Consider the following 72,089-nt stretch of genomic DNA (forward strand, 5'->3'; position numbering starts at 1 on the left):
CATGTTAAGAGTGTCCTCAGTTTGGGAGGCCATCTGGTTTTATAATAATTACAGAGAAAATGACTTAATTGTAAGTTAATTGTATGCAAGAAGAGAAAGTCATCTCACAAAGTTCTCCCCTTCTTTTGTGATTGGGATTGTTTTTGAAGTGGAGTCTGGATATAACTATTGTCTTATGTCCCCTCCTTCTATTCTCTCAACTCCAGCAGAAGCTAAAGTTGGAGAAAACAGGTAGAATTCTTTAGGTGTTAAGGTATAAGGTAGCAGGGTTATAGCCAACTGGACATGGGTGTTTTATGTTTACCAAGGAGTTAAACATAAGAAAAGGGTGCCTTGAAAATAAAACAGGTCATAGGAAAGGAAAAAATAGCAGATGGTAATAGTCAGTCTAGGCATAAATCAGTCCACCTAAAGGGGAGTGGAAGCAATCTATCAACAGAAATTACTGAAGAAAATATAAAGTAATGTGTTTTCTTCATTAGTTGCAATTTGATATTTTATTTTATTTTTTCCAACACAACTCTTTATCACAGTTTATTAATTTATGTTAGAGTTACAGCATGTTTATGAAAAAGAAAAGTATATCAACAGAAAATATGTCATTTTACATAAGTCAACTCATGTCTGTATAATTGTTTAGAACAAGATAATGTCTATTTTAATCAGTAGGAAAATAATGGTTACTCAATAAATGATCTTGGGCCAATTTGTTATCTGTTCAAAAAAATATGTGTCTTACAGCATAAGATAAATATTCAGATTAAATAAAGATATAATTTATGAATACATGAAAATACATGTGATAGCAACACTCAAAATTAGACACAAAACCTAGAAGCCATAAAATAAAAGGTCGACTCATTTGATTACCTGAAAATTAAAATCTTAAATACGAAGAAAGACCATAAGAAATTCTTTTTAAGTTTATTTATTTATTTTGAAAGAGAGAAAGGAGAGAGAGAGAGAGAGAGAGAGAGAGAGAGAGAGAGAGAATCAGGTGAGGAAAGAGAGACAGAGAGAGAGACAGAGAGAGAAAGAAAATCCTAAGCAGGCTCTATGCTGTCAGCACAAAGCGCAACATGGGGCTCAATCTCACAACTGTGAGACCGTGACCTGAGCCGAAATCAAGAATTGGATGTTTAATGGACCAAGCCACCCAGGCGCCCCAAGACCATAAGTAGTCTTTTATAAATGACAAGCTTTCTATTTTAAGATCCATTTCTTTTTTTTATTTAAATTTAGTTAGCTAACATACAGTGCAATATTGGTTTCAGGAGTAGAATTCAGTGATTCATCACTTACATGCAACACCCTGTGTCCATCACAAGTGCCCTCCTTTAGTACCCATCGCCCATCTAGCCCATCTCCCATCCACCTCCTTTAACCAACCCACAGTTTGTTCTCTAACATTAAGAGTCTCTTGTGGTTGTTTCCCTCTCTTCCCTGCCACATATCCTTGCCCCTATGCTCATCTGTTTTGTTTCTTAAATTCTATATGTGAATGAAATTCTTTGGTATTTGTCTTTCTCTGATTGACTTATGTGTTAGCATAATACATTCTACATACATAATACATTCTAGCTCTGTCCAAGTCATTGCAAATGGCAAGATTTCATTCATATTTCAGCAAATATATGAAGGTACAGCAAACCACTTCCTCACCCATCCCTTACTTTCCTTTAGTAAAATGGAGAAAATTGTGTTTAATTGTTTAGAACTCCCTTTTGGTCCCCAAATTATATCTATTTCTTCCCTGCCCTGGTATGCAACAATACTTTCATCCATTTTAGAATCTTCTTGTTTTATAGAAATCAACAACAGCACCCTAAATTGATAAATGGTTATTTTTTTCAGTTCAAAAATAAGAGTGCATATAAGGCAATATTTAATTGAGTGTAGTAACCACTTATAGTGATTAAGTATAACTCCTCACATTATGGCATAAAAGTGGCACTTTTAATTTTTGGTGGGGTATTCTTTTCTTCTCTTTCTCAAACCATACAATACGGACAACCATCACCGCCAGATAAATAAACTCTTTTTGCAAACTGCATTAAGAGTTAAATTGCGTCTGGGGCTCAACAGCGGAGAAACATGGCGGCCGATGTTCACTTGGAGGTTATACTCCCTGCTGTTCCAAAGGACCTCCACCTTTGCCCTCACGGTAGCGGTGGGCGCCTTGTTCTTCCACCACTCTTCAACCGATGTGTGGGTACGATCTACAAACGTATCAGCGAGAGGAAGCTGTGGAAACACATCAAGCACAAGTATGGGAATAAGTAGTTCCTCGGAGACCCGTACCCAGGCCAAAAGGACCAGGTCCACCAACCAGCTGTTTGCCCAGAACCAGGGCCTCAGCTTGAAGATGATGCTCAGATTACTCTTCACTGACCACTTTAGCTGTTGGCAAGAAAAGGATAGTTCACCTGACAGACTCTTTAACTTCTGCTGTGTTTGAAGTATGTTTAGTCAGAGTCATCAGCAAATAAATGTAAATTGTCCTTGAAAAAAAAAAGCCAAATTGTATCTGAATATAGTTTAGCTGCAGGGGAAGTGAGGTCAGTTTTTCTACAGTAGAACTCTCCATAAATTCAGTTACTGAAGACACTGAATTTTAAATGGTCATATATAAATATCTGTAACATGAAAAATAATAAAAATCTCTTTAGCAATGAGGATTGAGGAAAATAGATATCACTAAGGAATAGAGCCATCTCCACATTTTCAGACACAATGTATTTAAGTAATTTAGTTTTGTACAATCTATTGGGATTATAGACTTACTAGACCTTACTATCTGTTTTGTTCTATAATATTTAAGATCTAACCTAAGTAACAATTATGTAGGATAAAGTAAGCTGGTATAAAAATAACAAGAGATTTTATTTTATTTTTTAATGTTTATTTATTTTTGAGAGAGAGAACATGTGTGAACACAGGAGATGGCCAGAGAGAGGGAGTCAGAGGATCCAAAGTGGGCTCTGTGCTGACAGCAGCTAGCCTGATGTGGGTCTTGAACCCATGAACCTTGAGATCATGACCTGAGCAAAAGTCGGATGCTTAACCAACTGAGACATCCAGGCACCCCAAGGATAATTAGAGATTATTAAAAAAAGGTGAGATCTATTGAAAAAGGTGAGAAAAACAGAGAAGACTTAGCAAAATGTAAATAGAGGAGAAAAGAGAATCAACCAGCCTGGGACTTTTTAAAGGGCGAGGGAGGTTAATACTTTCTAGACATTTTAGATTGTTTGTGTGTATGAATTTTGAGTCTGACTCCAAGCTCCAATCATAGCACCTTTATCAATACCAAGCCATACCAATCTAAGACCAACATATTGAAATTTTCCAAGTATAAAATCCCTGAAATTTCACAGCTCTTTGACATTTAGTCCTATGGCAATGATACCCCACCAATTCTCTATATGTTCTGGAAGAAGGTTCTGATCTTGCTTAAGGCGTCTACTCTGCAGTGTTGGCCTAGGCCACTTTCTGTAAGACAGTGAATATCCATGTCTACATGACCATCATGGAAACCCACCTACGAGTTAATACATCATGGCCTTTCTTCCCTACTTCAAATTAGTGTGTTATTTACTTAGATAGACATATTTGAGATAGATACATTTTATATTGGACTATATTTTTTTGTAGTGAATAAATCTGCAGTAAATAAGGAAATTGAAAGAAACTACCCCTGGTTAATTTCCACACAGGTACCTCAAAGTGAGTGAGTGAATGTGACACAATTTATTTTAGAGTTTAAGCCAAGTAGTTTTGACAAACATATACTATTATCTAAAAATGATTGAATCATGAGCTCTGCTAGATATGTCCACCAACGCATAATAAGTCCAAGGCAAGGACAAGAAGACAGATATTCAAACTGAACTACTACCTCTGTGTGTTTGAGGCAGGGTGAGAGAGGGAGAGGTGAGAAGAGACATGTGGAGGTTTGTCACTCTAAGAGAAGATAGAATGTTAGCCTGTTCTATTAGCCAAATCCCCCATCCATTTTATTTTGTCAAAGATAGTTGTCCTCTCACTCATATATGCTAATGTTAATATATTTCAATGATTCTTGAAGGCTCACCTATATGCAAATGCAGTTAAATAATTAATGCTTATGAATTTTAACTTACTTATGAAGAGATTATGATCAGTGAGATATGCTTTAAGGGGAAAAGTTAGAGGTAATTTTTGGGGGGAAAAGGGTTAAAATAACAAAGTTTTAATTCTTTAGGTTATAGCATAGATTACATGTTATATTTAACCCTTGACAAGTGTTACACACACAGAGGCCCACACTGACCCGGAATTATTAGTGATTGTCTTGGTCAGTTTGGGCTGCTATAACAAAGTACCATAGACTGGGTGGCTTATAATCAACAGAAATTTATTTCTCACAGTTTTTTGAGACGAAGTCATTTATGTGATGTCCTAAAGTCTTTACAAACCAGATACCACAAGATGGGAATCATGATTTACTTGAGTTGTGCCATTTTGAAATATTTAAGAATTTCCTAGAATCCGTTATAATACTGAATGCATTTACACATTTTATAAGCCTAAAACAGGGAGACTAGCCCAGAAGTTATGACAGACGACTAGGATTTAGATCACATGTCTGCTGCTTATTAGACTGACAACTTTGGTGAGTTACTTAAGCACACTAAGCCTGTTTCCTCATTTATCAATCAGATAATAATATAGGATTGTGGGACATCATAAATGCTTAGCAAATGTTAACTATCCTTTTTTTTTAATATATATATGCTGCAGTCAGATCTTCTTAGTACAAAAAAGTTAATATAGTATTTATAGTATGGGACCCATGTAGAAAAAATGAAAGGATATTAATTATATATGTGTTTGACATGATCAATAAGACGGCCATTTGGGTTGGGATGTCTGGGTAGCTCAGTCGGTTAAGTGTCCAACTTCAGCTCAAGTTGTGATCTCATGACTCATGAGTTTAAGCCCCACGTCCGATCCATGCTAACACCTCAGAGCCTGGGGCCTGCTTTGGATTCTGTGTTTCCATCTCTCTCTGCCCCTCCCCTGCTCATGCTGTCTCTCTCTCTCTCAAAAATAAATAAACATTAAAAAAAATAACACCATTTGAGTTGATTTTCTAGGCAAATTTTGCCCAATAGAATTATAATGTGAGCCATATACATAGTTTTAATTTTTCTAGTAGTCACATTAAAAAAAAAACATTTTAACCTGTAATCACTATAAAAATTGTTAGATATTTTACATGTTTTGAGTACTAGGTCTGAAATCCAGTGAGAATTTTATACACATAGCTTGTCTCAATTTGGACTAGCCATATGTCAGGTACTCAATAGCTACATGTGGTTAGTGGCTACTCTTTTGGAGAATGCAGTGCTAGAACAGATCACAAATACCTGGGACATATGGCACAATTCTCCTTCTTATGCCCATGGAAGACTTGTCAGCCATTTCTTCTGTGTTTGTCCTTGACCTCAGTCTCTCTCCCAATTCAACTCTCAGTCAGCTACTATCTACAATTGAGAGTTAGTATATATGATGAAACTTATTTGTAAACCTGTGTCTATATAAATGTCTATATAGGTTTCTAGCCTAATGCTGAAAATTTTTCTTTGGTCACAAAATTTTCTTCTAACTATGGTGATAGTGAATCATTAATCTGTGAACTGATTCTCAGCATTAGTTTTGGCAAAAAAAAATAGGTAAGGCTAAATAGTTGGTTTATAGAAAAGATGTCTTTAAGAAGTACCTTCCTACATTTAATTGTGTGTTGGAAAGGTAAACATGTATTAAAAGATATTATTTGACAGTTGCCAGAGGGGATAGGATGGGGGGTGGGCAAATGGGGAAAGCAGATGGGTGGTACAGTCTTCCAGTTATGGAATGAATAAGTCATAGGAATGAAAGGTACAGCATAGGAAATATAATCAATGGTATTGTAATAGTGTTGTATGGTGACAGATGATAGCTACACTTGTGGTGAGCATACCATAACATATAAACTTGTCAAATCACTGTGTTGTACACCTGATACAAATACACTGTTTTATGTCAACTATACTTCAATTTAAAAAGATATTATTACTTAAGCCTAAATATAAGATGAATATATTAAAATCCCTAGGTTAACAAAAGCTTGAGTTAGTAATTTGATAAAGGGGTGATTCCGTTTTCCTAGACTTTTCCCTATATCTTCTACTTCCTATTTTTATTTCTATCCTCCCTTCTTTCTATTTTTTTTTTTTTACTTTTTCTCTCCACACCCTTCCTTGTCCCTCTCTCTCACACACTTTCTCTCAGTAATATATCAATAACTCTTTGCAGAACCCTCATACACAAAACCTGAAGAACAATTTCTCCACCATACACCTGCTTCCTGTGCATCATAAATTTATCAGTAAGCAGAATCTCACCACTTGTGAAGATGCCTTGTATGACATATTTTTCATAACTGTCAGAGAAGACAGCTTCTACAATGAAATGGAGGATCCTGTCTCAAGACTGTGTTAATTTTTTTCTTAAATTGGTAAATTTGGAAATGCCATGAAGAGAACACCCATTTGCTGAACCGAACAAATCTATTTTTCTCACACTTGTTTTGACACTGACCCTTTTACAGTATAAAAAGCACGTATTTTTGTGTTTTCTCTATGCTCCAGTAGTTTCAGGCTTTTTAACTGCACAAGGCATTGTCCTTGAGGAAGAAATTTTACTGAAACCACTGAGCAACTCATTAACTGAGAAATTTGTAGGTGGGTGTGCTCCAGGGCACCAACAGATGGTTTAATTGGGTACAAAATTCCAGAAGGCTATGTGCAGATTGACAACATTTTAATCCAAAAACCAGAGTTACTCTAGCCTTATTGAAAGAAGAAATGTGGTACCTGAATAAGACATGTGATTTCAGGGAAAGTGGCCATGCCTTGTGTAGCCCCAGTTCCTCCTTGACTTGTTCACTGATGCCTCCACTTGTAACATCATAGATTCACTTCTGTGATGTAAGTCTTATCCCCTGTTGAAATGCAAATTCCCCTGGATGTTTTAGCAAGGTAAATATGAATAACTATTTAAGTCCTTTTCAATTAGCCAAAGTTGTAGCTGGTCTTCCATTGACCACATACTGCTAGATCTTTTATTATAAGCACACTAAAAAAGATGGTTATGGGAAAATAACTAGAAGTTAACACATATTCTAAAATGAAATACTGGGGCGCCTGGGTGGCGCAGTCGGTTAAGCGTCCGACTTCAGCCAGGTCACGATCTCGCGGTCCGTGATTTCGAGCCCCGCGTCAGGCTCTGGGCTGATGGCTCGGAGCCTGGAGCCTGTTTCCGATTCTGTGTCTCCCTCTCTCTCTGCCCCTCCCCCGTTCATGCTCTGTCTCTCTCTGTCCCAAAAATAAATAAAAATAAATAAATAAATAAATAAATAAATAAATAAATAAAATGAAATACTACCTTTTTCTCAACCACGAGGTCAGGACAACTTTCTGGGTTGTTTGTACATTTGTGGTAATGATGGCTTAAGTCTTCTGACTCAACATTTTCTCATTTATGTCCATAAACAGGAGGTGGGATTGAGGGAGACCACATTGACAGACAAGACAGTGCTCTTGCTGAATGCTTCGGTGAGTTTACAGACAGGAATGTTTACATGCAAATTGACCAATACACTTTGTTCATATAGAGAAGTTATGATCTTTTTAAAATGATTCATATATTTTGCCATGACTTAAGTTATACAGGGAATATCTGAGGAGTTTCCAATTCTGACACCTTCAATTCAAAATCTCAGGGCCAAACCATTGCTGAAATGTTATTTATCTCTTTATAATTTATTATTCTTCAGTACCTTCTAATGGGTTTCATTGATTTGTTCATTGTGCTTATCACAAAGCAGGTTGGCCATTTGTCTAAGTGTGTTGACATTCACATTGATTTTGAATAGCCTTCAATGTCTCTCTTCATTTGGGCAGGGTTGATGAGCCCATTCTCGAATAAATAAGTAATTAAGAGAGGATATTTCCTATTTGCACCTAGTGGGTTTAACACACATACATGCATGCACACACATGCTGTATAGAGACGAGTGGCTACAACTGGGGAAGAGGACCTCTTAGGAAGTGTGCTAAGCTGGGTCATAATAATAATTAATTACACTTCTGTAGTGCTTACTAGATTCTAAACATTATTTTAAATGTTGTAAGTGTATGAGGAAATTGAAACACAGACAAGTTAAATAACTTTCTCAAGGTCATACAGTTTTTCTGCCTTTTTAATCATAAACTGAAGGGTTTAGGAAACACAAAATGAATAAATAATTGAAGACTAAGGAATACTTCCTCTTTTCCATCCAGCTAATTTTGTTGGAGAAAGAAGGTGAAGGAAACCTAATAGAACTTGATTTGATTTTATAAAACATTCATTCAGAAAAATGAAGGGTCTGTGCAACTCTTGATTGGCTGGAGCTGGGGGAGTTGGCATCAAGCAAGAGAGAAGTACAGATTGATCTAAGGAGACGGTATGTGTACCTAAGAGACCGAAGTGATTTCGCTATCATTAGTGGCCGTTAAGCTATGACTACTGAAAATGGAGAGCAAAAGCAGTGTTGAGCTGAAACAGTAATATCCAAGCAAAAAGAAACATGGTGGAAGATTGAGGCATCTCTGAGGGAGCCCATCGATACAAAGGGTGCCTAAATAATCAGGACACAGTTCTTGCTATACCGATCCCTGAACAAATTCCAAAGCATACATCTTGAAAATTGACCATGCATGCATGGAATAAATGTATAAAAAAATCACCTCAAGTCACAAATATCAGCATATGTGCTCAGGTTTTGTCTATGTCTTATATTCTTCCCCAAACACTAAAATCTATTGATAATATTTGCCCTTTTAGACTCCTACTCACAAGTTATTGTATTATTTATTCATTCATTTTAAGACATGAATATGGTAGGCACTGAAAAGTGAGAGTTACCATTTTTGAATGTTAAGATACCGTAACATGCTTTCATGTAGATTATGTCATCTTTACCATCGCAACAGTTAAAGGAGCTATTATATTCCTGATTTTGTAGATAGAGATTCAGAAGACAACTGAATCTCATGCTTGCTCTCTGCCAGTAACTAAGCAGGTCTTTTACAGCTTTTATCCCTCATAGCAAATTTATTAAGAGTGGGATGTAAGCTCCAAGGACCGAAGCCCAGTGTTTCAGTAATTGCCTAATACACAATAGCTGATCACACAATAGCTGGTGAAATCAGAAAGCATTATAAAAGGGGTTGATTCTAGCTTGCATTCTGAATTACCTTATTCTTAGAAAATTTATATTCCAAGATCAAAAATAAAGTTAGGCTTCTGCTTAATTTATAACAGTTCTCCTGGGAATCAAACACATCAAAAGCATTAACAGCATACATTTCACAGATGTTCCAAATCACTGAGGCAGACATCAGCCAAAATTAACCTTTCCAATCATCAAATATGGTTCAGCTATTTTTCCATCTTTGTACTGAATCTTGAGTTTGCCATATGACATGTGAAAATCCACTTGAGATTTACATAGTCTGTTGATAAATTGGGTAAGATTGTGTCAATGCAATTACAACTACAAGCTATATTGTTTCTTTTCTTACAGGGGTTTTTAGGGTCATATTTAAAATATGTTGCTAAATCTAAAATCATGAAGATTGCCCCTAAGTTTTCTTCTAGAATTTTAGTTTACATATTCAGGTCATTGTTCCATTTTGAGTTAACTTTTGTTTATGGTGTGAGGTAAGGATGCATGTGAAACTCTTTTACATGTGAAAATCCATTTGCACCCGCCCATTTGTTGAAGAGACTATATTTTCCCTTTAAATGGATTATCATCCTTGTTTAAATTTAATTGGCCATAATAATGTGGGTTTATTTCTGAATTCTCGTTCTAACCTGAGTATTATGTTAGCTGCAGGTTTTGCATAAATGCCTTTATTCTGTTAGGAAACCCCCATTCTATTCTTCATATTTATCATAAAAGGCTGTTTTTTATCATAAAAGGGTGTTCAGTTTGTCAAATAGCATTTCTATATCAATTAAGATGATTATTTTTTCTGTAATATTTTCTATTAATGTGGTGGATTACATTGATTGATTTTCTTTATGTTAAACCACCCTTGCATGCCTGTGATAAATCTCACTTGTTAATCGTATACAATTCTTTCAATATGCTATTGCATTTGGTGTGGTAGTATTTTGTTGAGTATTACTTAATCTTTATTCATAACGATTCTATATTCTGCAATTCTCTGTATCATAAATGTTCTGTATTCTCTAATTTCTTTTATTGTCTCTACCTCACTTTGATATCAGGGTACAGCTGGCCTTACAGAAAAAGTTAGGAGGTGTTTCTCCTTCTATTTTTTTGTAAGAGTTAGATAAGCATTGTCAATTCTTTTTTTTTTTTAATGTTTATAAACGTTCATTTATTATTTTTGAGAGAGAGAGAAAGAGAGTGAGCACAAGTGGGGGGAGGGGCAGAGAGAGAGGGAGACAGAATCTGAAGCAGGCTACAGGCTAGGAGCTGTCAGCACAGAGCCTGGTGCGGGGCTCAAACCCGTGAACCGTGAGATCACGACCTGAGCCCAAGTCGGACATTAAATGGACTGAGACACCCAGGCGCCCTGAGAATTATTAATTCTTCTTTAAATATTTAGTAGAATACACTAAAGAAGCCATCTGGTTCTGGGCTTTTCTCCTCCAGAAAGTTTTGATTACAGATTGATCTCCTTACTTGTTATAAATTTGTTGAAATCTTCTATTTCTTCTTGAACCAATTTTGATAAATTCTATTATTTACAATATCTAATTTTCTGGCATACAATTATTCATAATATCATATAATCTTTAATTTTCTATAAGCTCAATATTAATGTCTCCATTTTCACTCCTGATTTTTTTTAAAAAATCTTTTTTAATGTTTATTTATTTTTGAGACAACGCGAGAGACAGAGTGCAAGCAGCAGAGGGGCAGACAGAGGGAGACACAGAAACTGAAGTGGGCTCCAGACTCCGAGCTGTCAGCCCAGAGCCAGACGCGGGGCTCAAACTCACGAACCAGGAGATCATGACCTGAGCCGAAGTCAGACACTTAACCGACTGAGTCATTGAGGCGCCACTTCACTCCTGATTTTGGTCATTTGTGTCTTCTCTCTCTCTTTTTTTTTTAGCCTATCAATCTAGCTAATTTTTTTTTTTTTTCCAATTTGGTTCTCTCTCCAAGGAAAAAGTTTAGGTATTATGAATTTTATTGTTTTTCTATCCTCTTTTTAGTTCATATCCATTCTGATCTTTATTATTTTCTTCCTTCTGCTATATTTGGATTTAGTTTGCTCTCTTATAGTAAACTATAGCTTCTCAAGGTGTAAAGTTTGGTTATTAATGAGATTTTTATTTTTGTAATGTAGACATTTATAGCCATAAATGTCATTCTGAGGACTTCTTTCACTGCATCCTATAAGTTTTGGTATGTTGTGTTTTCATTTGCATTTTTGTATGCATTTTTTAATTCCACTTGTAATTTCTTCTTTGACACATTGGTTAATTAAGAGTGTGTTAGTAAGCCACTAAGGGTGGCTTAGTTGGTTGAGTATCTGACTCTTGATTTTGGCTCAGATCATTATCCCACAGCTGTGAGATCAAGAGATTCTCAATCTCTCTCTCTCTCTCCCTCTCTCTCTCTCTCTCTGTCTCTCTCTGCCCCTCCCCTGCTTGTTCTCTCTCTGTCTAAAATAAAATTTAAAAAGAAGATTGTGTTGTTTAATTTGCACATATGTGTCACTTTCTAATTTTCCTCTGTTATGCATTTCAAGCTTCATTCCAATGTGGTCAGAGAATGTACTTTGTATCATTTCAAACCTTTGACGTTTATTGAGGCTGATTTCTGAACTAACAAATAATCTATTATGGTAATGATCTATTTTCACTTGAGAAAAATATGATTCTTTTGTGAGATAGGGTGCTATATGTAAGTCTTTTATGTCTGTTTGGTTTACGGTGTTTGTGCAACTTCTCTATTTCCTCAAGATCTTCACCCTAGGTATTCTATCCATTATTCAAAGTGGTATATTGAAGTCTTCAAACTATTAGTATAGAACTATCTATTTCTCCTTTTACTTCTGTCAATTTTTAAACATATTTTGGCTCTGTTTTATGCATATATATTCATAATTAATATATCTTCATGATTTATTGACCCATATGATTCATATTGTCTCATATAACAGTTTTTACATAAAGCCTATGTTTCCTAATATTAGTATAGCTAACCAGATCTCTTTTGGTTACTGTTTGCATAGACTGTCTTTGTTCACCTTTTCACTTTCAAGTTACTTGTGGATTTGGATCTAAAGTGAGTCTCCTTCTGGGCACCTGGGTGACTTAGCGGGTTAAGAGTCTGGCTCTTGATTTCAGCCCAGGTCATGATCTCAGGATTTGTGAAATTGAGCCCTGTGTCAGACTCAGCTGTTTCTCTCCCTTCCACTCCCTTCCTACTATCACCTCTTCTCCTTCTGGGACCTCTATAAAAATTATCTTGGTTACCTGATGGTGTCCCACATGATCCTTAGGTCCTGTTCATTTTTCTTTCTTCTCTCTGCTTCTTAGACACAATGATTTCATTTCTTATCTACTTAGTTTGATGACTCTGTCTTCTGCCTGCTTAATATGCTCTTGAACCCCTGTACTGAATTTTTCATGTCAGTTTTTGTTCCTTTCAATCCAAATTTCCAGTTGACTTCTTTGTATAATTTCTGTCTCTTTATTGATACACTCCTTTTGTTCATACTTATTTTCCTAATTGCATGTGGGGGTTTTTGCTCATATTTTCCCTTAACTCTTTAAGTCTATTTAAGGCAATTTTAAAAAAAATTTTCCCTTAAGTTTAATGCCTGGGTTTCCTCAGGATAGTTCCTGATAATTTAATTTACTTCTTTGAATGGTCATACTTTCTTCTTTTTTACAGTTTATAATTTTTTGGTTGAAAACTAGACATTTAAACAATATATTGTGGAAACTCTGGAAGTCATATTTCCCTTTCCCGGGACTTGCTGGGGTTTTTGATTGTTGAGGACAGTAGAAATCCATTTGTTTAGTGAATTTCTTAACTAGTGTTGAAGAGATTATATGGAAACCACTTTTTAAAGGATATATTTCTTCCCTCTATATTTTAAGTCAAACATATTTATTGAAGACAATTATAAATGCCAAAAAAAATAAAGTTTTAAAACATACATAATCTAACATACTCAGGCAAAATAATATTCAGCAGTTTAATGTGGTCCATTATTATGTTTGCCTGTATGTGTATGTGTGCAACAAAGTTTGGATTTGACTGTTTATAGTAGCCTCACCTAACTTTATTATGTGAACATAGGCACCATGGTAACAGTTATGATCATTGTGATTTAATTTTTTTTAATTTTTATTTATTTATTTTTTAGAGACAAAGACAAAGAGAGAGCATGTGTATGTGCATGTGCGTGTATGCGAGTCGAGGCAGGTGCAGAGAGAGAGAATCTTAAGTAAGCTGTAACGCTGAACACAAATCCCCACACTGGGCTCGATCTCATGACCCTGAGACCATGACCTGAGCCAAAATCAAGAGTCAGACGCTTAACCAAATGAGCCACCCACGTGCCCCGATAATTGTGAACTTAAATTACTGCATATTTTTCTATCATATAGATGTGCCATGACTTATTTTTATATGTTTTCATTGTTTCCTCTGATAAGTATAGTTTTCATAAATCTTTTAGTGTAGTCTTGTGATATCTGTAAAATAAATTCTTATTACTAAAACGATGTGGCCAAAAAGGGAAGTATCAAATATTTCTCCATGAAGTTTTACCAGTGTACATGTTTCCCCAGAAGTATAAATGTGCCTAGAAGCTCATTTTTATATTAGTAGTAATTTGCATTTGTAGAGCACTTTGTAATTTGTAAATTATTATCATGTATTGATCCTCTTATATATGCTAAGAGGTAGCATAAAAGTATCATTATCCTAATTTCACAGTGAAGAAACTGAAAATCATAGGTATTATATGATTTGCACAAATACAGACTATAAATTAGCAGTGTAGTAGTCAAAACCTTCCAAAGTCTAGTTTAAATGTTTTCTGACATATTTTTTGTTTCTTATGGTGCACAAGTTCTGGATGCTTTAAGCATGGAGAGGATGTAAATGGAGAACTGAGTAAGAAAGGATGACACATTTAGCAACCTCAGTGTCACGGAACTAAAATATGTGAAAGTGATGGTCCTATTTTAGACAAAGTAGTCACTGATTACAAAGAACTGAGGTTTCTGAATGCTTACATCAAAAAAAGAATTAGATGCAAAGCTTTCTCTGTAGTTACATAACACATGAATTCAAAATATTTTTTGAATTGGAAGAAAGTAACTATTTTCGTGACTTGCAGAACACCTTTTTACTAAACAGAACACATGGATTTACTAAAACTCAGGTGTGTCACCATGGGCTGGTGGGCAAAGAGTGTGTTTAGCAAATACTGCTTTAGGATCACAGCCAACTATAGTGATTGTTAGTTGCTCAATAACTGTCCATTATACTCAGTATTTAAGGGAACTCCATTTTTACTGAAAAGTACAAGGCAAATGTGGTAAGATGAATAATGCCCCCACAAAGATGTCCAACTCTGAATCTCAGAAAACCTGTGAATATCCTACTGTACATGGTAAAGCAACTTTGAAGGTGGAATCAAGTTAATCATATGAAGATGGGGGAAGATGCGTCATATGAAGACGGGGAGTATTAAATTGAGTATGCTCAATTTAATAAGGGTCCTTGTCAAAGGGAGGGGCGGGTGATCCTGTTCAGAGCCTGAAAGAGATGATGTAAAGAAGAAAGCAAAGGTCAGAGGGGAAGAAGATGTTATGTTGCTGGCTTTGAAGATGGAGGAAAAGGCCTTAAGCCAAGGAATGCAGGCAGCTTCCAGAACCTGGGAATGATAAGGAAATTAATTCTTCACAAGGAATGCAGGCCACTAAGCCGTTTTTGACATCTATAAGTTAGTTAAACTCATGTTGTTTTAAGCCAATGAGTTGTGATGATTTTTATATCAGCAATAGAAAACTAAAACATGTTTTAATACATTTGTCCAAATTCAACAAAATTGCTTAGGGCACGTGGGTGGCTCAGTTGGTTAAGCGTCCAGCTCTTGATTTCGATTTAGGTCATGATCTCATGGTTCATGCGTTACAGCCCCATGTCGGTCTCCATGCTGACAGTGTGGATCCTCTCTCTCTGCCTCTACCTCATTCACGCTGTCTCTCCCTCTTTCTCAAAATAAATAAATAAACTAAAAGACTGCTGAATAAGGTTTACTTAGATTACTCAATTTTGTACAAAAGCAATTAGACAGTATACAAAAAATGTATGTTTTCAAATAATTGCAAATCAACATATTGCAATTGCAATAGGGAAATTCTCAACGAAGTATATAAAAGAACTGTATAGAAGAAAATCAAATTGAATCTAACCTAAACAAAATGCACACCTAAGCAAAACATTATAAAGCTTAAATGGGCCAAAAACCTGTATGAAAAAAAGGAACACTATAAGTGGAAAAAATGTTATCTTTTATTAACAATAAACTTTTTTTGAGATAAAACTTACATAAAATACACTCTTTAGATTGGTCAGTTTTAGCAAATGTATACACCTGTGTGACTATCAACATTACCAAAGTTGTGTTCAATATTTCCATCCATCCAAAAATAACTCCCTCGTGCCCTTTCCAGTCAATACTTTTCTACTTATGGCCCAAGTCAACATTTGATATGTTTTCTTCCACTATTTTTTAGGCTTCTCATTTCTAGAGTTTCATATAAATGAAAATATATAGTGTTTACTCTTTAATATCTACCTTTGCTTCCTCAGAATAATGGTTTTGATATTCATCCATATGCTTTGGAGTATCAGGATATCACTCATTTTTATTGCTGTACTATTCTGTTGCACAGATATACTAAAATTTGTTTATCCATTCACCTATGCTTTTCGATTTTTTTTTAGTTTATGGTAATTTAAAATAAATATTCTGTGGACATTAATGTCCAAGTTTTTGTGTGATTGCTTTTTTATTTATCTTGTTTAAATATATAAAATAGATTTGCTAGATCGTATAAGTGATATTGTATTTTTTTTAACTGAAGTATAATTGATATGCCATATTCTATTAATGTCAGGTGTACATCATAGTAACTGGATTTTTTTACATTACCAAATGACCCCATGGTAAGTCTAGTTACCTTCTGTCACCATATAGTTATTACAATATTATTGACTGTGTTCTCTCTGCTGTACATTACATCCCCATGGCTTATTTACTTTATAACAGAATTTTTTGCCTCTTAATCCCCTTCATCTATTTTGCTCAGGCCCTGCTCTGGTAATCAACAGTTTTTTGTTGTTTTTTTTTTCCCTGTATCTATGAGTATGTTTCTGTTTTGTTTTGTTTGTTCATTCATTTTGCTTTTTATACTGTACATACAAATGAAATCATACAGTATTTGTTTTTCTCTGCCTGATTTATTTCACTTAACGATACACTTTGAGGCTATCCATGTTGTCACAAATGGCAAGATTTTGTTCTTTTTATGGCTGAATAATATTCCATTGAATATATACACATCTTCTTTACACATTCATCTACAATGGACACTTCGGATTGCTTCCATACCTTGGTTTTGTAAATAATGCTGCATTGAACATAGGGGTGCATTTATCTCCCCAAATTGGTGTTTTTGTTCTCTTTAAGCAAACACCCAGAAGTGGAATTGCTAAAGCATATGGTAGTTCTATTTTTAACTTTTTCAGGAAACTCCCTACTGTTTTCCATAGTAACTGCATCAACTTACATTCCAACTAACAGTGTATAAGGGTTCTCTTTTGTCTACATCCTCACCAACACTTGTCATTTTTTGTCTTTTTGATAATAGCCAATCTAACAGGTGTAAGAAGATATTTGCAAATCATACATTTGGTTAGGGATTAACATCCAAAATATATAAAGTACTTATACAACTTTTATCAAAAAATAAGCAACCTGATTAAAAAGCAGTCAGAGGACTTGAATAAACATTTTTCTGAAGAAGACATACAAATAGCCAACAGACAACAGAAAAGATCAACACCACTAATCATCAGGGAAAAGCCACTCAAAACTGCAATGATATCACCTCATATGAATGCTATTTCATTTCACAATAGAGTGTGAAAATATTTTACAAAGTGATTGTACCTTCATTAATAGTATTTGGAAATGTAAATCTTTCATTTTAGCCATTCTTGTGGATTGTAGCAATAACACATTACAGACTAATTTCCATTCCTGGAATAAACAACATTTGGTTATGGTGTATTATTATTTTTTTTTTTTTAAATTTTTTTTTTCAACTTTTTTTTTAATTTATTTTTGGTATAGAGAGAGACAGAGCATGAACGGGGGAGGGGCAGAGAGAGGGAGACACAGAATCGGAAACAGGCTCCAGGCTCCGAGCCGTCAGCCCAGAGCCTGACGCGGGGCTCGAACTCACAGACCGGGAGATCGTGACCTGGCTGAAGTCGGACGCTTAACCGACTGCGCCACCCAGGCGCCCCAAGTTATGGTGTATTATTATCTCTTATGTTGCTGGATTATATTTTCTAACTTTATTATTTATTTGAGAAATAAAAATGGCTTTATTGTTGTATATGTACAAAATAGAATTTCATAGATGGGCAAAATATAGAATTGTGGCTAGGGGCGCCTGGGTGGCTCAGTCGGTTGAGCATCCAACTTTGGCTCAGGTCATGGTCTCATGGTTTGTGAGTTCCAGCCCCATGTCGGGCTCTGTGCTGACAGCTCAGAGCCTGGAGCTTGCTTCAGATTCTGTGTCTCTCCATCTCTCGGCCCCTCCCCTGCTCATACTATGTCGCCCTGTCTCTCAATAATAAATAAACATTAAAAAAATTAAAAAAAAAAAAAAAAAGAATTGTGGCTACATGGGGCACCTGGCTGGCTCAGTCAGTGGAGGAAATTATGACTATGTATGTCAACAGGAAATTTTTTTTTAATTATGTAGAATAAGACAAATTAAAATACTGGTATAAATGGAAGAGCTAGTAACCAGGAAACTGATATATATTTCCTAACTTTACAAAAATTATTTAAAATATATTGTCATGAAGTTTTGTTGGTTTGTTATCTTATGTGTCTACCTGATTTTTCTTGTATTTTCTTTGATTTTGGATTCAGAGAAATACTGACCTCATAAAATGAATGGAATTTATCTTTGTCCTCCAGTTTCTGAAAAATTTAGTATAAAATTATTTTTTTAATTAATTTTTTAAACACTGGTAGAATTCACCCCTGAAATTGACTCATTCTGAATTTTACTTTGGGTGCTTAAAAAAATAAAATTTCAAATACAATTGTTTTAATGCATATAAGGCATTGCCTATTTTCTATTATCTATTTTTTCTTCATAATATCTATTTATTTTTAGAAGCTTTGATGTTATATTTTTTTCAGAAATTCTTCATTTTATATATGTTTATTAAATTTTTCAATATTAAGTTATTAATATTCCTTTATTATCATTGTAGTATTTATAAGACTGGTATTGATGTCTTCTTTCTTTTCTAGTATTGGTGATTTGTGTCTTCTCTTTTTTTTTTCTTCGTCAGCTTGGCTAGGGTTTATAAATTGTACTGATATTTTTGAAGAACTAATTCTTGAACCACTGATTCCCTTTAATGCTTCTGTTTTAATTGATTTCTGTTTTTATCTTTATAACCTCCTTAAATATAGTTCCTTCAGTTTTAATTTCATCTTTCTAGTTTCTTAAGGTACAAATATAAATCACTGTGTGTATTCCTTACATTTTTCCTAATAAAAGCTTTAAAGCTATAAATTTCCCTCTAATCACTACTTTACCTTTATTGCATAAAATAATTATATTTTTCTTTGTTTTAGTTAAATATACTTTTAACTTTATTTGGAATGTTCCCAAGCCTTAAATTTCTTAATGAATTTCCTACCTGATCTTGATTTTTTTGAAGGGGGATGTTCTATAAATATCAATTAGGGTAAGTTGGTGGATATTATTTTTCAAGTATACTTTTCCTAATTAATTTTTGTTGTAATTAAATTAATAAGAAAAATTTTTAGTAATTGTAAATATAAATTAACCATCCCTTAAATTACCTTATTAATTTAAATTTGTGTAATTGTAATGCCAATTACTTAGAAGTAAATATTGAAATGTCCAAATATAATTGGTAATTTGCTTCTTTCCAATTTCTTTTTGGTCAGCACTTATTCCATGTGTTTGGAAATCTCTATTGGGTGCATATACATTTGGACTATATATTTTTCATAAATTGAATGTTCTATTATTTAATTTGTTTCTCCCTAGTATATTTATTCTCCTGAAGTCTCCTTTATAATATTAAGATATTGACTTAAGCTTTCTTATGATTAGGCATTTTATAGTAGACCTTTTTGCAATCTTTTACTTCAAATGAGTGGTAGGCTGAATAATGGTACTGAGAAGGTGACTCTGTCCTATCATCTAGAACCTATGAATATGATACCTTACTTTGTGATGGTGCAGATTTAATTAGTTAAGCATCCTGAATTTCAGAGATAATTCTGGATTATTCACATCAGTCAAATGTAATTGAAAGGCTTCTCATAAGAGGGACACAGGGAGCCAATTTCAGAAAAAGAGTTGAAGATGGAAACACATATTGGAGTACTGTGCTTTGTATAAAGAAGGAGCAATGAACAAGAAAACCAGTTAGACTCTAGAAGCTGGAAAAGCTAAGGGTAGAGAACGACTTCTTAAATAAAAACTCAAAATAAAACTTGTAAAGAAAAATAAATGGAAGAGTCTGATGGTATTACCATTAAGTCTTTTTATGCAATAATTTGGTGTTGTTAAAATTGAACACTCATTCAATGAAGTTAACATGTTAAAAACAATTCTAGAGAATATCTGTACATTTCTAAATCTGACAAGGATTTAGATGGAAATACCATCTGAAAATATAAAGATTTCCTACATATTAAAAAAAGTCAAGACTATCAGTGAAAAAGAAAATCAACAGAAATTGAAAACTGCAGATAGAGAAAAAAACAAAAGGTTAAAGACAGTTATGGTTGGGGTGCCTGGATGGCTCAGTCATTTAAGCGTCCAACTCTTGATTTCGGTTTAGGTCACAATCTCACAGTCTGAGATCACCCAATGTGGGGCTCCAAGCTGGTGGGGAGTCTTTTTAGGATTCTCTCTCTCCCTCTTCCTCTGCCCCTTGTCTAATCATGCTCTTGTGAGCTCTCTCTCTCTCTCTGTCTATCTCACAGGAAAAAAATGAATAAAGACAGTGATGGTTAATTTTATATATCAACTCCATTGACCCTGGGGTGTCTAGATTTTCTGGGTGTGTCTGTGGGGATATTTCTCAAGGAGATAAGCATTTGAATTGGTGGATTCTGTAAAGTAGACTGCCTTCCCCAATGTGGGTGCATATTATCCAATCCCTCGAGGGCCTGAATAGAACAAAAGGTGAAGGAAGGAGAAATTCAACAGTTTTTGCTTCCCCTTGCCTGCTTGAATTGAGATATCTCATCTTTTTTTGGCCTTCAGACTAGGATAAACACCAATGGCTCCCTTGGTTCTTGAGACTTTAGACTTGGGACTGAATTATACTACTGGATTTCCTGGGCCTCCAGCTTGCAGAAGGCTTGTGGACCATATGGGACTTCTCAGTCTTCATTATCATGTGAGCCAATTTTTCACAATAAATATAAATCCAACAAATTACTGATTCTTTTTCTCTGGAGAACCCTGACGAATACAAAAAGCATATGAAAAGAGAGCATAATTAATTAGCAGGGATATTAAACTTAAAATAGAAAAAATTATTATGTCTATTAAGCTTTAAAATTTAGAAACAGTATTGTCAACAGGTGATGTAGACTATAGGGAAACTTATGCAGTTAAGGATTGTATATTGGCATTGCCATTCTAGAGAGCAGTCTGGTAATAATTAGTCAAATTACGTATTCTATGTCTCCATATGTATTCCAAAGAATTTCTCACAAGGGTCTATAAGTATGTATGTACAACAATATGTATACAGTTTGGTTTTTCTGTGAGGATAAGGGATTTTGAATGCATGTATGTTGGACACACATCATGAAATCTTAGTCAATGATCAGAATACTGGAGAGTATGCATACATCGGAAAATAGATAGATCTCACAAGTATAAGCTGGTGTGTTAAAGTAAGACACAGAATAAGATGCAAAACTTATTTAAATTAAAATATATTCAGACTATGTATATGGAGAGAGAGAGATACAGAAAGATACAAAAATAAAGATATACTAAATGCTTAGAATAGTTGCTATATGGAAGCTGGGAATGTGAATCATTCCCCATTTCCTTTTATTTATATATGACTATGTGACATACTTCCAGCCAGTGGTGAAAGGTATTGGGAAAGCTTCTTAAAAGGAACCATAGTAAACTACTTTGTATTGTCTGTTGTTCCACATTCTCCTGCTCACTCTTTGGAGATGAAACACCTGGAATCTTGGAGTGATTTTTAAAAAAATTTTGTTCATGAGAGAATGATAAAAAGAATTGCAGAGGCATTTGACATCTTTGTGATTTGATATCTTTGCTTGTTAATTGCAGCAAACATAGTCCTTTCTGAAACTACAAAAATCTAAGGCAGATTGAGATACTCCTTTTAAAGACTACCCCAGGATCAGCATATAGGAAGAATTGGGATTACTGAGCTCTGCTCTTTCCTTACACTGAAATTAAAGTTCAGCAGTGGGAAGATTATGAGTTTTAAAGACATAAAGTATGAGTTCAAATCTCATTCTTCTCAATTGCTGTCTGTGTAACCCCAAGAAGATAACATAAACCACTTCTGCTTCAGTGTCTTCATCAATAACTTTTTTTAACATTTATTTATTTTTGAGACAGAGAGAGACAGAGCATGAATGGGGGAGGGTCAGAGAGAGGGAGACACAGAATCTGAAACAGGCTCCGGGCTCTGAGCTGTCAGCACAGAGCCCGACGCAGGGCTCGAACTCACAGACTGTGAGATCGTGACCCGAGCTGAAGTTGGACGCTCAACCGACTGAGCCACCCAGGCGCCCCAGTGTCTTCATTAATAATATAAGAAAAATATTACATCCTTACAGTTTTGAGATTTAATAGAGATAATGCACTTAAGATGATTGGCATTTATTCATTAAAATTTACTTTTCTGTTTAACAAATACCTTTCATTGTTATCAAGGGAATAATTCAAAAAGAGCAAGAAAATTGCCTCTGCACCAGAAAAGGGGCCTCAGGTTAGTTATCTAAGGTAGGATTCAGGCTGACAGTGATGCAACGACCCTTTTCAAATCATGCTGTAGAAGTTAAACCACCATATGTCATCACAGATGGCATATTGGCAGGAGGGAGCTGTGATATTTCAGATGACAAAATAGAGTCAAAAGCACTCTAAAAGGTTAACAAGAGGGTCTAAAATTCTTGAAATGAAATCTAACAGGATTATATATAAAACATTTCAATTTAGATGTTAAAAGCAACTACATAGGATTGAAAAAGGAGGGATTCATTTGAAAAGTTTTGATACAAAAGGCCCACATTTGTATTGACCATGATGTCAGTTGAAACCAATAAAATGATGCATTTGAAGGTAGTGAGTGTAAGGTGGGTAATGAAAGGTGGCTACATGTCTGTTTCTCTTTGCTCTCAGAATCTTATAAAATGACAATAAAAGTAAACACATAAAAACAAATGAGACAAGGGTGCCTGGGTGGTTCAGTAGGTTAAGCATCCGACTTTGGCTCAGGTCATGATCTCCCAGTCCGTAAGTTCGAGCCCTGCGTTGGTCTCTATGCTGACAGCTCAGAGCCTGGAGTCTGATTTGGATTCTGTGTCTCCCTTCCCCCACCCCTCCTCCACTCATGCTCTGTCTCGCTCTGTCTCTCAAAAATAAATAAATGTTAAATTTTTTTTTTAAAAAATGAGACAGGAGATAGACTGTAAATTAATGAAAATTTTCTGCCCACACATGAATAGAGTCAATCCAGAAAGCTAGAGACTGGTACTCATAGGTGACAACTGCAGTGGATAGGAGAGCTTTTCTGGATAACCAACAGAAGCACAAGAATGTAGCACAAAGGGAGGAAGTGAGAATGGTAGTTGAAACAGGAGCTTGGTTGGAATGTCGAATATTGAATTGCTCTAATCCCTACATTCTTATCTCACTGCTACCATTACTTTACCCATTCTCCAAGTGGAATAAAAGAGAACCACAACATTTTCACACCAGATATTATCAAATACCAGTTAGTACTTAAAGAAAGAAAATAATTTCCTAAAGAGGAATTAGGACTGCTAAGGTGGACTTTGGACTCCTAGTGAAATGTACATCCATGCTATAATTCCACCCAGTCTACAGATGAAGTCTCTGTTTTGACTTTGAAATAAATGTTTCCAGCATAAACCTGACACAAATTCCAAGAAAATTCAATAAAATTTCCCACTCATGGGAGTGTCAAGAGAAAAAAAGCATAATTCCACAGACAGAATAGTACAGGTACAAATAAGCAGTTATCCTTAAAAAAAGAAAAACAACAACAACAACAACAACAACAATAAAGTAAAATGAATGCCATTCCAGAAGTTTGTTTATATCACTGTGATCAAAAAATCTAATTATGTTTTACTGTGACATATAGAAAATATTTATGCTAGTAATTATTATAATAAATGGAAAATATATGAACCCAATACCCATATTTAAAGAAAAACTATGCAAAGCATAGTTCTGTTTCAGGTAATGGCTAGCTTATATCAGACATATCCTCTTACAAATAAAAGTTATATGTCTGAACAAAATGTTAAAGTCAACCATATGAAGGCACTGGATAGTTGCCAAAACCAGGCAGAAACTGCAAGGAAGTTGATGACTGAATGAAGGGCAGTGACTAGGAGCTGTGTTTTGTGACTTTTATCCAGAAGGAACTCACCACCCAATTGGTTTGTTTGAAGGTGACATGAAGTCATGTGGAAATTTGCTGCCTACGTGCTCATGAACTGAAGAACAGAGTTGGAGCTTCCAGAAGAGATGAAAAGTAAAGAAGATCTCAGAAAGGAAGAAATTGAAGAAGTGTGAATGCCAAAATCTTTGTATAAACTTCACTAAAAAACTTTGGCTGACTTCTGAACTACAGACACATGGAGAAGTTTCCAGAACTTCTTGAGGAATGCAAAATCTAAAAGGCTCAAACTACTGAACAACTGCTACATGGTATAAGGGAGAAATATATTTCGGTTAATTCCAGCCAAGTTCTCTGTTTAGTAGAACAAAACTCAACACTCTTCAAAATGTCTACATTTCATCAATTCACAATGTCATGTATATAATAAAAAAGAATTAGACATGAATAAAAACAAAAACATTGACCTATGTTCAAAAGACAAGGAAATCAATTGAAACTGACACATAAATGACATGGATGTTCGAATTAGTAGACAATGACTATAATGTTGCTTTCATAAATATGTTCAAGGACTTACAGAAAATTTTTGTAATAATATAATAAATAGGATATTTCTGCAAAAAAAGAGGCAAATATATTTTAAATTAAAAGGAATTCTGGAATTAAAATTAATAAAATATGATAATAAAGTTTTACTGGATGATTAACTACAGATTAAAGTAAAAAAAAAGGCCAATTAAATTGAACATAGACCAATACAATTATCAAAATAATAGAGAAATAAGTATTTTTTTAATTAAAAGATTCTCATTGAGCCATGTGATTATATAAACCATTTACGTTGAAATGAAGCCAGAGAAAGAAAAAAAAAAAAAGATAGAAAAAAATATTTGAAGAAATAATGTCCCCAAACTTCCCAAATTTATTGACTGACATAGATGTTTACATCCAAGAAGGACAACAAACCCCAATCGGTATAAATACAAAATAAATAACTTCTAGGGAGACAGAGTCAAATTTTCAAAATCTAAAAATAAAATATCATTAAAACATCCAAAAGGAAGTAATATATCATATATAGGGGAACCATAATAAGAAAGGCAGCTACATTTTTTTTTTTTCAGAAACAATGTAGAAGATGAAAATAAAACAAATCTTTATAGATTGGGGAAAACAAGAAAAATCTGTTAACTCAAAATTCCAAATCCAGAAAAACTATCCTTCATATGAAGGCAAAATAAAGGCTTCTGTACATAAACAAAGTATGATAAATATGCAGCTAGTGGAACTGCACTGCAAATAACAGTAAATAGGTTATTTAAGATAAAGAGAAATGAAACCAGATGGAACTGTGGATATAGGAAGAAATGAGGAGCACTCAAAATGGCATATACAATGCTGTGTTTTGTGCTTTGTAATATATGTGCATGTATTATACATGAAAACGATACCACAACATATGGGGATTTTATCTGTCTGTGGTAAGGTTCTTTGATTTTATGTCATAGACTAAGGTGCATTTTTTTAATCTCTAGAGAAATAACAAAATATGTAAGGATGCATAGATACGGAGTCAATAGAAGAAATATACTAAAATAGTAAAAACAAAATAAAACACTAAATTAACCCTAATAAAGATAAAAAAAGAAGGATTAGGTGTGGGGGGGTAACTGGATAAATATAAAACAAATCATAAAATAATAGACGTCAATGCAACAATTTATGTCAATTTTTTAAACTTTTAAGAGTATAAGGGCTTACTATAAAAGGCAGAATTAGAATGGATAAAAAAGCTAGAGAAGTTTATGCTATCTGCAGGATCATACTTTGGATTTACAAACTGACAGGATTAAAGCAAAGTAATGGAAGATGAAATGTATCCTGTAACATTAGAAAACTGTGATTATAAAAATACAGGAAAATATTGGGTATCAAAATAAGGAATATTACCACAAATGAATATATCAGGAAGTTATAAATCCCTAGTAAATTCTCCTAATATCACAACGTTTAAAACAACAATAACAAAAACAACAACAACAACACAACTTCAAGAACTAAAGGGGATTAGAGATAATTCCAAAATCATAGTTGGAGATTGTAACAAACACTTTGCTGGGATTAATAAACAGATTAAAAAAAAAAGCAGCTAGGATATAGAAGAACTAAACACTACCAATCACCCTGACCCAGTTGACTTTTACAAAATACTGCACCAATAATTCCAGAATATACATTATTTTCAAGGGCACCTAGAATATTAACTAAGACAATGTAGGTCAGAATAAATCTCAATAATGTCAAAGATGGAAATATTACAAAGAATATTCTCTGAAAATAGTAGTTTTAAATTAATAATTATAATAACTGTTTTAAAAGGTATTTATTTGGAAAGTTAAATGCAATAGAAAATGGTATTTCAAAAAGTAATCACTTGGGTCATTATGAAATATTTTGAATCAAGTGATAATAAAATTATGACACATTTATTAGTGGATTACAAATAAAGAAGTGATTATATGGAAATTTATAGATATAAATGCTAATAGAAAAGAAAAACTATTTTACAATAAGAAAACAAAAAGAAGCTGACTATTTAAATGTAACATAATTTGAACAAAACAGTAAAAATAAGAGCAAAGAGGAGCATCTGGGTGGTTCAGTTGGTTGAACATCCAACATCGGCTCAGGTCATGATCTCACTCACAGTTTGTGAGTTTGAGCCCTACATCGGGCTTGCTGCTGTCAGCACAGAGCCCGCTTCAGATCTTCTGTTCACCTCTCTTTCTGTCTCTCCCCGGCTCACACTCTCACACTCAAAAATAAATGAAACATTAAAAACTTTTTCAAATATTAAAAAAATAAGAACAAAGAGAAAACAACACAAATCTAAAAATAGTTTATTTTTTGAAAATATATACTAGCAAAACATATTGAGAGAGACAGAGAAACAGAGATAAATTATTAATTCCAGAAATGAAAAATATGTATCAATATTGATCATCCTACAGATCAAAAAAAAAAGGGGGGGGGGCTATGGAAAAGATGATCACAACTCTATACCAAAGAGTGATAATTCCTTAAAAAAGTACAATTTAACACACCTGATGTAAGAATAGTCTTAAAAATTTTTTTTAACATTTATTTATTTTTGAGTCAGGGAGAGACAGAGCATGAACAGGGAAGGTCAGAGAGAAGGAGACACAGAATCTGAAACAGGCTCCAGGCTCTGAGCTGTCAGCACAAAGCCCGACGCGGGGCTGGAACTCAGGACAGCGAGATCATGACCTGAGCCGAAGTCAGCCGCTTAACCGACTGAGCCACCCAGGTGCCCCAAGAATAGTCTTATATCAGTTAAAGAAATTACTTTTTTTGTTGTTTTATTTATTTTTGAGAGAGAGCGTGAGTGGGGGAGGTGCAGAGAGAAAGGGGACAGAGGATCCAAAGCGGGCTATGTGTGACAGCTGAGGGCCCAGTGCAGTGCTTGAACTTAGGAACTGTGAGATCATGACCTGAGCTGAAGTGGGAAACTCAACTGACTGAGATACCCAGGCACTCCAAATAAATTACATTTTTTTTATCAGAAACATTATTACACAGAAAACTGAGGCTTATATGGCTTCACTGTTGAGTCTCTTGTTCATGGAAGAAAAAATATCACCTATTTTTCAGAAAATAGAAGAGAAATCTCCATTCATTTTATGAAGCTAGCAAATCCTGATACTAAAGCCAAATCTACACAAGTAAAAAAAAAAAAATAAAAAATAAATATATCATGACAGTAGATTTAAAACTTCTGAAAGAAAAAATACCAAAATCCATCCAGCAGTATATACAATATAAAATAACTAACCCCTAAGTGGGATTTGTTCCATGTACGCAAGATTGATTTAAAATCTTTTAAATAACTTAGAATCATTTGTGAATTGAATACAAAGGAGAAAAATTATAGGATCATATCAATATATGCAGAAAATAATTTGGTAAAGTTCTACTTCCATCTATTTAAACATGTCAGCAAACTGAATTAAAGGAAACTTCTGAATAGGATAAAAGATATCCACAAAACACCTGCAGCTACAACACTGACAGTCATTTTTAAAAGTGAAACATTAAATGCTTCCCCTAAATTCAGTAACAAGGCTCTAATGTCCATCCTCACAATTTCTATATAGCCTTGATTGATTATACTAGCAATAAGGTAAGAAATATAAATAAAATTCATGCAGTTTTGAAAAGGAAAATGTGACACTATTTCCACTCTCAGAAGATATGATTGCTTGTAAAGAAATCTTTAAGACATTAACAAACATTAAGAACCAAGAAACTAATTTACCGAGAATGCAGAATACATGGTCAAAAATAAAATCAATTTTTTTATATAGTAGCAACAAATATTGGCAAATAACATAAAAACTAAACTACCTTTTAAAGTAAAAAGTTAAAAAAACCAAACTCATTGGATATGAATAAAATTAAAACATGCAAAACTTTTACACTAAAAACTACAAAACTTGAGACAAATTTAAAAAAACAAATGGACAGATATATCATGTTCAAAATATGAATGTCTCAATATCAGTAGGAAGTCACTTCTCCATTAATTGGTCTACAGATCCCATGCCTTCCAAATCATAATCCCAGTGAGCTACTCATAGAATCTGACAAGATGATTGTAAATGTATATGGAAATGCAAAATATCTAGAAGAAATAATAATATCGTGTGTGTATGTGTGTGTGGATACACACACCCAACAAAGAAAGAATGGCAAAAATATTGCATAAAATTTTAATATAAAATTTTATTTTTAATGCATAAAATTTATTAAATTTTTGTTTTCACGTTTGGGTTTTTTTTTGAGACACAGAGTGAGACAGAGCATGAGCTGGGGAGGGGCAGACAGAGAGGGGAGACACAGAATCTGAAGCAGGCTCCAGGCTCTGAGCTGTCAGCACAGAGCTAACACTGGACTAGAACTCATGGACTGTGAGATCATGACCTGAGTTGAAGTCTGACGCTTAACTGACTAAACCACTCACGCGCCCCACATGCATAAAATTTATTTTAATTGCATAAAATATTAACACTTGTGGAATCTAGGTAAAGGTTATTTTCTGTGTTATTGTTGCCATTTTTCTCTGAGTTTAAAATTGTAACAAAATAAAAATTACTAAAAGAAAAATAAATTCTGAGTCAAACTCCTTTCTCACACATAGTCTCCAGACTTTTTAAACATTCCCTTGATTTTCCTTATGCCAATTTTATAATATGTGTGTACCTTAAACAATAAAACCAATAAGTTATTTAGTTTTGATTGTTTCTAAAACTTAACAAAAGTGGTTTCATATTACACTTTTGTCAACTAACATTATGTTTCTGTTAATGTTGACTTTCCACCTTATTCTCCTTATATTTAAGGAGAATAAGGGAAAATATCAGGTTTATTTTCTCCTGTTAATTGACATTTGGGTTCTCCATTCTTTGATTCATTATAAACAACACTGCTATATAACCTTTTTAAAGCATTCCATACTGCACTTTACAATAATTCTATATATAATACTTCAGAAGAATGTTTGTGGATCCTAGAGTATGTACGTTTTCAGGATTACAAAATAATGCAATGCTAATTCCTAAAGTTGTGTTTCCTTTAGACTCCCTTTAATAGAGGTAACAAAGATTCAGTTGTGAATTAGTGGGAAATGGCAGGATATTCAGTAAAATTTTCTAAGTAACTGGTTTTCCATTTGAAAGTGAATAAGGTTGCATCCTTCTCTTTCATAGTACCTGAAAGTAACTGTCAAGTGGATTGAATACAATGAGTATCAACTTTAAATTTTCAGAAGGTATTTCAGAGGCACCTGGGTGGCTCAGTCAGTTAAGCATCCAACTTTGGCTCAGGTCATGAGCTCAGGGTTTCTGGGTTTGAGCCCCCACATCTGGCTCTGTGCTGACAGCTCAGAGCCTGGAGCCTGCTTCAAAATGTGTGTCTCCCTCTCTCTCTGCCCCTCCCCTTCTTGTGCTCTGCCTCTCTAGCTCTCAAGAATAAATAAACATTAGGAAAAAAAATTGAAATAAATAAATAAATAATTTTTTCAGAAGGTAGTTTAGGTACATTAGGTACTTAATATAATGTAATGCAAACATTAGGTAGGTTTTTATAATCTTGGAAGATAAATGAATTTGTTAATAAGATAAAAAAAGACACTAAATTTAAGACAGTATTAATAGGTCCATCTAGTTTTAAATTACAAATTTCTGTTCATCAAAGTAAAATATAAAACTGCAAAGACAGAGAAATTAATCCATTACACGAGAGAAAATAATTAATATCAAGAATATAGAAAGATTATCTGCAGATCAGTGGTTTAAATAAGGCAGAGGTTTATTTCTTACCACCTAACATTTAGGGATAAATAGGAAGTTGAGGGCCAGTAGAGAGTTTTGTGACATTCATCATTCAAGCACTCTTGTCTTTCGTTGATGCTGTTGTTGCAGTCTTATTACCTTGCATGTTTTCTCACACTGAATCCTCAGTCCTGGCTGGTTCACCAGCATACATGGTAAGTAGGAAACAGCAAAAGAGAAAAGTAAGCAATTCTCTTTCAGGGAAATATAGAGGTTGCACACATCATTTACATTTAAAATTCTTTGAGAAGAACTAAACCATGCGGCCACTTTCTGTTATTCCATAGAGCATCTATCTCCTTTTCTAAATTTATATGATAAATGATTATTTAAAATAGAAAGGAAAAATGGATACTGGTGGAAAATTACCAGTGTTTGTCATGGTGTTGTGCTTTGTGGTATCATTATGTTACTCCTGTTTAATGTAATATATAGCCTTTTCATCAGAGACATGGGTTATATGATCAAGATAATTTTAGTTAAATGTTGTACTTGCTTTATAATAATGTACAAAATCAATAATTATAAATCAACAGTGCAAGCTTGGGAAGACTACATTTTCCAATTATTCATTTCAGGATTTTCTATATGCCTACTATATCAAGTTTATTCCTTTTATTTTTCATATAGATTTTACTAATGTCTAGTATTTTTGATTGATAATCAAGACATCTTCTCTCATGATGATAATAGCTTTGTCATTTTTTCTATTAATTTGTACCTTTCTGAATGATTAATATTTTTATCAGGAACTTACAAGTTAAAAATTGTAATATCTTACTGATGACTAGGATTTGAATGACTTAATTTGTCATTATAGAATAACAACTTTCATCCTAATCCTTCTCATATTAAAGTCTAATATGACTAAAACTACTATATCTACACTAACTTCATCCTGATTGTATTTTCCTGGAAAATCTTTTTTTTTTCTATTATTATTTTTATCATTTCCATTATTAGTTTTTATATGTTTCACCTGTAAAAGCTTAGCTGATTTTTATATGAAATTTGAAAAGCTCTTTCCCTTAACTGAGAGATTAAGTGCACTTAATGCCTTGAAAATAATGATGATTTGATGTCATGCATTTTTTCTCCATTGATTTTTTTCTTTCTGTAATATCATCTTTTGTTTTTTCTAGTACTAATTTTACCTCTATGTCCATTATTTTAATGGGTACTCTAAATTTTTACCATATGTCTGCAACAAAATCTAAAGTTAATCAATATTTAACTGTTCTTACAATTAATATATGGATCTCAGAAGAATGTTTTTATTAACTTCCTCCTGAATTGTTTGCTCTTGTCAAGCAAGTCTTATTTTTTAAAATTTATTATAATTATTATTTACCACAAAAATGAGGTTAGATTTATGTCAACATTTACTAGCTAATTTGCTAATATTTCTCACTGCAACTTATTCCTTCTTATTTTACCCTTTATTGGGAATAATTTTCCTTTTTCTTGAAATATATACATTAGAAATTCCTACAATAAATAAATGAAACACATCGCCCTTTGTCATGAAATATAGTTTTATTTGACAATTTTTTTTTTAATCTTTTGAGAGAGAGTAATAGAGTACAAACAGGGGAGGGGCAGAGGAAGAGGGAGAGAATCTAAAGCAGGCTCTGAAGCAGGCTCCACGCCCAGTGCCAAGCCCAACACAGGGATCAGTCTCACCGTGAGATCATGACCTGGGCTGAAATGAAGAATCAGACACTTAACAGACTGAGTCACCCAGGTGCCCCGACATAGAATCTTAAATTGAAATTTTGCTCATATCTTTGATGATACTGTTTTACTTTTTTCTAACTTCCATTGTTGCTGATGTGAAATCTGCTGTCACCACAAATATTAATCCTTGGCGATCCATCATTAATCTTTTAAAGAATCTCTTTGTTTTTGGTGTTTTATAGTTTTGATTACATTGTGTCTTTTTGTGGCTTGTGGCTTACAGTGCATTTATCTTGTTTTATAGATATTTTTTTCTGACTATGGATTTATATCATTCATTTCTTCTAAAAATATTTATTCATAAACTCTTAGAGTATTAACTCTCTTCATTCTAATTCCCAATATATTCTCTGAATCTCTGACTGTATGTGGATACATGTGTGATGAGCAGACTTCCAAGATGGTACCCATCTCCTGGTTTTTAAGCCCTGTGTCATACCCCTAATTTAGTACGGGCTGATTCTAACAGCTTGCTTCTAACCAGCAGACTACAGTAAAGGTGGTGGGACATCACTTCTGTGACACAGTTTCAAATGATTGGGAATTTCATCTTGTTCGCTGTCTCTGCTGTTTTCTCAGTTGCACATTTTGATGAAGTGAGCTGCCTTACTGGAGAGGCTTAATGGAAAGAAATTAAAAGAGGCCTCTGACCAATGGCCAGTGAGGAACTGAGGCCCTCAGTTTAACAACCTATAGTCCTGCTAACAATTACAAGGGAAATAACTCACAAATTTGAAAACTGTTTAAAAAAAGGAACATACCATTTACCTTGGATTACCAACTGTACTTCATGGTAACTAAATAATAGATCAAGAAACTTTTTAAATTACAGATGTGTGTTATCCAGTAAGTAAATAAGGAATGTAAAAATTTTAATAATACCCTCTTTAGCTTTTAACAATGTAATGGAGTTAAGCAGTAGTCATCAATGGCAGCTACTATTACTGCAGTAATTAGGCATCATTCCAACTAATTGAAAAGACTCACAATGGCCTACCATGGTATACCTAATTAATGCTTTTATAAAGACAAGGAATTCAATATACCAGGAGAAAGAAAGTCCAGACACACTTTCAGGTGCAGGCTTCAATGTCGTTTTTCAGGTGTACCAAATTCACTTCTTTAGATTATGAACTGTCAAGATATATGTGAGATATCTTGGTCTCAGGGAAGCTAAGTCACGTATTTAGTGAGGAATCTTCTATACCTTATTGGTCACAGAGCCAAAATCAAACTGTATAACCAGACAAATTAGTTATGATCATCAGTCTCTACCCTTAACAATTATCACTGTGGGTAAACTGGCGCAGAGTCCTTCCAGGTGAGTGTTGGGACATTAAATAGTTCAACTGTTTAGCTAGCTAGGGCATTTCCTTCTTATCCTGATCAATAGTCATTAGTATGGCTCCAGACATCCCTGGAGATAAATATAGAGTAAAGCTACTGCAAAGGGCCATATAAGCCAATTGCAATGTAAAGAATCTATCTGGATCCTGAGTCAAACAAGCTGTAAATATACTAAACATTTGAGGTATTTTGAACACTGGTTGGATATGTATTGGTATTGAGGATTGTTATTATTGTGTTGTGCTACTAATCTGCCTGATATTTTCAAGTGTCCTTATAAAATAGTTACAGATAAAATTATGACATTTAGGATTTAAAAAATAATAATCCAGTAGCAATCTCAGAGCATATGGCATGTTTGCAGGACTAGGGAGACCATATAATTTATCATATAACCCAGTGAAAGTGAAAGGAGGGGCTTTTAGGAATTTTTCTGGGACAGCATGAATAAATCTAGTATGTCTCTGGCCAAACAGAAGGTATAATGGTTCCATGCACTATATGGCATCCACCCATCCATGTGGATGAACTTATATAGAATACCTTGTAAATAAATGAATAAATTCATATTGATTTGGTTTGGATTTAATTAGAATATTTATTACAGGGACAATTTAAGGTAAAGTAGAAAAAATTCTGATAACCGCTACACAGAAACCAAAAAATTGAGAAAGAAAAAAATGAAATATTATTTTTTACCGATTATTTGATACCCAATATATTCACTTGTGCTTAAAAATAAAAATGAACTCCACGACTACCAAATTAAGTATCATTTCATTTTCTTGGAAATTTTGTGGAGTTTCTTCTGGAGATTTCTTTATAAAACAAATAATATTGTTCAGCGGATACACTCCAGCAGAGAATATACCGGAGGCTAATAATTCAACTCTTTAGAGAGAAGTATGGTTAGTTATGATAAGAAGTTCACGATAGGGGGAGATGCTGTGGGTAAAAATCCATCCATTACTGTTATATGTGTTATTATATTGAATTTTGTCTAAAAGTCACACTGAAATTTTATATCAATATCCTTATATTGAATAAAAATCCTTAAATTTACCAATTTAAAAAATTTAATAAAAATAGCTGACATAAACTAACATGTTTAGGCTACTTTAGACTTTACAAAGTACGTTCACGTGCTGCTGAGAATTCCTGATTATTATTCAGATGAATTTTTAAATTTAACTTTTTTTAATAAGTGAAAACATTTAGAGCAAATAAATATAAATATTATGATGACTTTATCATAATACCTATTACATTTTTTAGGGGATGGTTTGTCATTTTTTTTTTTTTAACAGTGAAGTTTACTTATTTTCTCTCAGCTTTTGAAGTTGCAAATCAGATGACAGAGTCTTCCTTTGAAAAAAAAATACCTGATGCAGGCTATCTGGCCAATTATATTTCTCCATCCCACAAGATAAGGTCATTGATGTAGAAAGGTTTATTTAATCTATGAAGGATAAATCTATGTTTTTTTTTTCAGGGATGACTTTGGACTCTGGGAGAGTAACATTCTTCTGTCGATTTGGATGTGAGCTGAGGAACATGCAAATCATCTTTGTTACCCTATGTAAAGAAATTATCTAAGAATGAAATCTAAAAAAGAAAGGCAATTATTAAATGGTAAATAAGATATTGTTAAATACTGTCAGTTTTACCACTGCAACCTGGTGGACTCCTTAAACTACCTATCAACTTCATTAATTATGTTAATAAACTGTGTTTAACTTGGTTTGCGTTTAATTTCTACAGTCTCTGAGACGTGCCTGATTTATTGGACCAGAAGTTCAGATCATCTGTGAGACAGACTTCTAGGGCACCTGCACATGAACGGAACTATTCTGATCTTGACTTTTTAGAGGTTTTCTCTATCGGTGCTGTCGTCCGCTTGATGTAGTTGCCAGTAACATTTTCCACAGCAAAGACTGTTGATGTTGGTTGGTATATCAGGGCTCAAAATTATACTCACCCTCCACCCTCCAGATCTGTCTTTCCAAATCATTACCTATCATTCAAAGCCCATAATTATTCTTTCCTTCTCATCCATCTTTATCCCATGGTGACTTTTCCACTTTCATTTTATAGTGACAGACGGATTCTAAAATGTCCCCCCACCCACCATGATCCCCATGTCCTGGTGTTAATTCCTTTATATAATCCATAGTCCTTAACTACCTCTGTATCTTACTTCTAACTAATAGAATATATCAAAGGTGATGTGATATCACTCTTGTGATTGCATTACTTTATGTAAGATTCTGTTTCGCTAGCAGACTCATGTTACAGACTCCTTTCTTCCTAACTGAAGTAAATGTTCATGTTGGAAAAGTCCACGTGATATGGAATTTCAGCAGCATCTAAGAGCTGAGGACAGCCTCAAGCCAACAGCCAAAAAGAAGCTGAGGCCTTCAGTAGTACAGTTGTAAGGAAATGAATCTTGTCAGCAACCAAGTGAGCTTGCAGTGGATTCTTCCCAAATTGAGCTTCCAGTTGAGAATGTAGCCCAGCATTACTTTGGAACATTCTGAGAACCTAAGCAGAAGACATGCAGTCCTGACCTGCTGAAAGCATGTGATAAAAGTGCATTGTTTTAAGCTTGTAACTTTGTTGTAATGCTGTTACCTAGCAATATATATTGTACTCCCCATAAAAATGCCATTTCAACCACATTTTTAGTTAATAATATACTTACAGACATTTGTTGATGCACTAAACTTTCTTATGCCAGCTTTAAATTCTTATCTATTTATCTCTCTTCTCCTAGAAAACAATGTGAATTTTCAAGAACAAGGATTATATGTTTTACTTATTAATTGGTAACAAACTCTAGAATGCTGGAGAGTTTTACATTATAATGAGGTTTTGCTTGTTTCTGCCATGACTCATTGTTTCATGTATAATAGCAGATCTTTTTGGCTACTAAAGAAATGAAACAGGTTGATCATAAAAGAAAATCCTACTTTTTTTTTTTTTTTTTGATTCTTAGTTTAAAAGTAAAATTGCAGATGTTTCACGGGAAACTTTGTAATGCAAAGTTACAACTTGGTTATACAATGCATGTGGTAGCAGAATTCTAAAATGAAACTCAATGACCCACTGCTTGTATAATTCTTCCCAGGGAGTGTGGGGAGTGATACGTAAATAGAAAGGGATATCACATCTGTGATTAGGTTATTTTATTTGGCAAAACTGTCTTTTTAAAAGGGAGATTATCCTAGATGGATTGGCTTAATCAAATGATCCCCGTGATAGGCAGAATTCTAAAGTGACCGCAGCCTGGCAGGAGGGCAGGAGACGGATGGGGATCTCAGAGGAGGGTGGAAACAGGCTGAAACTCAGCTTTGACCACTTCCCAGCGTGCAAACCAAATCTCGCGGGACTCACAGCACCTGCGGGAAGGGAACAGAGTCAGGTGAGCTGCCCGTGGAAGTCCTACCTGCAGAAGTCCTATGCACCCCACCACACCCGCACAGAGCATGGGGATTCTGGCTGGGGCAGGCGGAATTGGGTGGTGTGCGGGGCGGAGCAGCAGCAAGCCGAGAGCAGGAGCGCCGAGGCACTGGGCGGTCCATCAGGTGGTGGCTGGCTGAACTGGACTGGCCCTAGCCTTTTGGGGGAGCAGTCGTGCTTGCACGGCCATTGAGGCTCTCAGGGGCTGTGAGCGAACCTCAACTGACGGCCAGAAAGGAAATGGAGACCAGCTTACAAGCAGCAGGGAGCTAAATTCTGCCGACTACCCCAGTGATCCTAGATGGTTCCTCAGAGCATTCAGGTGAGAACCAACACAACTAACAAGTTATTTCAGCTTTGGAGGTTGTGATCCCACAACCCAGCTGTGCCGTGCCCAGACTTCTGCCCTACCGAACTGTGAAGTAGTGAATGAGTGTTGTTTTAAGTTACTAATTTTGTGGCGATTTGTTATACAACAGTGCAGGAGGGGAAATTGAAGAGATGCATATTTCCATACACATAAGTACGAGTACTGCCTTCAATCAGTGGAGGATAAAACAGAGGAAAAGGGGGAGAGAGAGAGATGGAATGTGAAAGTGCACGCTAAAGAAAAAAAAAACAACAACATTGGTTTGATAATGGAAAGTCACTGAGATAAAATTTGACTGAAAATGAGGGAAAAGGTCAATGAGAAAGAAACACTGATGCACATCCATTATGATGAGAGAAAAAAGATTATTACTCTGAATGCACAGTCGTACATACAGATGGAAATTTATGCAGATTGAAGTGAAAATGGTAACAGTATGGCTAAAATTGTCTGGAATTCTAATTTAATTTTTAAATCATGACTTTCCTCCATTCCCACAAAGACTAAGTTTATCATTGTTTTCCAGAGGACTCTTACCCATCTAGTAGAGATGGATATACGTTCTCCTTCACATCAAAGCCAACCCTTACTATATTTTAACTTGGGAATACACCAATAAATTTTTGCACATTAAAGTGTTAATGACCCATGATTGGTAAATGCATTCAATTCAGTGGAGAGATTTTACATTTGCTAGAGCACTATGCCTTAGATTTCAAGTTATTAATCATGTCTTTTTAATCCTCCTAACAGTCTATTTGGTAAGAATTTTTGTACTATGTGGTTTAAAAGAAAATATTCTATGGATATCTCATTTCCATGCATTGTTCGCAGAGACATTGGCAACTTTTGCTCTAGGGTATCTTTTCAGGAGTGCTTATATAGTGAGCAGCTTTGGAAGATAGAGATAGTATCTCCTTCCAGCAGAGAGGGTGAGAACTTTTGCTACAGAAAATTATATATATATAATGTCTCCTTCTGTGGAAAAATCTGTGAAAGTTTGCCTAAAGCCAAATATAAAAGATCAGTGCCCTCTAATCTCAGGATTCTTCAGCTCTGAGGCAAAGCCACTGCACTTGAAACTTCTGCCTCATGAGACTTAGGAGCAGAAGGTATCATGGTAAACGTGAAACCCATGTTGGATGGTGTGCTGGGTGTAATAAAGCCTCCTTTTCTCTGTCTCACAAGGCTCATGTCTTTTTCCAGCATCCATGAAAATGTGGAAGGCTAATTAGTTAGCAGCAAACAGGGTAAATTTTCAACCATTTATAATCAGTGACAGAATTATTGACCTGCTTAAAGCTGAAATTACACAAGGTGAGAAACTTTGAGATAGAACAGAGCAAACATTTAGAAAACAAAAGCACATAATTTAAGCTGAGAAAGAAGACCAGTAATTTACCAACCACCAGGACTAAAATGCCATATTATGTAACAGTGAGACAATTAATCTGGTTGGGGAACTAAAACCGAAGAAGCTCAACATAATAAAAAAATGTAATTACAATTACAAATTTGCATAAGTGTATCAATTTTTCTCAGGGCCTTTGCTGAATCCCACCTTATTTTCTGACAAGCTTAGTTTTTTTTTTTTTTTTGGTTTGTTTTTTGTTTTAATAGTGTCTCATTAATCACAGAAGGTAGTGGAAAATGTTATAGTCCCATTGAGTGAGAAAATTAGCTCAAGTCTGTGGATTGCTTTAAGCGCTTAAACCAAAAACTGTCATTCAAATAGATAGGGGTTAGTCTGTAATTTGTTTGTTTTTAATAGATGGGAGAGAATTAATAAAAACAAAACTGATAACTCCATAGCTCCACTTAAGTATCTGAAAGCAATTAGATGAGTTTTGTAAATGAGAAAGCAAAAGGGAAAATGCACCTTAGAAAAATAGTATGTTGAAATGGCAAGTTGAAACAACTCAGCAATTCAACTGATTAAATATCCAGGAAGGCAAAATATACTTCAAACTGGAAGTTCTGCAGTCCTAAACGTTCTGAATTACTGTTCTAAATTTTTTCCTCAGACTGTATGTATATACCATTAACATATCTTATAAAGCCCTATAGCAAGGTCTTAAGTATTGTTTTGCCATTTCTGACAATGTAATTTCTCTTCCCCTGTTATACTCTCTTCAAGTCTGCATACCCTTTAAGTTCCATCTAAACTAGGGAAATCAGGGATAGTTTGGCAGTCCCAGCCAATGATGTGCTTGAACTGGCTTGTAGGAGCTCATAAAAGCTGATTGTGCAGCTCTTCCCAGCATTGTTTTATAATTTCATGTTGGTAGCTTTAAAATGGCCATAGTGGGAGTATGTATGCTATGTATATTGGCAGATGTTACCAATAGGAGCTTTTTGTTCCCACCACAAAGAACTGATTGTTAAATATTGTGTCTAGCATATTATTGACTCTATCCTATAACAATCTTTACTTTTAGACTAAGGGTTGCAAACTCTTCTGCGTTTAGGTGTAAGGCACATAAATGAGTGAAATACTTTAGGTGTAGTTAACACTAACACTACCAAGTTTATGGATTAGGAAACATGATTCATGATGGTGGTGGAATTTATGTTCATATAAAAAGACTTGCTGCGACTAGAATTCAGATAATTGCCCCATGGAAATGCTGGCCATGTATAGCCACAGCTTTGGTTATATGTTTGTTCATTTTTAAATTTATAACATTATGTTTTGATATAGCATCAAACATAAAGAAAGTACAAAAGTAGTTCAAGGAACCCCATTACTTTTTAACCAAATTTATCAATTGTTTTTATTTGCCTTTCTTTATAAACCTATCATATTTGTTTGTATATGTATCCTATGTAATTTCAATATATTTTATGTTATATATATGTAAATATTTATTACAGATATCACTTTATCATATTAGTAGAATGACAAATGATTTTTTTTCTGAATCATTTAAAAGTAAGTGGGAAACACTTGCTCCCTTTACCCCTAAAATTTTCACTGTTATTTCTTAAGAACAATATTGTTATATCATAGAAACAGAGAACAGCTATCAAAATGAAGAAATTTAACATTAATTCAATTTTATTATCAAATCCCAAATCCATATTCTAATTTCATCAATCATGTCCTTTATACTTTATAAAGTATATCCTTTATAGTTATTTTGTTGTTCTTTTTTTTTTTTTACGACTGGGGTCCAATTCAATGTCAGTCACAACATTTAGTTACATTAATCTAGAAATTAATTTATTAATCCAGGAATATTTATTAACATTTCTTGTCATCTTCTGGGCTTTGGTTATCTTTAAGAATGCATGCTTTTTGTTTTCAAGAGTGAATCTCAGCTTATGTTTTTGTTTTGGTTTTTGGTTTTGTTTTTTTTTTTTTTGACAATTTATGGCATGAAGATTAACATTACTGAGTGATATTGTATATACTTAATCAAGACACTAAATTTATCATTTATTGATGCTTGTGTTGTCTTATATCATTAGTTAGGCCTTTCAATACAATACATATGTACTTTTAGTGGGAAAAAAATCCAATATTTTACTGTTAGAAATTTTAGTTATAAATTTTTTTTTCTCTTGTTAAATCATATCAGGAGCTTGAAATTGATTGGCATATTTACACCATGGACTTTGGAAATACTACAATAAGTCTTTATCCTCAACAAACTGACAGTTTGCAACTGATTCCATCCATTAGTTTTTTGAGTTTTTAAAATTATTTTTCCTTGGGCCGCCTGGGTGGCTCAGTCAGTTAAGCCTTCGACTTCAGCTGAGGTCATGATCTCACAGTTTCAGAGTTCCAGCCCTGAGTCGCGCTCTGTGCTGACAGCTCAGAACCTGGAGCCTGTTTAAGATTCTGTGTCTCCTTCTCTGTCTCTGCCCCATGCCCATTCATGCTCTGTCTCTCTCTCTTAAAAATGAACATTATATTTTTTTAATTTTAAAGATTAAAAAAATATTTTCCTTAACATTTTTTAGGGAAATTTTTAACATTTTATCAACCTTTTTTTTGGCCCAATTCTTTCTCTTTTTTTCTTTTTGGAAGTAATAACATGTATGATAGACTATTTTGTATTTCCCCTGGTTCACTGAGATTCTGTTCATTTTCTTCCAAATTTTTTTCGGTGTTTTTCTTCTTATTGTTATTTCTATACTTGTGTTAAACCTATCCAGTAATTTTTAATTTTAGATATTTACTTTTTACTTCCAGAATTTCTATTTCAATTTCCTTTGTAGTTTCCATTTCTCTACTCAAATTCTTCATCTGTTCATTTTTTAATAGCATATTTCTTCTGAGTTCCTGATAATTTGTATAATAGCTGTGTTAATGTTATTCTATGGTAATTCTAACATCCTTTTATCTTAGGGTCAGTTTCTATGGACTGCTTATTTTCCTGCTAATGACTTACATTTTTCTAGCTTCATTGTCTATCTAGTAAATTTTCATTCATAGAGGGCATTGTTGCATTGTTTCTTATACCCTGTTATAATTATTTATGGTAAGACAACAAGTTTAGTACTTCACATTTTCATGGTTAAATAAACTATATTCAGATAGAGGTCACATATCAGAGCTTACCAGGTACGGCTCATTGGCACATTTTATTTAGCTGCACAAGGTTGTTGGGTGTGGTGTTTTATTTTTAAAACTTGGCTGTCAGCAGTTAACTCCCAAAAGAATTTACTTAAAAATCCAAATATCTAGATTCTAGGACTGCCTCATTTAAACATGAAAATGTAAAGTATAGAGTAATACTGACACCTCATCACAGATTTTGAAATCGTCTTTTATATAGCACAAAGAAAAAAAAAACATTACTAATTACTTTCAGATGGTTCTTGAATTTATTTATGATACTCAAATATCAAATATTATGCTGGTAAGGCAAGTACTTAATATTTTCTCATGACAATGATGATAGATATTTTTTGTTCAATTGTCTATTTGTTTCTGTTTTTATTTTTTTTAGTTTATTTATTTATTTTGAGAGAGAGAGAGAGAAATACAAGTTGGGGAGGAGCAAAGAGGGAGAGAGAGAGAGAGAGAGAGAGAGAAAGAGAGAGAGAATCCCAAGCAGGCTGTACCCTGTCAGTGCAGAGCTGGATGTGGGGCTCAAACTCACAAACCGTGAGATCATGACCTGAGCTGAAGTCAGACTCTTAACCAGCTGAGCCACCCAGGTCCCCCTCAATTGTCTGTTATGATTTGGCAGTTCTTAAAATATATTGGGATTAGAACATTCTTTAAATTTTGGAGTTTTTCTAACACTATATTTGCAGCTCATTCTGCTATTGTAATATGGAACAGACAATAAATATTGTTTTGGTGCTCTTCAATTTACAATCTTATAAACGTACCTTTCCCCACATACCCATAAGAAAACACTCAAATGCTCTTGTATTATTCTGATAATTCAGCACTAAGGGCAGGGAAAGATTTCTACAAAAATTATATGAGGAATTACCTCAATTACTTGCTTGTGCCAAGCTTCGCAAGGGTCCGTGTTGGGATTTTAGCTCTCCTTCCTGGTTTCCATCCAGTTAGCACATTGTTAAACCACAGGAAATCTGCCATTGTGGAAATACAGACAGAGTGAAGGTTCAGAAAAGCCCTAGAACCTTTGTTAAAGCAGGGCTTGGTTTAGAAATGGCCATATTATAAATTAAAACAAAGCAATGAACTTAAGTTTTCATGATCTATATGCCATTTGTTGGCTAAATTAATTCAAGCACATCAAGTATCTTCTCTGAATATTATTTTCCTATTGATAAACTATATGTAATGATACATTCTCTGTTACTCTCGCAGGCTTACCATGAAAATGTCACATAAAAATATTTAAATACTATGAAAAGTAAAACATGAATACAAATAAAAGATGTGTACTTGTTGCTCAGAGGATGAGAAAGAAGGCAGCTGCCTGAGAAGTGTGCTTTCAAGACTGCCAAAAATATCCTCCTTTATATACAGGTCAGATTTATTAAGTATTTAATCACTTTTCCTGCAAATAAAGTTATATGATTTCATAGAGAAATTAGATTAGGTGTATATATATATACGTAAAACTCATCTAGGAATGAGATTTAGTGACTGATGTTGACACTTAAATATAAATGATAGCAAAAACTCTCCTGTGAGTTACTTTTGTTAGTGGAAAAGTAAAAACAAATCAGTAGAGTGAGCTGAATTGCATGTGGTTTGCCTCTATATTTAGGTTTTTAACTGACTGATTGGTCTGGCCATATGGTCAAGCAGAAGGGCAATGGAAAAGAGGCCTATCAAAGGGATGCTCATATGGGCCACAGCCCTATGAAAACTACTTTGAAAATTTAAGGATTGCATTAAAATAGCACTCCAAAGTAGGACATGCCCATGAAGAATCCCTTCCAGGACTGGAAGATGATTAGAACTGGCAAGTAGATAATCCTGATGTGCTCACTTTAGGTGGGCACTTGGGTTCATGAAATTAGGGCTCATTAAGAGGATGCAGCAATGCAGAGATTGGTTGAAATTAGCTATATTCCTCTTGCACCTTCTGAGGCACAAAATGCCAATAAGATCTGTTCTGTCAATCAACTAGAGAGACAGAGACTACAGATAGCTATGGGACAGACGATGCTGAGGGAAGGGGAAGATCCCACACATAGATGGCTAGTTGAACGCATGCTAGTAGCCCTGGGAGACTATAACTGGGAACTGACAGGAATAAACACTCAGGATGAGGCTTTACTTACCCAGGGGTAGATGTTTAGTATGTTATAAAAGAAATGGAACAAAAGATAGCTTACCACTTTGGACAATTGAATGAGATTTTCTCAGAGCAAGGAACACCCTTTTATCTTTAATGAGAGGAGAGAACTAGAATGAACAATTAAAACATTCCTTGTCTAAAACTGGGAAAGACAAAAGTGTAAAAGGCCTGGTTTACATACATTTACAAGGGTATGCTTGCATTCTCACCAGATAATTTCCTCCACTCTTCTGGGAGAGCTGGGGATGAGGAGGTAGGGTAGGAGGCTGGTATGACAATAATGTTTTTCTTTTGTTCCCCAGATCACCTCAACCTTCTTTTTTCCTGTGTGATGCAGTGGTCCCAGGACCCAGGCTATACCTGTGTGTGCCAGAGCATGGATAATTCCTAAGCCAGAAACTGTAAATATATCTCTAAATTTTTATATTAGAATTCATAAGGACCAGATAGAGTGAGTTTTACCCTCATTCCATCTGGCAAAATGGCAGTATGCAGTGAATGCAGTCATGTTATCTAATGATCAGTATAGCCCACTATGAAAATCTAAATAATGCTGCCTTATATATGAACCTATCCTATAGTCACGGATTGAGGGAAAGGGACTTGCTAGAGTAGTAGTGCTCCTGACAATCTGAACCAGCATAGTAGCTGACCCTAATGTACCTTCCAAACTTAGAAAATTTTGGATACAGTTGAAGAGAAAGAGGAAATGTAGCTGAGGGTAAAGGCATAAATAAATGGGTTATGCAATTAGAGCAATACAAATTGCAACTGATGCCTCAAAATGGGTTCAGAGTGAGATAGGTTTGTTAGCTCAATTATATATACTAGATTTCTGAAAGGATGAAACCATATGTTCCTGACCACTTATGCTTTTGGGACCTGCCAAAATAAAATAGAAGCCTACAAACTTGAGTGGCATCACTCTAGGAGATATTTTAGTGTTATAATGCTGGATTAGACTAATTGCTAATGACTGAGTGGGATTCTAGTATGTGCATATCTTTGACTCATTTTTCAAGTGATGTCTACTGCTGCAGTGGTATTGGCCTACCACTGGCATTGTTGGTAAAGTTACAATACTGATATTGATGGTCAATGCATAGGGAAATTGAGTAAACCCTCCTGATGATGCAATACTATAGAAAATGGCCTACAGAAGAACAGGATTTAGCTAATAATTTTCATACTAAATACTTCTGTAAAAGTTAATCTTAAGGTATAAATAGTGGGAGATCAGGAAACAAAAATATGAAAATGTGTGTAGAAGCTTTATAGTACCGATTTGTTGTTTCTTTAAATCTGTTCCTACCCCACACTGGTTCATCCAAATGTTAGGCATATTCATCATACTATAGCTGTGTCTGTTATATTCATTATATACTAAATGCTGATGCCCAAATATAATTGTTTTGCTATAAAACAGAATTGGTCTAAGTCCAGAGGATAGCTTAACCTTGGAGTGTCTGGCTGGCTCAGTTAGTGCCCAACTCTTGGTTTCAGCTCAGGTCATGGTCTTGAGGCTGTGAGATCGAACCCCATGCCGGGCTGCATGCTTAGCATGGAGCCTGCTTGGGATTATCTGTCTCCCTCTTCTCGTGGCCTTCTCCTTAACTCATGTTCTCTCTCTCAAAATAAATAAATAAACATTAAAAAAAAAAAGAATTTAATCTTGCACAAAGAGGTCTAGCCTGTATTCTCATCTGAGAGGTAATCTTCATTTGCCTTGGGTTCTTGGTCTAGCCCGATAGGAACAATATGAGATTGAGTGGGAGCAGGCTATGCCAGAAAGATAAAAAATGTGATGTAGGGTGAAGGTTTTGGATCAACCTAGAGTCAGTCAACCTGGAGACTGAGATCAATTATATTAAAATCAGTCAATTATGTCTATACAATGGGGCCCATAAAAACTCTCAATACTAAGATACCTAGGCTCAGGTAAGCTTCCCAGGTTGGTGATACTTCATGCATATTGTCATACATAAATGATGGAAGAGGACAGTAGAAATTCTGCATTTGGACCCTTGCTATGCGCTTCTTCTCTTGGCTGATTTTAATCTGTGTCTTTTTCCTGTGATCAGTCATAACTACAAATGTAATAGTCTTCAGTGAATTCTGTGAGTCATTCTAGCAAATTATCAAACCTGAGGTAGTTTGGTCCAGTTCTTCCGCCTAACCCAAAACTTGCAGTTGGTGTCCAAAGTGAATGTGGTTTTTGATCTGCAGTTTGCCTAACCTCATCTGAATGTGCCATCAAAGAATAATTTAGAGTTGGTTGAGTCAAAAAGAAAGAGAACAATCTACGATCCCAGAAAGTATAAATATAGCCCGGCTACCAAGCATGGTAAAAAATCACATAAAAATTCGCTATAGTATGCCCACAAACACATTGCCACTAATACTGAAAAGGATAGTAGGGCAGATTAGCACAGATCTATGGAAATAATACACAGACATGATTTGACAGCAAACATAGAAGATAATGGCTATCAAACAGTGAGCCTTGATATTCTATGAAATAACAGTCAACACTATCAAATTCATGAAAATTAATGGGCCATTCCCAAGTATGTATTTGAAAAATGAAATACATACAATAAAAATTAAAATAGATAAAGGTAATATACTCAAATACGAAATCGTCTAAATCTTAAGAAACAATAAAAAGTTAAGGCATGTGTGTTACATTGAAGATGTGATCAATTTTACTGTCTTGACTAGGAGGTCGTTTGTGTCAATATGCTATATAAAGACCTAAATTTATCTCCGCAAGTCTTAAAGTTTTCATTTTCTGGGATTCCTAAATGAAATGTAGGTAAATAGTAATGTAGATAAAAAGTATTGAATCAAAAGGAAAAGAAAACACAAAGAATTAGAGAGTTTTATAAAGTGTATTAAAAACTTACATGGGAAGTTCAGCCAAATTTTACATATTTAAGAAAAGTTAGGACAAATAGAATACATTTGAATACTAAAGTTTTTACTGGAGAATGATATATAAAAGTATAATTTCAGGTTTTAAAGTGAGAGAAACAACATATACGAACTAAGGATATAACAATATTAACAATGTTAAGCTCACCCTTACCATGATTCAGACCACCAGCTCTCCTGATAAAGAACTGGAACTTACAACCTTAAAGTTCATCACATACTTAGAATGTGATTAACATTTTATTTGTGTTTTTTTTTTCATTATACAGAGGGAAAGGCACATGTTTTAATTCACTTTTCTTTTTGAAGACCCATTTCCCTGATCTTTCCTTTTTGAAGACCATTATTAAAAGGGAGATCACATTACATATCATATTTTACATATAGGTTAGCTGAGATCTTTTGAAATATCACAGCAGATTTTTGCCCTTGACTCGTTTTTTTTTTTTTTTTATGTTTATTTATTTGTTTTGAGAGACAGAGGAGTGTGTGCACATGAGTGGGGGAGGGGTAGAGAGAGAGAGAGAAAGAGAGGGAATATCCCAAGTAGGCTCCTCGTTGTCAGCATGAAACCTGACACGGGGCTCAATCACACAAATCATGAGATCATTACCTGAGCCGAAATTAAGAGTTGGAAACTCAACTGACTGAGCCACCCAGGCACCCTGCCCTTGACTATTAACTAAAAAATTTTAAATACTCCTTTGCCTTTATTATTATTATTTTTAGTAAGCTCTGTGCCCAGTGTGAGGCTTAAATACATAACCCTGAGATCAAGAGTTGCATGCTGTACCGGTGGAGCCAGCCAGGCCCCTTAATTACTAATTTTTAAATTTTATTTATTTTTTTCCTAGACCTACCAAACCTATATTCTTTTCCACTCTTTCCACAAATAATAATCTTTTCTATTAGATAATTTTGTACAAGGAGTTCTCCAGTTTTTCAGGTGTAATAGATTAGAACTAGAATTTTGAAACTCAATCTGTCAATTGAAATTATCCAATTAAAATAAAAAAGACACTGCTAGGTTTGATTCATTTTGACTTCAAGGAAATAGAGTTGAAGGAAGGAAAAGAAATAAAGCTTGAAAATGAATTTGATTCTTGAAAGCACAATTTCCCAGGCAAATTGAGAGAATCTTGTTTGCAATCAAGGTCAGATCAAAGTCTAAACTTGATTTCATTCACATTGATTTGATTTGAACCTAAAAGTTCAGCTGAGTTCCACCTGGTACAGACTTTCAGATTAATGACATTTAGCTCAGTATACTGCATGGAATTGAATGTGGAAACTATCATGTATTCATTTAAATAATAGACTAAAATAGGAAAGATTCCATTGTACAGAATAAAATGCAATGACCTTATTGAGAGTCTTTCCATCGGTATTATTGCCAGGTCTTACACTAGCTTATAAAATATAAAATCCACATTATCTCTCCGAGTCGCAGGATATACACACTTCCAGAGAGGAAGAGAGACATGGAGGGTGAAGGATAGGAAGGAGAAAAGAAAATATTTGAAGGAGATCAGTGTTTATCAAATAGCTTTTAGAAGTGTATGACATTTTGGGGCACCTGGGTGACTCAGTTGGTTAAGTGTCCGACTTCAGCTCAGGTCATGATCTCACAGTTTGTGGATTTGAGCCCCATGTTGGGCTGTATGCTGATGGCTCAGAGCCTGCAGCCTGCTTCAGATTCTGTGTCTCCCTCTCTCTCTGCCCCTCCCCCACTCACACTCTGTCTTTCTCTCTCTCTCAAAAATAAATATTTAAAACAATGTAAGAAGGGTATGACATTTTTATAAACAGATGACCCCCACATTCAAAGACGAAAAACTCAAAGTGCCTTGGAGGCATCATTCTTTGATCCATGTTAGTGAGTCAGTAGCTCTCAACAAGGATCCAAGTGACATAAATTATAAGGTGTTCTGATGTCTCCAAAGATGCAGAAATGGAAATATCCCTCCCAGATAGTGAAGGATGAGCTCCTGAAGTAGGCTTTAGTTCAGATCTCAAGAGGCAGTTAACTAGTATTAAAAACTCATCTCCTCCCAAGGTAAATAGCAATGGTCTGCAATAGTTTGTATGTTGGGACTTTGTTTGTTGATGAGGAATTAAAGACTAAAAAGGAACTACCCCAGAATAACTGGGTCATGGCAATGTTTTCTCTACTTGCCTGAAGATACAAATTACCTGGGAACTTTTGATGAAACACAGCATACATGCCCTTCCTCTAAAGGTTCTCAAAGGCAGGAGTTGGGATTGCCATTATTTATCCCAGGTGATGTTTATAGTCAGGGAATTTGGAAAACTAAGGAGTAAGGGATTCTATAAAGTTGTAAAACAGGCTCACAAACAACAAATGTTTTATGGCTGTTAAAATAGTGGACTCTGGAATCAGACTGGTTTAGAATCACAACATGGCTCATTTACCAGTTATTTGAATTTGGGGCTAATTTAAAAAGATTATATTACTTAAGGCTTAAAAATAATGCCTGGGATAGAGAAAAATCTCAATAAATGTTAATACCATATTTTGTGGAACCTAAACCAGGTACACAATTTTTTTAACTTACCACTAAAACTCTGCCTATTAAATTATGACCCAATGGTAAAATTGCATCAACTGTAAAACTCATCTCAATCTAAGAAATGTGAAGACATGAAAAAAGAACGGTGTTTCCTGGAAGATATAAATGCACAAGTAGAGAGGCCCAGAAAGTAATGTAAATGAGTAAAATAGCGAGTAGAAATGCCATGGCCGGAGCAATGAAGAGTCTGAGGTGAGCATTCGCAGAGCTGGAGAATAACTGGAGACACTGAGGGGGTGTGAGGAGGCTCCGGAGGCTTTTGTGTTTTTTGAAGAGTTGAATTTGATGTACTTCTCAGACATCTAAGCACAAGCAGAGTCCAGAGGAGAGGTGTTGCGGATTTGGGAGTCAGGGGATAATAGATGGCATTGAAAATCTTGTAACTTTAGGATATCTGGGGGTGGGGAGAGTTGCCCTAGGTGCATCAAGCAAACTGGGAAATCACTGCATTAGGCCAAGCTTTCATGGAGGGCAATGGGCTATTTGTTCCTAATTTAAGTATACATAATTCCAGGCTTTGGGCCGGACACTTTTTTAAGAAAACAGGAATTAACATACAATAAAACGCACAGATCTTTAGAGTTCATTCTATCAATTTTGACAATTGTGTGTATCAGCATAACATTTCATCTTTTCGGGAACATTCCCTCCTGGGCCTACTTATAAATGTAACTCTCAGCTAAGTATAACACACACAAGAAAACTACGCTTAAGTTTACAGCTCCATGAAATTTCCACAAAGTGAACACACCTCTGACCAACATCCAAATCAAGAAACCGAATTGTAACTGAAACTAAAAGCCTCCTCGTGGCTGTTTTCGGTCATTGTCCCCCATCCAAATAAAGACTGTCCTGATTTTTAACACCAAAAAAAAAAAAAAAAATGAGTAAAATAGCCTGAATGAGAAACATTAGGGTACAGAATTCCTATTGAGGCCCAATCTTTTTCCTGAAAGAACAACTGCAGTAAATTCTTCCGTAGAAAGAGAAGTTAATGAGGATAAGGAGAGGTGGGAGAGTTTCCTACAGAGAGTAGGAAACCGTGTGGTTAGATGATAAGTGCCTTCACAATATTTTCTGAAATACATACACACATACAAACATATGCACATAATCACAAGTAAATAGTGTTTTAGAAATAGTAGATGTATTATTCCAGAGAGCAATTACAGGGATGAGAGTATTGTACAAGTGATACAATAAAAACTTACTAAGAAATTTTCACTACATTAGAATGTCATATATGTTGTCAAATCAATTCAGTGTAAGCAAAGGCATATAAAATAATTTATAACTTTCAGACCAAAAAAAAAAAAAAAAAGAAGAAAAGAAAAAAAGAAAAGGGTAACAGAGAAATGTTGACACAAATAGCAGGACTTCCAGGGGTGTCTGGTGGCTCAGTCAGTTAAGTGGCTGACTTCAGCCCAGGTCATGATCTCGCAGCCCATGAGTTTGAGCCCTGCATTGGGCTCTGTTGACGACTCGGAGCCTGGAGCCTGGAGCCTGCTTTGGATTCTGTGTCTCCCTCTCTCTCTGCTCCTCCCCTGCTTGTGCTCTATCTCTCTCTGTCTCTCAAAAATAAGTAAATGGTAAAAAAAAAAAAATTTAAATAGCAGGATTTCCTTTTTTAATAGCTGAATAATATTCCATCACATTGTACACCTTAAATTTACACCATATTATGCCAATTATATCTCAGTAAAGCTGAAAAAAAAAAGAAATGCTGAAAAATATTTTTCAGTTTTACAAAATATATGAAATAATATGAAAAAAACCCACTTGGTTAATGTAAAACAAAGATAACTTAAAAATGTATTAGTAGCAACAGTAGATTAATAATTAAATTTACTGAGCCCATAGTAAAGCTAAAACCGAATTTAAATTAAGTACAGTTTTGTTGTCTTAAAAGTGGTATACCAAAAATAAAAGTGACAGAACATCTGAAATAAGTGAATGAAAAAGTTATGGTAAAAAATAGTAAGATAGCAATATATAATTTAATGCAGAAAGGACACGTCATGAAAATAAGAGGAATAAACCATCGTACAAATTTATAAACTTTTATTCATCTAACAACAGTCTCTAAATATATATGAATACATGTTTATAAATATAAACTTCTAAATTTATGTAATTAACAAAGTAATAAAAATAAATTGACATATAATATTGGTTATATATTTTATACATTTTCCATATGTTTACAGATCAACTAGATAAAAATAAATAATTCTATATAAAACTTAGAAAATTACATTTATAATTTGATTAAATATAGACTTAATTTTAGGAACACATGAATATTGTCAAATATTCACTAAATACTATGCTACAAACTGTAACCCCCCGATTTTAAATAATATAATCTACATTCTCTGACCACAAATTGACTTAGAAACAATAATAAAAATTAGAAATGACAATTTGTTTTGAAAGACAAAAAAAAATTAATCAAATGCTTGGAAACTCAAATTATAAATAATTCATAAGGATGATGCTAACTTGGTACTTAGATGAAAATGAATCATCTTAAATGTTTTATTATAAGACTAATGTACATACACATATATACATTATATATACATCATACGTATATATAAAAATATATAACTCTAGATTATTGATATATTTAATCTATTAGAATTTCTTATCAATGGGGGCGCCTGGGTGGCTCAGTCGGTTAAGCGTCCGACTTCGGCTCAGGTCACGATCTCACGGTCTGTGAGTTCGAGCCCCGCGTCAGGCTCTGGGCTGATGGCTCAGAGCCTGGAGCCTGTTTCCGATTCTGTGTCTCCCTCTCTCTGACCCTCCCCCGTTCATGCTCTGTCTCTCTCTGTCTCAAAAATAAATAAACGTTAAAAAAAAAGAATTTCTTATCAATGAATATACCATATTTCTCTATTGATTTATGTGTTTTTTTGATATCTTTTCACAACATTCTATAAATAATAATGAAGACTAACACCATTTCTATAGAAGAAATAACCTCAATTATTTTATAAGTATTAGGTAGTATAAAACACCTTTTAAAATTTTACTTGATTTTTGTTTTTGATGTTTAGAAGTGCAAAGACTTTTATATAGTGATTTTTTTGTTTACAAAATGCTAAAACACTTCTTTAATTCTTACATTTATTATTATGTAGTATGTTACTCCTACTTTTTAACTTCGCAAAATATAAATTAATTACTGGACTATTATGTAATTGGTATTTGTTTAACATATCTACAAATTTAGCAATGCCTTTGCTCACATTTCTTTATGTATCTCAGAATTCTTTCATAATAGCTTTTGTCTTGTAACAGTATGTCTTCTGACGTTTCCTTAGTGAGGTTGTATTATTGTTGGTAAGGTCATTCATTGTACTAGTTTCTGAAAATAAAACATTTCACCTTTGTGTTTCAGTGGAAGTTTAGCTAAGTATGCAATTCTAGACTGACTGTTACTTTATCTCATCAATTTGAAGCTATCAATCCACAATCTTTCTGCTTCCTTTTTTGTTGTTGAGAAGGTTTTTCTTTTCTTCTCTTAATTATCCTTACTTGATCTGTAGTCTGGGTTTTACTAGACAATGTTAGACTATTCTTTTTGGCTCTAATGAACTTTATCCTTTTGTTGAGGGGAGATTCTCTGTCTTATTAACTGTGAAGATTCATATCCTCTTTATTATGAATTCTAGATATTTTACTTTTTATTTTTCTCTCTTCTATCTCTTTGTTCCATCAGATGCCTTTGGATTAATTACTTTAAACTTACCTTCCATTAAACTCTTTTTTTCTTGTATTGTATATAAAGCCTTTAAAAAATGTCTACTTGGGATGCCTAGATGGCATGGTCGGTTAGGTGTCTGACTCTTGATCTTGGCTCAGGTCATGAGCTCACTGTTTGGTTTGTGGGATCAAGTCAACACAGAGCCCACTTGGAATTCTCTCTCTCCCTCTCTCTCTGCCCCTCCCCAATTTGTGTGCATGTGCACACATGCTTTCTCTCTCTTTCCAAATAAATAAACTTAAAAAAAATGTCTACTTATCTGGTGTTTTCAGTGGTTGTGAATTCAACTTCTTTTTTAAAAATATTTTTTAATATTTATTTATTTTTGAGAGAAAAGGAGTGCAGGCGGGGAAGGGGCAGAGTGAGGGGAGACACAGAATTCGAAGCAGGCTCCAGGCTCTGAGCTGTCAGCACAGAGCTTGATGCCAGGCTTGAACTCATGAACTGTGACATCATGACCTGAGCCAAAGTCAGATTCTTAACCAAGTGAGCCACTCAGGTGCCCCTGTGGATTCTCTTTCTTAAAGTTCTGTTTCAAATCTTTTTATGTTGTTTATACTTTCTTACTAATCATTCAGATTACTCATTACTATTTATTTTTTTAAGCTTATTTATTTATTTTGAGAGAAAGACAGAAAGCACCAGAGGGTAGGAGCAGAGATAGAGGAGAGAGAGAATCCCAGGCAGGCTCCTCACTGTCAGCGTGGAGCCAAGTGCAGGGCTCAAACTCATGAACTATGAGATCATGACCTGAGCTAAGTCAGACACTCAACTGAGCCACCCAGGTGCCCCAGTTTATTTCTACCATTTTTTATTCTGCATCCTCAAGACCACCATCAAGTTTGATAATTTTCTAAGAATATGCACAGGGCTCAGCATATAGTTATATTTATGACTATGAATTATTACAGTGAAAGGATATAAATCAAAATCAGCAAAAGCAGAACATTGCATGGGGTGAAGACTGGAGAAAACCAGGAGAATGCTCCAAGTGTCTTTTCACAGTTTAGTCACACAGGATATGCTTACTTTCTCTAGCAACATGTGACAATACAGGTGAAATATATAAAAAAACAAACAGAAAACGTATGTAGATGCCCAAATATCCATCAGTAGATATTTAAAAAAATAACACAATGGAATTCTATGGAGCAATCAAGGCGAAAAAGCTACATTTATAACAAGTTTGAACTTTGAAACATTAGTCTTAGTAAGTTATAAAACACACAAATGTTATAAATTTTTAGTGATATATATATATATATATATATATATACACACACACACACATATCTATCTATCTATCTATCTATCTATACATATACATACATATATATCTACTAGAGAAGCTCATTAGAGACTCACTGTCTAAAATTAGATTAGGGGCTGGTCATGTAGGTTCTCTTTTTATCACACATACAAAATTCCCAAGTCCGGGAGGAAAGTAGGTGTTAAACAACATTGTTTGCACAAACAATTTAAGCACAATGAGCTGTTTTTATTAGGGAGTGATGGAAAGGAACCCTTTGAAATCAAGGTTTCTAGTCAGCCAAGGATCTATCTTACATGCATGCCTTAGTTATGTTAACTCATTTCTGCACAATCTCCTATGAGATCATTTCAGTATCTGACTTCTTGTGGGTTTACTTTTGTTACTTACTGTTTCTGCTGGTACTTTTTCATGGTTGCTTGTTTTGTCCTATGTCTTATGGTTTGCAGTTTGTCTCATCTTAATCATGGAAGTCCTGGGGCTTCTAGGTTGAGGATGCTTTTCTTCAAAAGAATTTGGATGTATTTCTTCTAGGAATTTGAGGGTTCTACTAAATTTGGCATTTGTAGAATATACAGATGGTGTAAAACAGAAACATAAATTCAGATGGGAATCAAAATACAGTTAAAATTTCTAAAGACATACATTTTTTTTTCCAGAGTCATTCTGGAGACAAATATTTCCCCTGTTTTTGTTATTTATTAGCCGTTATGCTTTTTGGCCCATCCTCTTTAACATGGCTTCAAAGTTCTGGCTTTGTGGAAGAGACACAAGTTCCTCACTTTGCAAAGCTCAAGGCCTTTAACTTTGCTTACATTCACTCTAAGACACAGTGCTCTGGAGTTTTGATAATAGTAGATGCTCCAGGGAGGACTAGTGTAATGATTCCAGTCACCAGTCTTATTTCCCTTCTTTCTTAGTGTTTGGACCTTTTGAGGTTTCACATGTTTTCTGACCATTTATTCAAGTCGGATTTTTTTTAATAAAAACTTTCTAGAAAATCTGATTCCCATACATTGTATAAAGCATAAATGTTGGATTTATTTTTCAATTCAATTGCTTCTTCTCTTTTTTATTTCATAAGATTCTGTCCTGTTTTCCATAACGTTCTCAAATTCCTTTGGATTTAAAATTTTTTTTCTTTGATAAAATTTATTTTTTTCTTAGTATTATGTTAATGCATTTGTTTTCACTGTTTCTTATTTAGTAATAAATACACTTATTATTACAAATTTTATTTTGTATGGTCGTTGGCAACATATCAAATTTTGATGGTCAGTGTACTAGATATGACTTTTCCCATACTCTTTCCAATTTCTTCTTCTTTCCCTATAAGAGAAAGACAGACACACAGGGTGAGAAGGGAAGGAAGGAGAGAAAACTGGAAGAAGGAATGAAGGAATGAAGAAATGAAGAAACTATATCTGTCTTCAGAGAATCATCTCATACATCCTATACTCGGTGTATAATGGGGAAATATGGGGAGAATCCCTGACTATGTTAAATTCTCTACTATGTGTCTTATTTGCACCTTATATTACTACTTCAGAATACTTCAGGATATTGTAATTTTACATTTTTGTTTGTGTTTATTTAAATAATATTTGTTGTCTATGAAATGGCAACTCATGAATTCTCAAAATTGCACTTCCATAGAAAGCGTTCAATAAATATTTTGAATGACTGCCTGATAAAGAAATGAAAGAATTGATGAATGGTTTAGTTTTCCAGAAATCATTCTATTAGAGAAAGGTGGAAAAAGTATTTTATTTCAGAAATGTTAATGAAATGTTATTTTCCTCTGTATTTGTAGAACTTTTTTAATGACCTGAACTTAAAACTGTACCCAGTCATAAATACGTTTGCTCAGACCCAAGTCTAGTAGACCAGCTATACATAATAATAGAAGAGACTTGTTAAAATTTAGAGCTTAAATGATGCACCAGCACAAACTTATGTTTGTTTTTGCTTTTTGTCTCAAAAACAAAAGGTAATGTGAAGAAAACTTAAATGGCAAAACAAAAATCGGAGAGCTAGAAATTTATATCTATTAATCATATACCTTGTAGTAAAGAGTGAGAGAAAGATCCTAAAAGCCCATATAATATATAACATGAGTTTCAAGTAACAGAACATACCAATTTTATATGCAGGTAACATGCATGGTGTCTATGCATGGATTCATGACAGGTGAAAGGAGGGCCCAGTAATAGGTAAAAAAGGAGTTTGATGGGCACGTTTTTATATTGAATGTAGAGGTTAATAATTAATACCATCTTTTAGGAGCTAATGTGCACCAAAGACAAAGAACTAAAAGTACATGAATATAAATACTCTTTTAAAAAATGTGATCGGGGCACCTGGGTGGGTCAGTCAGTTAGCATGCGACTTTGGATCAGGTCATGATCTTGTGGTTTGTGAGTTTGAACCCTGCTGTTGGGCTCTGTGCTTACATCTCAAAGCCTGGAGTCTGCTTCGAATTCGGTGTCTCCCTCTCTCTCTGCCCCTCCCCTGCTCATGCTCTGTCTCTGTCTCTCAAAAATAAATAAACATTAAAAAATAAACAAAAATCTATAAGCAGTTGTCAGTTTTACAAAACTTGCAAATCTATACCATGAATAGAATTTTCTGTTATTGTCATATTAAACAACATGAACCCAAGGTATAGGTCATGAATTATATAAGGGCATGAATCTTCCCTTTCTCCAGTGTTTAGTAAGGTTTTATGGATAGAGTTAGTCTTTTATCCAGGTAAATACATGGTGTGAAGTTTCTTAGAGTGGTTTTAGAGCTTGTTAATGTTTGTTGACACATAGTAGTAAATGCAAATTATATGAAGTTGGGGGAAATCTGCTTCTTGTATATTCTTGAAAACACTACTAAATTATAAAGTACATCAGATTATAAATGCCTGGACTAGAGAAATACAGAAACTGTGTTCAAATTCTAACTCAAATTCTAGCCATTTATTAGATTTTTGACCTTGACAACTCATTGAACTTCACTAAGCTTCAGTTTCCCCATGTGGAAAACTCATTGTATAGCAATAAGAATGAATTTAAATTAAATATAAAATATTACTTTAACACTTTATTTCAGGTCTTTTTCAGTTATTTAGAAATATTCATTTTTTTGTTTAACATTTTACAAAGCACTTTCATAGGAGTCAGTTATCATTCCCATCTTAGAGATAAAGTTCAAGAGACCAATTGTTCAACATGATTTGTTTAATTATAACAATTTAAACAAGTAGTGGAGCCAACAATTTTCCTACGGATATTCTGACTCTAACTCCCATAGTTTATAAAGATAATTATTGGAGTTTTAGACTTTTCCACATTATACCATGGCAATAATTGAGTAAAAGATAAAGAGGGGTGTAATCCATCTGATGTTTATTAGACATTTTATTTTATTGTTTTCTTTCTCTTTCTGCCAACAAATATTCCATTTTTTAAAACTCAGTCCCTTTTTCTAAACTGTTCTCTAAAAGAAGATAGTCCTTTATGCTTTAGTCTCTTTTAGTACTGAAAATGGAACAAGTTTTGTTTTCCTCTGCTTTTTTTTTTGTCCCCACATTTTGCTGAATTTTAGACTCCTTTGATATGTTGAAAAATATTCAGATTATGGTTCCTCAAACTATAGTCACTACCTCACAACTTAGAGAGTGTTGTTTGTGTAATTTGTTTATTTAAAAAGCTCCCAAGTGAATGTGATGATCCATTAGTTTATAAAACACTGGTAATTTCAATCTTTCTATTTAAACTACATGTCTTAAAATGGAACTGCATGATCTCTAAGATTGTTTTCAAATAAAAAGTTTTGAAATCGCAAAGTGTCAGAACTAAAGATAAACTTGGGCTCTTTGTCCAGTGGTTTACAAATATGTGTAACAGGGAAATAGTAGTCTGGGGCAGTGGCATAGGGTTCACCACTATGCGTGGTTTTGAAGCTAAGTTGCCAAGGTGCTAAATTACTTAATTGGGATAACTCTACTTTTACCTGTTTATATGTAAAAATTCTACAAAAGATATTGGTCAGGTTGTAACAGAACCAAAAAGTCTTCTGTGTCCTTTCTTCCTTTACCTTAGCCTTTTTCTTTTCTGAAAATTTTTTTTAATGTTTGTTTATTTTTGAGGGAGAGACAGTGTGAGCGGGGAAGAAGCAGAGAGAGGGAGACACAGAATCCAAAGCAGGCTCCAGGCACTAAGCCTGATGCAAGGCTCAGACTCCCAAACTGTGAGATCATGACATGAACCAAAGTCAGATGCTTAACTGACTGAGCCACCCAGGCACCCCTGCCTTTTTCTTTTCTAAAACACAATACCAAGAATAATTGAGAAGATAGTAGTCTACCTGAAATCTTTGAAAATGTCATATTGTTTATCTGTTTGTTTATACAAAAGTTCTGTCTCAGGCATGTCTTTTGAGATCTGATTCTTTCTTCTTTTGAAGCAATTTTAGGATTCTGGAAGTGAAAATGCAAAGGCAGATTTCTTCTCCCTAGGGAACTGAACAGAACATCATTGAAATATTGGCCAGAGGTCAAAAGCCAATTATCTATAAGAATTGGTTGTGGGCCTGAATTAAATGAATCTGAGGTCCCTCATAGCAAATAGTAACTGAGTCAGTCTCAAAGAGTTGGAGGTGTGGGTATAATGCTCAAGCAAATATCCTTCTTGAATTTTGCATTTCTCTAAAGAGACTCATACAAATGTCCCTGTCACTTTATGCCTCTTATTTGCAACCAGTTTTTTTCATTTATCACTGCCTGGAAGTAAATTGAATGGTCTCCTATCATGCCATTACAGATCATTTCAGTTTTTTTTTTTTTTTTTTTTAACATGAAGGTTGCCAGATGTTTGTAGACTAATTTTCAAGTATGTACAAATCCTAGTAAACTAATTGTTGGTGTGTTTTATTCTGTGAGATAATTCTTATTAATTAACTAGTGCAACTTGCAACAATGCATGTCTTATTAAATTATTAAAATACTTGCTTAGAGTCTGGTGGAGGGGCTACATTTATCCTATTTATTTAGTCACTGTGATAAGAAGCTTGCAAGTATTATTTAATCTTCATAAAAACTTAATAACAGAGTTATTATGACTGTTATATGCACATCGTCACCATCACTCCCATTTGCCAGGCAAGGATGGTGAAGCATACAGAAGTTGACTAGCCCATAGACCTATATCTGCTGATTTTGCAAAGACAGTATTTAAACACAGTACCCATTACCATTACATACCTAACCATAAACATACCTAGTGTTAGCTCATGACAGTCACCAATTTAAATTTTCACGCTGCATTTATTCTTTCAATAAGTGAAGAATAAATAATGATCAGAGAGACTTATAACCTCATAATTTTATCTAGACATAAAAGCTGTTAACAAGTTTAGTTAGAGACAGACACAGTGAAAAACAATTACTACAGTGGGGATAAAAATTTTTAAGTTCAGGTTCTTACCCATGATGTATGACAGGATGCACTCAGAAGAGAAGTAGTTTCTGTGATCTCTCATGTTTGTGAGTCTGATATCCCCTGAATCTCAGTTTGCAGATTCAGAGACCTCAGACTGTTTTTATAAACTATCTTCTTATTTTAACTGAAATAATTTTGCTTATACTGGCAGAAGGCTAAAAAGGCAGTTAGGTCTACTGGGCTGAATAGTGAGGAATAGCCAAACTTCCATTGGAGTAACAGTGAGCTATCTGGTCTGACGCAATTGTTTCTAGATGGAAATAGCTTAGGTATATATTTTTTGTCATGGTGGTGTGATTTACATATATACATTTTGATTAGTCATTGACATAGAGATATTTTTCTCCATTAACCTACTTCCCTTCGTTAGAAAGATTCCGGAATTAAGAGCATTTTACTAATTCATCAGTAATTAAACTCTTGAAATTTATAGGAGTTTTTCTTGAAATTTTGTGTCCTGATACCTTAATGGTTTACTGACCATTTTCAAGAGAATACTTCTACTCCAAAAGAGCAATATTGATTTTACTATATATCCTTTTAAAGACTTCTTTTTTTGTTGTTTTATGCTGGATTTAAATTTTACCCTGGTTTATACAATGTAATCTATTTTAATGGTTTAAAGGCATTACATTAAGATAATTCGCTTTGTGCTGAATATTTTTTCACTCATTTTAAATTGCTGTATCACTAACACAATATATTGTACTCAGTTCCTAGTAAAAATATCTGTACATTTCAGTAATTCATTTACATTTTTAATTATTGGAAAGTCATTTTCTTATATTTTACTCTCCCACACACAACTGTATTAGAGTATTTCTGTAGATTAACCACTCAGTATGCATTCAAATTTTAAAGATAAGTTACAGAATTAGTGGTGATTATTATTAATTTTATAAGAGATGAATAAAATGAATAAATTATTTATTTATTTATTTATTTATTTATTTATTTATAAATATTTGTTTTTGAGAGAAACAGAGCATGAGCAGGGGAGGGGCAGACAGAATCTGAAGCAGGCTCCAGGCTCTGAGCTGTCAGCACAGAGCCCGACCTGAGGCTTGAACTCACAAACCGTGAGATCATGACCTGAGCCGAAGTCGAACACTCAACTGACTAAACCACCCAGGTGCCCCGAACAGGAAATTATTTAAATGAAACATCCATAATGTAGAATGATTAGTGTTTTTACCTCTTTCTAAACACATCAGGATGTGTACTACCATGCAAAATTGTAAACTCATTAAATTTAGGCATTGACCCTCTATCTACATCTTTGCCAAATACAAATGTGATGATAAGTCATGGTCAGATCTCATTTTCTTGCTTCACACATAATCAAATTCCTATTTTTATTATCACTATTTTATTTGACAGTGATATGCTAAGCAAATGAGTTAATAATATAAATGTCCAAAGGAGACACATTCACCTTAAAGAATTGGAGCACGGCACACAAATATAGGCAGCTTCGATAGTTAAAAGAGGCAAATTAGCAAATAACAGCCTTGTACCACCTCAGACTGTACATGCAAGCGAGGATAGGGTTTTGCCAATGTGTTCCTTTAAGGAAAGGACAAGAAGCAAAATCAGTATCGTTGAATACCATAGTCAAGGAGAAATTGTGGTTACTAGAAAGTCATGTGGTCTGAATTGATGGCCTTAGTTTGTTTCATGATCTTAAACAGGTTATTTTACTTCTCCAGGCCTCAGTTTTTATTACTAAGAAAATATAGCATACAATTACCATATTTTACACACACACACACACATTTTCATGTATTTAATTGTCTGATAAGGGTTAATGATATGAAAAATGTTTCCCTACCTCATAGTTTTCAAGTAATTTTATTGGTCATTAGATTTTTTGGCAGTACCAAGAGTGCGGTCTGGACCCAGCATCAAACCCATTTTGGAAACACAAATCTTTGCAGTGTTCTGTGTTTGTTTTGTTTTGTTTGGTGAGTAACAGCTTTCTCAAGGTATAATTCACATACAGGAAGGTTTATTTTTTATGTGTAAAATCCAGTGGTTTTTAATATATTCACAAAGTTTTGTGTTGATCATCATTATGTAGTCCTGGAACACTTTAATCTCCCACAAAGAGACTATATAACCACAAAGAGACCCTATAATCCACATCAACAATGACTCCATTAGCGGCCAGTGTTCTCCCTGGTGCCAAACCTTGGTAATCACTAATCTATTTTCTGTCTCTACGGATGTGTCTAATCTTGACATTTCATATAAGTAGAATCATACCTTAAGTGGCTTCCTGTGACTGACTTCTTTCATATTTTCAAGGTTTATCCAGGTTGTAGCATATCTCAATACTTCATTCCTTATTTTGTTGTTTGTTTTGTTGTCACTTTTTTCTTTTTAATATATTTTTTTTATTTTTTAGAACAGTTTTGGATTTACAGAAAATTGGAAAGTTCTCAAACATCCCACACCCAGTCTCCTCTATCATTAACATGTTAGAGTACAATATTTCTTACAATTAATGAACAAATATTGATACATTATTGTTAAATAGTATCAATAGTTTATTTGTATTTCCTTTGTTTTTATCTAATGTCCCTTTTTCCGTTTCAGCATCCCATCTAGAATACCATATTACATTTAGTTGTTATGTTTCCTGAGAATGTCTTTTAATGTTTATTTATTTATTTTTGAGAGAAAGAGAGAGAGAGAGAGAGAGAGAGAGAGAGAGAGAATGAGTGGGGGAGGGGCAGAGAGAGAGACACACAGAATCTAAAACAAGCTCCAGGCTCTAAGCTGTCAGCGCAAAGCCTGACATGGTGCTCGAACTCACGAACCATTAGATCATAACCTGAGCCAAAGTTGCATGCCCAACAAACTGAGCCACCCAGGTATCCCTGCCTTAGCAGTTTTAAGGACAGTTCATCAGGTGTTTTGTAGATTGCCCCACTATTGGAATTTGTCTGATGTTCTTTTATGGTAAGACTGGTGTTAAGGGTTATTGGGAAGATCACAGAAACACAGTGTAACTTCATCAAGTATATGTACTATCAATGTGAGTTCTGACTATTGAATTTCACCTTGATCACCATGGCTGAGACCTCTCCAATGTAAAGTTATTCCCTACCCCCCCTTCCATATTGTACTCTCTGTAAGGGAATCTCTATGTCCAGCCCATACCTAAAGCATGGGATTATATTCTTCCTTGAGAGTTGAGTATCTATGTAGATTATTTCGAATTTTTCTGCATAGGAGATTTATCTCTTCTTTATTAATTTATTCAATAAATTATTTATACAGGTATCAACTGAGGAGTATTTATTTTTTACTTTGGACTATAATTCAATACTATTCATTTTATTGGTTAGATTTTTATAGTGTTGGCTGTTGGAAGCTTTTTCACTTAATTCCCATATATCTTTAACATGATCTCAACAAAGTGGTTGTTTTGGTTTTTTGAATACTTCCTTGTGTTCTGGCACTGTAAGATGCTCCTGGCTCATCTTATAAGTTTCCTACCCCCCTCCTGGAATTAGCAATTTCTCCAAGGAGTCCTTGTTTCTATTATTGGGGAATGGTATCAGAGACCAATATCTAGACACTCGGCATGCTGATTGCTACAAGGGTGTCTTTTATTATAGGCTTTCTTAGGAAACCAAAGATTGTATGTGTATGTAGACATATCCATTAATATTCCTGTACGTAACAATCTGTATCTGTAATAAACTAAATATAAGTCCATACTGATGTATCCAACTCTAATTGATTTCCATGGATCATTCTTGTTTCCTATCCTTGTTTATCTTTAAACTTCAACTCCAAAAATGTGACACCTGGCTGCCACCTTCTGCCATCCATTTATTTAATTGAATAGCAGCATCAGAATTGTTAATCCAGGCGTGCCTGGGTGGCTCAGTCAGTTAAGTGTCCCACTTCGGCTCAGGTCATGATCTTGTGGTTCACGAGTTCAAGCCCCATGTCGGGCTGTGTGCTGACAGCTTAGAGCCTGGAGCCTGCTTCTTGGATTCTGTGTCTCCCTCTCTCTCTCTTTGCCCTTCCTTGCTCGTACTCGGTCTCTATCTCATTCTCTCAAAAATAAGTAAGACATTAAAAAAAAAGAAAGAATTGTTAATCCATAACCCCCTGGGAAACAACTTTATCAAGTGAAGTATAGTTCTTTTGCCTTGCATCTCACACAGTCCAATATGCCAGTATTACTTAGGTCAGCACCTGTTCCCACATTCCCTTCAGTGAGATTGTTTCATACATGTGTAATACAGTTAGGTGCTCTTATCACAGTCTGCACTTCTTCCTGGGATTTCTAGACTCCTAAATATTTAATTTTTTTTAATCTTTATTTAGTTTTGAGAGAGATACAGAGTGTAAGCAGGGGAGGAGAAGAGAGAGAGGGACACACAGAATCCGAAGCAGGCTCCAGGTTCCGAGCTGTCAGCACAGAGCCTGACACGGGGTTGAAACTCACAAACCATGAGATCACGACCGCAGCCAAAGTCGGACGCTCAACCAACTGAACCACCCAGGAACTCCATAAATATATATTTTAAATTTGTATACAGTAAGGTTCATTCATTGTGCTGTAAAATTCTGTGGGTTTTGACAAGTGCATAGTATCATATATTCTTCCTCAAATTCTTTAATAGGTAATAGCTCTATTCAGATGATCCATTTCTCCTTGTGTTAAGTTTTAGGAATTTGTGTCTTTTAAGGAATTGATCCATTTCAGCTCAATTATTTGTGCACATAGACTGTTCATACTATACCTTTATTACTGTTTTGAGGACTGTGGGATCAGTAGTGAATATCTTTCCAGTAGTGATAATTTTTATTTTCTCTTTTTTTTCTTGTTTAGCCCAGATACAGACTTTCAATTATATTCACCTTTTCAAAAAACCAGATTTTTGTTTTGTTTTGTTGACTTTCTGTGTTGATTGCTTATCTCAATTTCATCAATTTATGCTCTAATTTTTATGAATTTTATCTAGCTTTAAGTTTAAAACACTTCTAGTTTTATGAAGGTTTGGATTATTGATTTTAGAACTGTCTTCTTTTCTATTTATTCATTTGATGCTCTAAACTTCCTTCTAAGCACTGTTTGCATTGCATCTAACAAATTTTAAGTTTTATTTTCATTTATTTGAAAATATTTTAAAATTCCTCTCAAGACTTCCCCTTTGGCCCATGTTTGATTTAGTAGTATGTGGTTTAATTTCCAAATATTTTGGGTTTACCACCTACCTTTCTATTGACTTCTAGTGTCATACTACTATGATCTATCATATCTTTTATGTGATTTCTATTCTTTTGAATTTATTTTCTATTCTTTTGAATTTATTTTCTATTCTTTTGAATTTATTTGTTTCATGGCCCTGAATGTGTTCTATCTTGCTTAATGTTATATATGAACTTGAGAATTATGTGTATTCTAATGTCATTGGGTTAGATATCCTGTAAATGTCAAATCAAGTTGATTGATGATACTGTACAAGGCAACTATTTCCTTAATGATTATCTGTCTGCTTCATCTGCCAATAATAAAGAGAACTGTTAAAGTCTCCAACTATAAGAATAGATTTATGTATTTCTCTTTGCATTTTTATGAGATTTTGCCTCACATATTTTGATGCTCTCGTTATAGGACCATATATGTTAAGGATTGTTATGTATTCTTACAGAATTGACTCTTTGTCACTCATTATGTAATGCCTCTCTTTATCCCTGAGTATTTTCCTTTTTTTGAAATCTCCTTTGTCTGTAATTAATAGGCTACTACAGTTTCCTTTTGATTAATGATATCATAGTACATATCTCTCCAGATATGTTAACATATACTGTTAACATACCTATGTATTTTAAAGTGGGTTTCTTATAGACAACATATATTTGGATCTTTTTAAAAAAAATCAACTCTGATAGTCTCTGTATTTTAATTTGTGTGTTTAGACCATTCACATATAAGTGATTTCAATATAGTTGGTTTAATATCTCCCATTTTTGTAATCATTTTCTATTCATTATACTAGTCATTTCTTTTTTTCTTTCTTATTATGCCTTCCCCAGTTTTAGTTGTGCATTTTATATGATTCGATTTTCTCTCCTATTAGCGTATTAATTATACTTCTCTTTTTTAATATTTATTTACTTTTGAGAGAAAGCGTAAGTGCAGGAGGGGCGGGGGCGGGGGGCAGAGGATACAAAGTGGACTCTGCACTGACAGCAGCAAGCCAGATGTGGGGCTCGAACTGTGAGATCATGGCCTGAACTGAGATGCTCAAGTGATGGAGACACCCAGGGGCCCACTTTAAAAAAAAAAAAAATTTCAGTGGTTGCCTTAGATTTTGCAATATACGTTTACAACCATACAATAAGCATTTACCACATATACAAATTAAATGTTTGTTTCCATTAGTGTGTACTTATAAGATATAATTATAAATAAGTGTATTTATAAAATACATATTTATATAATATGTTATATATGCAGTATATAATGTTTAACAATATACTTTATAGAATATACAAATTAAGTGTTTATTTATAACATACATTACAATTTTACTAACTCCACTCTCAAATAATAGTATAGATCACTTCCATGGATGCAAACAGACTTTAAGCTCTGTGTTTCCAATACATCTTTTCTTTCCCTTATAATATTACTGTCATTTATTTTGCTTATTTATAGGCTGTATTCATTCAGTATTTTGTTACTAATACATCTCTGTCCTGATTTTTGTGATTTGGACCTTTGTTACTGCAATATTGACATTACTGATATATTCCCCCTCAGTTGTATCTATTTTCAAAAACTTGCTATACCTCATTTCCAATTCTGTCCTTACAGAGCTTCTTCTTTCCTGATAATCTTGTTTCTTGACTCTGGAATTTCTTTGTATCTCCAGCAACTACAGCCTCTTCATCTCTCCATTTATGAGCCTCAAGTCTCAGCCATCTCTTTTTCCCATGTTCTAAACCTTATGACACAATGCCACTGCCACCCATGAGGGCCCAGGGAATAATCAAGATAAAATGTTTGATAGCACACCTAATGATACTAAATGCACGCAGACATTAAAAAATGCTATTGAGGTGAAATTTAATCATAAGGTAAACAAGTGCTTCAGGTCTTTATGTATTTCCCTTTGCAATTTATGGGAAATGCTGAATCAAATAGAATAATATCCATGTACCCAGATAGTCTAGACTAGTGTATTCTAATCTGCTCAGTAACTCAATGCTGCATTATCCCTCTTGAAATCAAGAAGATGTTTGTGAACCCATTCATACTTGTTCTCCAGCTTACTACAACCTGTGGCTACACAATCCAAAAATAATACAAGCATACGTTGTTGAAATTATTGGTTTTCTATGCTCTCAATTTCATTCTTAAAACACGGCCTTTTATATCTTTTAAAATGTGCCATAGTGTTAGGAGATAAGCTGTAGAAAAGGGTTTACATAGTATTATTTGCCTAGGTAGATTTTTTTTTCTTCCCAGTCTCTCTTTCATATGTGGTCAGGAATCTGTTCATGTCTGTGACCCTATAGACATTCATTTTCATACTTCTGCAACATTGTACTGTAATGACATTTGTCAACTTTTCCCTCTTTATATCCATTGGTAGGAATGAGGACTCAGAGTGTCATGGCCTATGTACAGTTTTTATTTTCTGAGAGCTTTGAATAGCACCACAGTTTTTAGGTGTGAAAAGGTCACCTATAGAATTTTGCACCTTTGTGAAAAAGTCACCCAGAAAATTATTACTAAAAAAGAAGAGGAAACTGGCATATTAGTTAGATACAATGTTGACAACACTAAACATGGTAGAGGATATTTTGAGAATGATGCATTTTCTCTGAATTGAGATTGGACAATACACACAAAAAACCTGGTTAACTATGTTCATAAATTTGCCCACTTTGCTGATGCTAACCAAAAGAACCTTCTCACTATAAGATTCATAACACTAAAAACAGTAAAAACTGCAGTTTCTGTGATGATATCAATTAAGTGATTGTGATTTTTCTGTGTGTTGAGAAACCACAGAAGTCCATTGAAAAGATAAGTATTGTTTATGTTCAACGCCTGGTTAGTGTAATTTGTTAAATAAGACAAATTTGCATTAGGTTCTTTCCTTGGCCTTTGCAAAGTATCTTTTTATTTTCCTTTATCTATCTCTCTCTCTCTCTCTCTCTCTCTCTCTCTCTCTCTCTCATTTTTGGCATTCTTTCTATCTTATTTCCTTATGCCCAGAATCTGCTGCACACAAACATGTATTATATAGAAATTCATAAAATAAGGGGCAGTTCATGGGAACCATTTGGGTGTAGATCAAAAGAGAAAGACACAAAACTGGTTTTGTAGGTTTACAAAAGAAATACCAGATGGAAAATTAGAGCAATAATTAATTAGTATAGATTTAAAATAATAATAGTGATTCACACAGAAAAAGTATGTGTTTTATTTGTTCTTTTATTTATAAGGATACTCCAGCTATCTGAATATCTGGTAGAGTCCCATGATACAAAAATCTCTATTTGTCGACATATAATTAATATTCCATCTTACTGAACACAGGATAATTATGAATAAGGGGAACTAAAGTTACCAAGAAATAATTTTAATGGCAAAATGTGAAAAAGTAAGATTAGATAAAATGACTTTAAGGCCTTTTAAGGCTAGGCTGCAGTGTCACCAGGAGAATGTGTTAGCTTTCTTTCCATGAGGTTATTTCCACAGTGCAGTTCTCTCCAGATGCTTTCTCTATTAATGAAAGAAAGGCCATGATGGAATTTATCCTGAATAGGGCAGTTAAAATTAGGTTAGATGCCTTCGTGCTGCTTAATTCTTTTAATTTGTCTGCATAGGTCCTGGGTTTCATTTTTGAATGTGAGAGCTTTTTATTTTGGTATTATTGTTATTTTAATCAAATGTTGGTTTTAAGTTCCTAGTGTTATTATGGAATGAATTGGGAGGCTTTTCATCTTTTACTATGAAATGAAATACTAAAAATGACTTCCCACCTCTCTCTTTAAAAGTCGAATGGAGTTCACCTGTGATTTCATGTGATTCTGGTATCTTTTAATTGGTGTATTTTAACCTCCTTTTCAATATATCCTACAGCAAGAGAATATTAAGTAAACTAATGATAATAGATATGAGAACATAGAAAATGAATCTTCTGACCAAAATATCAGCTTTCCATTTTCAGCATCCATAAGTACCAACTGAGGAGCTTTAAAAAAGCTGGCCTCCATCCCCAGATATCCTGATTTAATAGATCTGTGGTAGGGTCTAAATATTGGTATTTTTTTTTCTAAATTCTATGCAGTGATCATAATGAGTATTCAGGGTTAAGAATGTTAAGTTTATTTTTTTAAAGAAATATAATTCTTAATGTCTTCTATACTGATACTTATGTCTTATATTTCATTTCTTCTTTTAGAAAAGTTTGTATTGAGGCATAGTTGACATACAACATTATTGATTTTATGTGCACAACATAATGATCCAGTATATGTATACATTGTGAAGTTGCCACCACATTAAATCTAGTTATCCATAAACAAAGTTAACTTTTAGGATTTATTCTCTTGACAACTTTCCAGTATGCACTACAATATTATTCACTGCAGTCACCATGTTGTTCATTACATCCCCCATGAGTGATTTATTTCATAATTGGAAGTGTGTACCTCTTGATCCCGTATATTCATTTCACTCACTTCCAAACCTCCACCCCCTGCACTCTAGCAACCACCTTTCTGTCTCTGTATGTATGGTTTATGGTTTGTATGTCTTTTTTTTTTTTGATTTCCATATATAAGTGTAAGACATGAAATATTTGTCTTTGTCTGACTTATTTTATGTTCATCCATGTTGTTACAAATGGCAAGATTATATATATTTTTAATGACTGAATAGTATTCTGTGTGTGTGTGTGTGTGCACGCAAGTGAGTTATGTTTATGCCACATCTTTATCGTCCATTAGTGGGCCCTTAGGATGTTTCCATATCTTGACGGTTGTAAATTGCAATTGACATATGGGTCATATATATTTTTGAATTACTTTTTGAATTCATTTTTTTTCAATTAAATATGCAGAATTGGAATTACTAAATCATGTTGTGATTCAATTTTTAATTTTTTGAGGGACCTCCACCCTGCTGTCCATAGGGCTGCATCAGTTTACATTCCCACCAATAGTACACTAGGGTTCCTTTTTCTGCTCATCCTTGCCAGTGCTTGTTATTTCTTGTCTTTTGATGATAGCCATTTGAACAGGTGTGAGGTGATAGCTCATTGTGGTTTTGATTTGTATTTTCCTGATGAATAGTGATGTTGAGCATCTTTTCATGTGCCTGTTGGAGATCTGTATTTCTTTGGGAAAATGTCTGTTTAGCACCTCTGCCCATTTTTTTTTAAATTGAATTGTTTGTTTTTTACTATTGAGTTATATGAGTTCTTTATATATTTTGGGTATTAACCCTTTATGTGATGTGCAAACATTTTCTCACATTCAGTAGATTGCCTTTTCATTTTGTAAATGTTCCTTAGCTGTTACTTTGATGAAGTACCACTTGTTTATTTTCATTTTTGTTGACTTTGCTTTTTGAATCAGATCCAAGAATTTATCATCAAGACTCATGTCAAGTAGCTTACTGCTTATGTTTTATTCTAGGAGTTTTATGATTTTAGGTATTACATTCAAGTCTTTCATCCATTTTGAGTTAATTTGTGTTTGTGGTATAAAATAGTAGTTTAGTATCATTCTTTTGCATGTGATCATCCGGTTTACCCAGAACCAATTTTTGAAGACACTGTCCTTCCCCCATTGTATCTGGTGCCTTCTTTATTGTAAATTAATTGACTTTATGTGTGGGTTTATATTTGGGTTCTTTATTATGTTTCATTGACTTACATATCTGGTTTTGTGTGAATACCATGCTATTTTAATTGCCATATATTTGTAATACAGTTCAAAATTAAGGAACATGATGTCTCCGGATTTGTTATTCTTTTTCAAGATTGCTTTGGCTATTTGGAATGTTCTTTAGTTTCACATAAATTTTAAGATTGTTTGTCCTATGTGAAAAATGCTGTTGGAATTTTGATAGAGATTGCATTGAATTTGTATATTGCTTTGGGTAATATGGACATTTTAACAATATTCTTCCAATTCATGAGCATGGAATATCTTTCCATTTATTTATGCCTTCTTCCATTTCTTTTGTCATTGTCTTATAGTTTTCAGAATATAGGTCTTTCACCCTCTTGATTAAGGTCTTATTTTTGATGCAGCTATGAATGGCATTGTTTTCTTAATCTTTCTAATAGTTTGTTGTTAGCGTATAGAAACACAACTGATTTTTGTGTATTGATTTCGTGTCGTGAGATTTTACTGAATTTGTTCCACCAGTTTTTTAGAGGAATCTTTAGGTTTTTCTGTATACAAAATCATGTAGTTGCAACTACTGATAGTTTTATTTTTATTTTCCAATTTTGAAGCCTTTTATTTCTTTCTTTTGCATTATTTCTCTGGCTAGGTCTTCCAATAATATGTTGAATAAAAGTGGCAAGAGTGGACATCCTTATCTTATTCCTGATCTTATTAGGAAAGCATTCAGGTTTTCACTTTTGAGTATGATGTTAGCTGTGGGCTTGTCATATATTTTATGTTGAGGCATAGTTTTTATACCCACACTTTTGAGATTTATTATCATGACTGTATGTTGAATTTTGTCAAATGTTTCTGCATATATCAAAATGATGCAAATGATTTTTATCCTTCATTTTGTTGATGTCCTGTATCAAGATGATTTGATGTATTGATGTTGAACCATCCTTGCATCCTTGGAATAAATT

The sequence above is a fragment of the Panthera onca genome, chromosome A3 (genome assembly GCF_046562875.1).
Source record: "Panthera onca isolate mPanOnc1 chromosome A3, mPanOnc1 haplotype 2, whole genome shotgun sequence".
NCBI classification, from domain to species: Eukaryota; Metazoa; Chordata; class Mammalia; order Carnivora; family Felidae; genus Panthera; species Panthera onca.